This window comes from Lolium perenne, chromosome 6 (assembly GCF_019359855.2).
Source record: "Lolium perenne isolate Kyuss_39 chromosome 6, Kyuss_2.0, whole genome shotgun sequence".
Lineage (NCBI taxonomy): Eukaryota > Viridiplantae > Streptophyta > Magnoliopsida > Poales > Poaceae > Lolium > Lolium perenne.
The window spans coordinates 144229700-144301788 of record NC_067249.2 but is presented as its reverse complement, the minus strand read 5'-3'; the positions used below and the strand labels follow the sequence as shown (position 1 = coordinate 144301788).

Genomic DNA, 72089 nt, shown 5'->3' with positions numbered 1-72089 from the left:
GAGTCACCACTTCTTTCCAAGAGTGAGACAAGCATCCAATGCATATCTATTGTACCTAACACAAAGGTAAGTACAAAATGGTCCCCAAACTAATTGGGTCCGAAGTAGTTAGACACACTACAACATATAGGACAAACTCCACAATACTATGTGCATATAGATATGAAATTGAATTTCATGCACATCTTAGCCAAATTAGGATTTGATGGAGTTACCCTATATATTGGATCAAAGGAAGTAACACATGCCATAAGATATACATATATTGAATATGCATGCACATTACTTTCAAGAACCAAAGGAAGATACAATTTGGACAAAACACCAAATAAATCAAGAGACAATGGTTGCCCAAATTATATCAAAGAATCAAATCAACAAAAGATTGACTCCAAATACTTATCTCATTATAAGAAGCTAATTAAACCTAAACACAAGGAATGAGATAACCAACTCCCAAGAGAGCAAGGTTCCAACAAATAAACCAAACCCTCAACACCTTTTTTATGATGGCACAAAGTACCAAAAGGAAAATTTTATGTCTCCCAAAACCAAATTTTTGATAATGATCAAGAGATGTTAAGAATTCTAACAAATATAGAAGAGCTCCCCAAGATTAGTGCATTATCTAGGATTTTTCATATAAATACAAGATGCACAAACACTAGGATCATCACACTACCAATATCTACTTAAAAAGCTAAGAAAGTTTGAACAGACAAATTAGATCCATAAGATGCAAGGAAGACACATGGGAGTCAAAGCAAAACAAATTCATGGCATTAAATAAGGCAATTTGAACACAAGAGCCAATGTAAATATGATCAATAAAAATCTACCTCATAATGGATTACCAATTGTCCTTGGACAAGAGATATTAGGAAATATTTCCCGGTGGTAGTTTGTAAGTATACGAAAGATCATATTTACAATAAATAAAGCATATGGTAAAAGATAAGAGTTAACCATCATGCAAAGAGAGTTTCTTGATAGCTTCAATTAGTCATACCAACATGCAAAGCAATCAATAGAATGACTTGAAGCACATGGTTTCCCAAAAGTATATTGAGGTACATGTTGTGAAAAACCATGCCAAGAAAAGCTTTCACAAATAAGATCCACAAAGATGTTAGCAATGAAGCCTATTTAAGCAAATTGGAACTTGTTTGAGCAAACATGCCACATAGGAGAGAGATAAATTACGGTATCAATTCTATGTGACACAGCCTCAAATGTTCACATTTTCTAGGCTTGTAATATGCACAAAGCTTATTACTCCCCCATAATGTGATAAGGAATTTAGTTTCACAAGAGGCAAATAAGATCCAACTAGAGATATTAATGGACATTAGAATTTGAATTTCTCATGAAGATGGCATACCACATAGAGACTAGATAATATTGCAATATCAATTCTAAGTGATATTCCTCATGTACATACATTGTTTAGGATCATGAAATTCCCAAAGGAATATCACTCCCCCAAAATGGGATAGTCCATTAATCGCTCATAAGAGCCATATAAGATACAACAAGATGCAAAGTGGCTCCAACACAAACACAAATACATGGTGTGCAGCCCAACATGCATAGACTTGATTTCTCAATCAAAACAATTAGGAAGCACAACATATACAAACACATGTTAGGAACAAAACTAACACATGCAAAGGGGCGAGTAACTTTCAATATAAATGAGTTGAGAACATGTTACCGCAAGGAGGAACATTGGATATATGATAGTAGCAAGATAATCAAAAGACTTGGCTTGATATAATATAAATGATGAAGATCCCTTAATTCTTCATGATGTAGCCAAGTCTCCAATGCCCTCCAACAAGTACCTATTGATCAAGTTTTGGATTGTTGGTCCCCAACTAAGTTGGGTCCTAAGAGGTTAGTCACAATAGGCTTGGCAACCCAAATGGTTCTTTTCTTGACACCACTTTGAGCACCAACAAATTTGGCAAACACATTGCCACCCTCATCCTTACGAAGAGAATAAACATCATCAATGGTGATAGAGTTGGATGAGGTACCAATAGTGCAAAAGGAGGAGATGTGGCCCTTCTCACGGCATATGTAGCAAGTTCTTTTCTTCTCCTTCTTCTCACTAGATTTCTCCACAATGGGAGCATTGGCTTGATTCTTCTTGGGAAGTGGCATTTCTTCAACTTGAGGTTGAATATGAGTTTGAGCTTGAGGCCGCTTCCCTTTTTGCTTCTTCTTCAAAGGACAAGATCTAACATGATGCCCTTTAATTTTGCACTTGAAGCAAACAATCTTGGCCGGGTCTTTGACTTGTAATTGGCCCTTCTTAATCTTGTTGTTCTTGGACTTGTTCTTGTTGTTGGAGTTGAATCCAAGTCCACACTTGTCATTGGGGGATTGTTGCACACTCAACATCTTGTCAAGTTTGCATTTCCCTTCATGACTCTTTACTAAGTCGTTCTTCAAAGAAGAGACTTGGGCCTTGAGCTCTTTGATTTCCTCTACATGGTTAGTAACAACACAAGTACTAGAGGAAGTAGAACCTTCATTGTTAGAGCAACAAGGCAAGGAAGATAATTCATCACAAGATTTAGCAATACTTTGAGTGGATGAATTACTAGGACTAGCACATGGCAATATAACATTTTGAGTAGTAGTGATAGTACCCACATGGGGCTCACAAGGTGTTGCCTTAGATATGATAGCCTCATGAGCTAACTTTAGCCTATCATGAGAGGCTAGAAGATCCTCATGGGAGCTAGCAAGCTTTCCATGATTTTCTTCCAATTTCCCATAATTGCTAGATAGCAATTTAAGTTGAGCCCTTAGCTCAACATTCTCCTTCAAGATAGATGCTTCACAAGAAGTAGAGTTAGTAGCACAAGCATCATTATTAATAGTAATGGGAGAAGGCAAGTTGTCATGCTCTTTTAGATAAGAAGCTTTGAGTTGCTCATGCGACTCGGTGAGTTTGGTGAGCGCACTCTCAATAACCCTTGAGCCCTTTTTGAGTTGCTCAAAATCCTCAAGGAGTTTAGCACTAACAAACACAAGCTTATCATTTTTTAGCTTTAGTTCATTTGCCACCTCAAGAGCTTTATCATGGTTTTCCTTTTCTCTAGACAATTCTAGAGCAAAGGTTTCCTCAAGAGCTTCCTTGGTGGTTTGTTCTTCTTCAAGTTCATCCTTTAGAGATGCCACATCATTGGCGTACTCATGTTCAAGAGCACCCATTTTATCAATGGTGTTCTCATGCATCCAAATAAGTTTTTGGCTCTCAATAGCGGTAGTCAAGATTTCAAAGAAGTGAGTGCTAGCAATTTTATCTTTGCAAAGAACCTTGAATACACTCTTACCCTTATCGCGTAGAGAGACAACCCAATCCTCTTCTTCATATACATCCTCATCCTTATCACCACGAGACATATTAGGTTCCATGGTAGGAGGTACCGTGGAACCCTTGGCCATAAGGCATACATGAGGACCGTGAGATAAAGATGAGGATTTACTTGAGGCTCCTTTCAAGATCTTGTCTTGACCAATGGAATCTTTGGTTTCCTCTACATTGTTAGACACACAACAACTAGAGGAAATAGAAGCATTTTTATCATGGCCACAAGACAATGCAAGCATATCATCATTAGATTTATTCAAGCAACTTACACATGATATGCAAGGACTATCAACACAAGCATGTAAATCATTTCTAGTGCTAGATGTGTTTGAGTCCGTAGATGAAGCATTGCAATGAGATAGAGATGAAGAATCATCAATAGTAAGCTCAATATCAACATTGCAATTTTCATCACCACTCACCATATCATTACCTTGTGTCTTGACACACTTTGGTGAAGTGGATGAAGATGAGAACTCATCACGGCCGGAAGTGGAAGCAATACAATCATCCTCAATAATATTGGACACATCATATTTATCTTGAAGCTTTGTCCATAATTCATGAGAGCTCCCAAAAGGCATGATTGACGAAGTAACTACATTGCTCACAACAATGGAAAACACATGAGAAGCAAGAGCATCGAGGCATGAGTTTTTCTCCTCCTCAAGAGATAAATTTTGAGGATCCTTAGGAGAAGAGAAACCCATGCCAAGAAATCGCTCCATGTCTGGGGACATACCCCATAAGATTTTAAGCACATAAATTTTCCATAGATCATAATTTGTGCCATCAAATATAAACAAGTTATTGTGCGCTAATCCCCTAACCGATATCTTTACTATCAAGGCGGTGAAGCCTAAGAATGAGAGACCTTGCTCTGATACCAATTGAAAGGACACGGATGTCGCCTAGAGGGGGGGTGAATTGGCGATTTGAAACTTTTACGAGATGGGCTTAACAAATGCGGAATAAAACTAGCGTTTACTTTGTCAAGCCCAAAGCCTATATACTATGGTTCACCTATGTGCACCAACAACTTATTCTAAGCAATGCAAGCAACTTATGTGATAGCAAGATATATATATAACTTCAAGCACGATGGCTATCACAAGGTAAAGTGCATAAGTAAAGAGCTCAGGTATAGAGATAACCGAGGCACGCGGGAGACGAAGATTTATCCCGAAGTTCACACTCTTGCGAGTGCTAATCTCCGTTGGAGAGGTGCGGTGGCTTAGTGCTCCCGAACGCCACAAGAGGCTCACCTTGAGGTGTGGTTGCTCAATGCACACCAACGCCACAAAGGCCTCACCCCAAGATGCGGTACTCACACCACACACCGAACGCCACGAAGGCGCCTCACCTAAATCTCCGGTGACCCTCGCCACAAAGGCCTAGGTCACGGTTCCACTAAGGGATTTCCTTCGAGGCGGAAACCGGGCCTTACACAAAGCTTGGGGCACACATCCACAACTTAATTGGAGGCTCCCAAGAAATCACCACAAAGGCCTCAAATCCGTCTAGGGTTCCAAGAACCCAAGAGTAACAACTTTCTTGCTTTCACCTCCACGAATCAGCGTGGAGAACACAAACCGATGCACCAAATGCAATGGCAAGAACACCACAAAGATTTCCAAATCCTCCACTCTCAAATTCCAACAAAGCTACTAAAGCTATTGGGGGAATAAGAGAGGAAGAACAATATAAGAAGAGGAACACAAAATTTCTCTCCAAGATCTAGATCTAGAGATTCCCTCACAAAGAGGGGAATTTGATTGGTGCAAATATAGATCTAGACCACCTCTCTCTTTTCCTCAAATTTGAGCAAGAATCATGGAGGGATTGGGGGAGAGGAGGAGCTCTCAAGATGCAACAATGGTGGAGAGCCAAAGGTTGAAGAAGAAGTGCCAAGAGAGAGAGAGAGAGGAAAGAAGGCTTAAAAGGGGGCTCCAAAAATCTGCCCGTTGGAGATGGAGGTCGATCCGGCGCGACGACTGGGAGGCGGCCACGTGGCCAGGCCGGCCAAGCAGCTCCGGGCCGGGAGGAGGAGGCCGGAGCCTCCGTCCGCGGTACCGGCCGAGGTACCGCTGAGCCGCCCCAAAGCCCTGGAACAAAACTGCCTCACTTGGCGATTATCCGGTACCACGGGCGGTACCTTGCCTGGAGGCTCCAGCCAGGGGCAGGGTGGAGGCTCCGGCCATGGCAGGGTGGAGGCTCCGGCCAGGGCCCCTCCTCACCAAACGTTTTTACTTAAACACCCAAACGAAAACCTTAAGAACTTTTGCATCCGGACTCCGATTTCGATGATCTTGGGCTCGTTGAAATCACAACAACGAGCTCTACAACAATATGAATAGAAACATCATAGTCCAGCAAAGTAGGATAGAAACAAATGAATAAAGGTTTTACCTATCTATAAAAGGCAAACCGGTAAAACCTCCAATATGGAAAATGCAACAACTTGAGTTAGAAAACTCGGATTTAGGTTAAACCAATTTTGTTGTAAAGAAGATGACTAGAGCTACCCCACAAAGAGTGAAAAGCTTAAGAACAAGTGGTTTAGGTTTTTCTATGTATTTTAGAGTGAAACCTCTCAATAGGAGAAACCGAGAAAAACTCCAATATCGAAAACGCAACAAGTGATTCATGCGGAATCCGTTTTCGATGAACTAGAGCTTGCTATGGAAATAACCACAAGCTCTAAATTACCTCATGGATAAGATCCAAATAACAACCAAGAAAGATGATGCAAGGATGCAAAGGTTTGAGCTCTCCGAAGGATACGATCGAGTTACTCACTCGAGAGCCATCTTGATAGTATGGCAACTAAACTATAAACCGGTCTCCAACTACACCATGAGACCGATGAGAAAGAAACCCTATCAAGAGCAAACCTTAACCTTGCGCATTCCACTTGAGCTTGATGATGACGGTCTTGACCGAAACAAGATGGAACGCCTTTCTTGATTGTGCTTGCTAGATGAAGACATGCAAAATGCTCCCCCACACTCCACTATGGGAGAGCTCTCCCCATACTCCACTACAGGAGAGCTTTTTCTTCGACGCATCTTCACATATCCATGATCACCATATGGATGGCAAGATTCAAGCATATGATCTCTCCGAGTTGGCTCATCTTGAACTTGCACTCCATTTCTTCATTCTTCATCATGTTGATGTCTTGAAGTAACTTGAGGGCTCACTTCATCTTCATCTTCAAGACATACTTGACACTTGATATCCTTCATCAATTTCTTCTTATTGCAACCTTGAAGCCAACAAATGGTACAAGCATTACCTATGGACAACACCTACAAATATAACTCAATGCAAACATTAGTCCATAGGGATTTTCATTAATTACCAAAACCACACATGGGGGCTCCATGCACTTTCAATAGGGTTCCCATATTTTATGTGGATTTGAACTAGTATTTAGTTGCTAGATATGAATCTATGATTACTAATGAAGTAACATGATCACATGTTACTTAGGGTTTAGGTTTGGGAACAATTTAGGGTTCATATGAAGTAGTGGACCTAGGGTTCCTGAAGGGATTAGGGTTTTTAGGGTTCCACATAAAATGATGGAACTATTACCTTATGTATAAAGGAACTAAGGTCTCCTAATTACTATATAGTATTTAGGTTAATAACTTCATTATAAGATTGAAGTTATTAATAGATTTGAAATAAAAATAATATTGAATTTGTCACAATATTATTTTTAGTGAATTAATAATTAAGGTAGTTATTAATCAGGGTTTAATTCCTATTAATTAAGATTTAATAAGTTTTTAATAAAGAAAATTAGTTTTAAAGTTTTCTTTATTTATTTACTGGTTTCTATTTAATTTGGAAATTTTTCCTAATTATTGAATTTTAATTCAATTAAGCATAAAATTAAAGGCTTAAATAACAAGTATTAAATAATTAAATTTTTATTAAAAATAAAATTTTCATTTTATATTTTTATTGGATAGGGTTTATCTTTATAAGAATTTTGATATCTTATATTTATTTTTCTGAGCTATATTGGATTTTCTACAATTTGTCAAAGTTGCAGCAATTTTCTGGAATTGAATTTAAAACTGAGAATTACTAAACCTACCCAGACTAGAGTTACCCACAGACACAGACAGGTGGGCCAGTGGTCCATGTCGGTTTTGACCAAGTCAAAATCGAGGACGGGCCAGGAACATGGTGACCGGCGGGCAGACATCGCCGGCGACGTCGATTCCGGCCATGCGCGGATGGGCGATGATACGTCTCCGACGTATCGATAATTTCTTATGTTCCATGCCACATTATTGATGATATCTACATGTTTTATGCACACTTTATGTCATATTTATGCGTTTTCCGGAACTAACCTATTGACGAGATGCTGAAAGGCCGATTCTTTGTTTTCTGCTGTTTTTGGTTTCGTAAAATCCTAGTAAGGAAATATTTTCGGAATCGGACGAAATCAACACCGGAGATCTTATAATTCCGTGAAGCTTCCAGAGCACCGGATAAAAGTCGAGGGGAGCTGTGGGGGCCCCACCCCATGGCGGCGCGCCTGTGGGGGGGCGCGCCCCCCTATTGTGTGGGCACCCCGTGGCCCCTCCGACTCCGTCTCTGCGCCTATTTAATCGTCCCTGACCTAAAAACCTCGACCAGTTCGACGAACCCAGAGAAAACCATCCAGAGCCGCCGCCATCGCGAAACTCCAATTCGGGGGACAGAAGTCTCTGTTCCGGCACCTCGCCGGACGGGAATTGCCCCCGGAGTCATCTCCACCGCCGTCTCCACCGCCATCTTCACCGCCATCGCTGTCTCCATGATGAGGAGGGAGTAATTCACCCCCGAGGCTGAGGGCTCCGCTGTAGCTATGTGGTTAATCTCTCTCCCATGTACTTCAATACAATAATCTCATGAGCTGCCTTACATGATTGAGATTCATATGAGTTTTGTATCACTATTAATCTATGTGCTACTCTAGTGATGTTATTAAAGTAGTCTATTCCTCCTGCACGGTGTAATGTGGACAGTGTGTGCATCGTTTAGTACTTGGCGTATGCTATGATTGTGATCTCTTGTAGATTATGAAGTTAACTATTACTATGATGGTATTGATGTGATCTATTTGGTTATGTTGATCTATCTTGCACTCTAAGGTTATTTAAATATGAACATTGAATATTGTGGAGGTTGTTAACTCCGGCATTGAGGGTTCGTGTAATCCTACACAATGATGTTCATCATCCAACAAGAGGGTGTAGAGTAGTCCTATTATGTGATCATTGTCGAGAGTGTCCACTAGTGAAAGCAGGATCCCTGGGCCTTGCTTCCAAGCATCGAATCTCCGTTTGTTTACTGTTTTGTTGAATGTTTACTCGCTGCCATATTTCATTCAGATTGCTATTATCACTCATACTCATCCATATTACTTGCATCTCACTATCTCTTCGCCGAACTAGTGCACCTATACATCTGACAAGTGTATTAGGTGTGTTGGGGACACAAGAGACTTCTTGCTTTGTGGTTGCAGGGTTGCTTGAGAGGGATATCTTTGACCTCTTCCTCCCTGAGATCGATAAACCTTGGGTGATCCATGATACGTCTCCGACGTATCGATAATTTCTTATGTTCCATGCCACATTATTGATGATATCTACATGTTTTACGCATACTTTATGTCATATTTATGCATTTTCTGGAACTAACCTATTGACGAGATGCCGAAGAGCCAGTTGATGTTTTCTGCTGTTTTTGGTTTCAGAAATCCTAGTAAGGAAATATTCTCGGAATTGGACGAAATCAACGCCCAGGGGCCTATTTTCACACGAAGCTTCCAGAAGACCGGAGAGTCAACGAAGTGGGGCCACGAGGTGGCCAGGAGGTAGGGCGGCGCGGCCCAGGTCTTGGCCGCGCCGACCTGTCTCCTGGGCCCCTCGTGACGCCCCCTGACCTGCCCTTCCGCCTACAAATAGCCTTCGTCGCGAAACCCCCAGTACCGAGAGCCACGATACGGAAAACCTTCCAGAGACGCCGCCGCCGCCAATCCCATCTCGGGGGATTCAGGAGATCGCCTCCGGCACCCTACCGGAGAGGGGATTCATCTCCCGGAGGACTCTACACCGCCATGGTCTCCTCCGGAGTGATGAGTGAGTAGTTCACCCCTGGACTATGGGTCCATAGCAGTAGCTAGATGGTTGTCTTCTCCTCATTATGCTTCATTGTCGGATCTTGTGAGCTGCCTAACATGATCAAGATCATCTATCTATAATGCTATATGTTGTGTTTGTTGGGATCCGATGGATAGAGAATACTATGTTATGTTGATTATCAATTTATATCTATGTGTTGTTTATGATCTTGCATGTTCTCCGTTATTAGTAGAGGCTCTGGCCAAGTTGATGCTAGTAACTCCAAGAGGGAGTATTTATGCTCGATAGTGGGTTCATGTCTCCGTGAATCTGGGGGAGTGACAGAAACCTCTAAGGTTATGGATGTACTGTTGCCACTAGGGATAAAACATTGATGCTATGTCCGAGGATGTAGTTATTGATTACATTACACACCATACTTAATGCAATTGTCTGTTGTTAGCAACTTAATACTGGAAGGGGTTCGGATGATAACCTGAAGGTGTACTTTTTAGGCATAGATGCATGCTGGATAGCGGTCTATGTACTTTGTCGTAATGCCCAATTAAATCTCACAATACTCATCATAATATGTATGTGCATGGTCATGCCCTCTCTATTTGTCAATTGCCCAACTGTAATTTGTTCACCCAACATGCTATTTATCTTATGGGAGAGACACCACTAGTGAACTGTGGACCCCGGTCCATTCTTTACATCTGAAATACAATCTACTGCAATTGTTCTACTGTTCTCTGTAAACAATCATCATCCACACTATACATATAATCCTTTGTTACAGCAAGCCGGTGACTGTTTCGTTGGGGCAAAGTACTTGGTGTGTGTTGTGTAGGTTCCACGTTGGCGCCGGAATCCCTGGTGTTGCGCCGCACTACATCTCGCCGCCATCAACCTTCAACGTGCTTCTTGGCTCCTACTGGTTCGATTAAACCTTGGTTTCATACTGAGGGAAAACTTGCCGCTGTATGCATCACACCTTCCTCTTGGGGTTCCCAACGGTCGCGTGCTGTACGCGTATCAAGACTGTTTTCTGGCGCCGTTGCCGGGGAGATCAAGACACGCTGCAAGGGGAGTCTCCACATCGCAATCTCTTTACTTTGTTTTTGTCTTGCTTTGTTTTATTTACTACTTTGTTTGCTGCACTAAATCAAAATACAAAAAAATTAGTTGCTAGCTTTACTTTATTTGCTATCTTGTTTGCTATATCAAAAACACAAAAAAATTTAGTTACTTGCATTTACTTTATCTAGTTTGCTTTATTTACTATTGCTAAAATGGGTACTCCTGAAAATACTAAGTTGTGTGACTTCACAACCACAAATAATAATGATTTCTTATGCACACCTATTGCTCCACCTGCTACTACAGCAGAATTCTTTGAAATTAAACCTGCTTTACTGAATCTTGTTATGCAAGAGCAATTTTCTGGTGTTAGTTCTGATGATGCTGCTGCCCATCTCAATAATTTTGTTGAACTATGTGAGATGCAAAAATATAAAGATGTAGATGGTGACATTATAAAATTAAAATTGTTTCCTTTCTCATTAAGAGGAAGAGCTAAAGATTGGTTGCTATCTCTGCCTAAGAATAGTATTGATTCATGGACTAAATGCAAGGATGCTTTTATTGGTAGATATTATTCCCCTGCTAAAATTATATCTTTGAGGAGTAGCATAATGAATTTTAAACAATTGGATAATGAGCATGTTGCACAAGCATGGGAAAGAATGAAATCTTTGGTTAAAAATTGCCCAACCCATGGACTGACTACTTGGATGATCATCCAAACCTTTTATGCAGGACTGAATTTTTCTTCGCGGAACCTATTGGATTCAGCTGCTGGAGGTACCTTTATGTCCATCACTCTTGGTGAAGCAACAAAGCTTCTTGATAATATGATGATTAATTACTCCGAATGGCACACGGAAAGAGCTCCACAAGGTAAGAAGGTAAATTCTGTCGAAGAAACCTCCTCCTTGAGTGATAAGATTGATGCTATTATGTCTATGCTTGTGAATGACATGACTAATATTGATCCTAATAATGTTCCGTTAGCTTCATTGGTTGCTCAAGAAGAACATGTTGATGTCAACTACATTAAAAATAATAATTTCAACAACAATGCTTACCGGAACAATTCTAGTAATGCCATATCCTTATAATAATGGCAATGGCTATGGTAATTCTTATGGGAATTCCTACAACAATAATAGGAACACACCCCCTGGACTTGAAGCCATGCTTAAAGAATTTATTAGTACACAAACTGCTTTTAACAAATCTGTTGAAGAAAAGCTTGGGAAAATGGATATACTTGCTTCTAAAGTCGATAGTCTTGCTGCTGATGTTGATCTTTTAAAATCGAAAGTTATGCCTAATGAAAATCATAATCATAAAATTGTTACTACAGCAAATGCCATCCAAGTTAGAATTAATGAGAATATAAGATTGATGGCCGAATTGCGTGCTAGGTGGGAAAGAGAAGAAAATGAAAAAGAAGATAATATAGCTAAAGTTTGGACTATTACCACCACTAGCAATGCTAATGCTCCACAAGTTGCTGCCCCTCCTACTAATAATGGTAAAAGAATTGGTGTTAGCAATGTTTCCACTTCAAATGCAAAGCGCGAAAAACTGCCTGAAACTGCTAAAACTGCTAAAACTGCCTGTGATAAAACTGCTGAAATTTTTTCCAACATTGGGGATGATGATCCCATTGCTTTAGATTATAATGGTTTAAATTTTGATGATTGCCACATCTCTGAAGTTATAAAGTTCTTACAAAAACTTGCTAAGAGTCCTAATGCTAGTGCTATAAATTTGGCTTTCACGAAACATATTACAAATGCTCTCATAAAAGCTAGAGAAGAGAAATTAGAACGCGAAGCTTCTATTCCTAGGAAGCTAGAGGATGGTTGGGAGCCCATCATTAAGATGAAGGTCAATGACTTTGATTGTAATTCTTTATGTGATCTTGGTGCAAGTATTTCTGTTATGCCTAAGAAAATTTATAATATGCTTGACTTGCCACCATTGAAAAATTGTTATTTGGATGTTAATCTTGCTGATCATTCTACAAAGAAACCTTTGGGGAGAGTTGATAATGTTCGCATTACCATTAACAATAACCTTGTCCCCGTTGATTTTGTTGTCTTGGATATTGAATGCAATGCATCTTGTCCCATTATATTGGGAAGACCTTTTCTTCGAACTGTTGGTGGTATCATTGATATGAAGGAAGGTAATATTAAATATCAATTTCCTCTCAAGAAAGGTATGGAACACTTCCCTAGAAAGAGAATGAAGTTACCTTTTGATTCTATTATTAGAACAAATTATGATGTTGACACTTCGTCTCTCGATAATACTTAATACACACTTTCTGCGCCTAGCTGAAAGGCGTTAAAGAAAAGCGCTTATGGGAGACAACCCATGTTTTTACTACAGTACTTTGTTTTATATTTGTGTCTTGGAAGTTGTTTACTACTGTAGCAACCTCTCCTTATCTTAGTTTTGTGCTTTGTTGTGCCAAGTAAAGTCGTTGATAGTAAGGTTCATACTAGATTTGGATTACTGCGCAGAAACAGATTTCTTTGCTGTCACGAATCTGGGCAAAATTCTCTATAGGTAACTCAGAAAATTATGCCAATTTACGTGAGTGATCCTCAGATATGTACGCAACTTTCATTCAATTTGAGCATTTTTCATTTGAGCAAGTCTGGTGCCTCAATAAAATTCGTCTTTACGAACTGTTCTGTTTTGACAGATTCTACCTTTTATTTCGCATTGCTTCTTTTGCTATGCTTGATGGATATTTCGATTCCATTGACTTTCAGTAGCTTTGTGCAATGTCCAGAAGTGTTAAGAATGATTATGTCACCTCTGAACATGTATATTTCGATTGTGCACTAACTCTCTAATGAGTTGTTTTGAGTTTGGTGTGGAGGAAGTTTTCAAGGATCAAGAGAGGGAGATGATACAACATGATCAAGGAGAGTGAAAGCTCTAAGCTTGGGGATGCCCCGGTGGTTCACCCCTGCATATATCAAGAAGACTCAAGCGTCTAAGCTTGGGGATGCCCAAGGCACCCCCTTCTTCATCGACAACATTATCAGGTTCCTCCCCTGAAACTATATTTTTATTCCGTCACATCTTATGTACTTTGCTTGGAGCGTCGGTTTGTTTTGTTTTTGTTTTGTTTGAATAAAATGGATCCTAGCATTCATTGTGTGGGAGAGAGACACGCTCCGCTGTTGCATATGGACAAATATGTCCTTAGGCTTTACTCATAGTATTCATGGCGAAGTTTCTTCTTCGTTAAATTGTTATATGGTTGGAATTGGAAAAGGCTACATGTATAAATTGTCTTGGATAATGTGATACTTGGCAATTGTTGTGCTCATGTTTAAGCTCTTGCATCATATACTTTGCACCTATTAATGAAGAAATACATAGAGCACGCTAAAATCTGGTTTGCATATTTGGTTTCTCTAAGGTCTAGATAATTTCTAGTATTGAGTTTGAACAACAAGGAAGACGGTGTAGAGTCTTATAATGTTTACAATATGTCTTTTATGTGAGTTTTGCTGCACCGCTTCATCCTTGTGTTTGTTTCAAATAGCCTTGCTAGCCTAAGCCTTGTATCGAGAGGGAATACTTCTCATGCATCCAAAATACTTGAGCCAACCACTATGCCATTTGTGTCCACCATACCTACCTACTACATGGTATTTCTCCGCCATTCCAAAGTAAATTGCTTGAGTGCTACCTTTAAACAATTCAAAATTTATCACCTCTGATTTGTGTCAATGTTTTATAGCTCATGAGGAAGTATGTGGTGTTTATCTTTCATTCTTGTTGGGCAACTTTCACCAATGGACTAGTGGCTTCATCCGCTTATCAAATAATTTTGCAAAAAGAGCTGGCAATGGGATTCCCAGTCCCAAATTAATTAACAAAAATAGACACTCCTCCATGGTATGTGATTGTTGGACGGCACCCGAAGGATTCGGTTAGCCATGGCTTGAGAAAGCAAAGGTGGGGAGGAGTGTCATCATAATAAAACTAAAATAAAAATGCACTCCTTCATGGTATGAGATTGTTGGCAGGCACCCGAGGATTCGGTTAGCCATGGTTTGTGAAAGAAAGGTTGGAAGGAGTGCCACACAAAAATAAAACAAAATGGGAGCCGCTCTTTGAAGGTTTGTCTGGCAAGGGGGTTAGAGTGCCCACTACCATTCGTTGACAACAACAAACACCTCTCAAAATTTTACTTTTATTGCTCTCTATATGTTTTCAAAATCAAAGCTCTAGCACAAATATAGCAATCGATGCTTTCCTCTTTGAAGGCCCATTCTTTTACTTTTATGTTGAGTCAGTTCACCTATCTCTCTCCACCTCAAGAAGCAAACACTTGTGTGAACTGTGCATTGATTCCTACATACTTGCATATTGCACTTGTTATATTACTTTGCATTGACAACTATCCATGAGATATACATGTTATAAGTTGAAAGCAACCGCTAAAACTTCATCTTCCTTTGTGTTGCTTCAATACCTTTACTATGAATTATTGCTTTATGAGTTAACTCTTATGCAAGACTTATTGATGCTTGTCTTGAAGTACTATTCATGAAAAGTCTTTGCTATATGATTCAATTGTTTACTCATGTCATTTACATTGTTTTGATCGCTGCATTCATTACATATGCTTTACAATAGTATGATCAAGGTTATGATGGCATGTCACTCTAGAAATTATCTTTGTTATCGTTTACCTGCTCGGGACGAGCAGAAACTAGGCTTGGGGATGCTGATACGTCTCCGACGTATCGATAATTTCTTATGTTCCATGCCACATTATTGATGATATCTACATGTTTTATGCATACTTTATGTCATATTTATGCATTTTCTGGAACTAACCTATTGACGAGATGCCGAAGAGCCAGTTGCTGTTTCTGCTGTTTTTGGTTTCAGAAATCCTAGTAAGGAAATATTCTCGGAATTGGACGAAATCAACGCCCAGGGGCCTAGTTTCACACGAAGCTTCCAGAAGACCGGAGAGTCAATGAAGTGGCGCCACGAGGTGGCCAGGAGGTAGGGCGGCGCGGACCAGGTCTTGGCCGCGCCGACCTGTCTCCTGGGCCCCTCGTGACGCCCCCTGACCTGCCCTTCCGCCTACAAATAGCCTTCGTCGCGAAACCCCCAGTACCGAGAGCCACGATACGGAAAACCTTCCAGAGACGCCGCCGCCGCCAATCCCATCTCGGGGGATTCATGAGATCGCCTCCGGCACCCTGCCGGAGAGGGGATTCATCTCCCGGAGGACTCTACACCGCCATGGTCACCTTCGGAGTGATGAGTGAGTAGTTCACCCCTGGACTATGGGTCCATAGCAGTAGCTAGATGGTTGTCTTCTCCTCATTATGCTTCATTGTCGGATCTTGTGAGCTGCCTAACATGATCAAGATCATCTATCTGTAATGATATATGTTGTGTTTGTTGGGATCCGATGGATAGAGAATACTATGTTATGTTGATTATCAATTTATATCTATGTGTTGTTTATGATCTTGCATGCTCTCCGTTATTAGTAGAGGCTCTGGCCAAGTTGATGCTAGTAACTCCAAGAGGGAGTATTTATGCTCGATAGTGGGTTCATGTCTCCGTGAATCTGGGGGAGTGACAGAAACCTCTAAGGTTATGGATGTACTGTTGCCACTAGGGATAAAACATTGATGCTATGTCCGAGGATGTAGTTATTGATTACATTACGCACCATACTTAATGCAATTGTCTGTTGTTAGCAACTTAATACTGGAAGGGGTTCGGATGATAACCTGAAGGTGGACTTTTTAGGCATAGATGCATGCTGGATAGCGGTCTATGTACTTTGTCGTAATGCCCAATTAAATCTCACAATACTCATCATAATATGTATGTGCATGGTCATGCCCTCTCTATTTGTCAATTGCCCAACTGTAATTTGTTCACCCAACATGCTATTTATCTTATGGGAGAGACACCACTAGTGAACTGTGGACCCCGGTCCATTCTTTACATCTGAAATACAATCTACTGCAATTGTTCTACTGTTCTCTGCAAACAATCATCATCCACACTATACATCTAATCCTTTGTTACAGCAAGCCGGTGAGATTGACAACCTCACTGTTTTGTTGGGGCAAAGTACTTGGTTTGTGTTGTGCAGGTTCCATGTTGGCGCCGGAATCCCTGGTGTTGCGCCGCACTACATCTCGCCGCCATCAACCTTCAACGTGCTTCTTGGCTCCTACTGGTTCGATTAAACCTTGGTTTCATACTGAGGGAAAACTTGCCGCTGTACGCATCACACCTTCCTCTTGGGGTTCCCAACGGTCGCGTGCTGTACGCGTATCAATCCACTTAAGGGAAACTTGCTGCTGTTCTACAAACCTCTGCTCTTGGAGGCCCAACACTGTCTACAAGAATAGAAGCTCCCGTAGACATCAAGCACTTTTCTAGCGTCGTTGCCGGGGAGGAAGGTAAAAGGCACTCATACTCCGGTTCCAGGTAACAGTACTTTTCTGGCGCCATTGTGTGTGTGCTCGAAGCTATTTCCTTTAGATCCTGCAATTGCATCTTTTTGTTTCTTGTTTTACACTAGTTAGGCATAATGGATAACAATGAGCTTCTTATTTTATTTCCTGAGTTAAGACATGAATTGTGTGATGCGAAAATTAAAGAACCTATGGAGCCTCAATTGCATGCTAGTAGCAATGTTATTAGTATGAACGCAATCACTGCTAATGCTATGGATAAGTCTAAGCTTGGGGAAGCTAGTTTAAATAAAAATAATTCTTTTTGCTCCTCAGCTTTGGAAGAAATATTTTGCTCTGATAATGCTTTATCTCCCATATGCGATAACTCTAATGATGCTTCTGATATTTTAAATCCACCTGCTGAAAGTATTCCGTATAAAATACCTATGAAAATTATTGAACGTGTTATGGATAACCGCTATAAAGGGGATGGAACTGTCCATCCTGGAGATCATTTACTGTTTTTGCATGAATTATGCGGGTTATTCAAGTGTGCAGGTATCTCTATGGATGAAGTGAGGAAGAAGCTATTCTCGGTTTATTGCCGGTAAAGCGGCGCATTGGTATAAATTGTTGAAGAATAGTCATTCTCTTGGTTGGGAGGAAATTGTATCTCTCTTTTACTCTAAATTTTATCCTCCTCATGAAGTGCATATTGATAGGAATTACATTTATAACTTTTATCCTCGTAATGGAGAGAGTATCTCTCAAGCGTGGGGGAGATTGAAGTCACTAATGCTCAAATGTCCCATCCATGAGCTCCCCCGTAATGTTATTGTTAACAATTATTATGCGAGGCTTTCAGGACAACACAAGGACTATCTGGATGCCTGTTCGGAGGGATCTTTCACAAGCAAGGAGGTTGAAGCTAGGTGGGATCTTCTTGATCGGATTGAGGAGAACGCTGAAGGATGGGAGAACAACAAAGGTGAAGAGTCAGGTATAAATTATGATTATGAATGCATTGAAACTTTTATGGATACTGATAAATTTCGAGATATGAGTGCTACTTATGGTCTTGACTCTCAAGTTGCTGCAAATCTTTATAAAGCCTTTGCTTCTCATTTTGAATTGCCTAAAAAGAATTTTGATAAGTATCATGAACCTTTTAAAGAGGCTTGCATGAAGAATGAAATTGTTGTTAATGATTGCAATAAGCATGCTCAAACTCCTAAGAATGCTATTTCCCATAAGCATGTTAATTTTTGTGGAATGTATAGACCTTGTGGAATTAATCAAATCGAAGATGAATATTGTATCCACCATATTAATGAAAAAACTAGAAAGTGGGCTAGGACTCTAGATGATCTTGGTAAAAAAGTTTGTGCGCTCTATCCTTTTATTTGTGAAGTTTGCCATGAAGTGGGTCATTTTAATTTTCAATGCTCCTCCAATGATAATTTGAACCCAATGAGTGCTGCAAATTTGTATTGTGATGATGAAATTACTCCTAATCAGCATGATGAACTTACTTTATTTTTGTGGTGTGAAGAGCTCTCAAGAAAAATCTCTTTGTTACATATGAGTGATCTTGATATTGATGATGTCCTGCATGGGTGTTTTTCTTATTGCATTGATAATAGCCATACAAATACTTACATACAAAATATTTTAGAAGATGACACCTTGCCAAAATATGATAGGACCTCTGTGTGTTTTCAACTAATTAATGAAAAGGAGGGATCCTCCCAAGTTTCTTCTATTGTTTCTAAAAGTAAATCAGGTTATGCGGACAAGCCACCCTTCAAGCCTCTTCCTCCTAAAGAAGGGAATGAGGAGAAGGAAAAGAAGAAGAAGAAGAAGAAGAAGAAGAAGAAGAAGAAGAAGAAGAAGAAGAAGAAGGGAACGAAGAAGAAGAAGAAGAAGGAGAATAAAAAGAAAGAGGTAACGGCATATCCCCGCGTGAATGAGATAACGCTAGGTAACCGTAAGTATGTTGCTCCTAATGATTATTATGATAATGAATCTGAATACAATGATCTTCCTATGCCCTTTACATACATTAGTGATCATGATTTGAATGAGCACACTACTTTTGATATTGCAAATCTCTGGGAAACTAATTCTGAAAATGATGATGATAATAATTGCCATAGTATCAGTGCTATCCATGCTTCCTCCCATAATGATTTAGAAAGCTCTAAGCTTGGGGAAGAGGTGTTTGAAAATCCTTTTGCTACTGATCATTATGTGTTTGATACATCTCCTTCTAATAACAAGGATGGTATGGTCACGGATAAACCGACTGTGAAAGATAACTATTCTATTTCTTATGATGACACTGTGCCTCCGACCTTTGATGATTATTATAAAGAATGCTATGATATAGGTTATAACTATCCTTATGAAACTTGTCATAGTAATGATTGGATTACCAAAAACAATTCCCTTAATATGCAACTTGTTTACCATGTTCAAATTCTTGATAATAATCTTGCTCCAATCACTGTTAATGAGAAGAACTCTTCTTATGTCAAAATTAATGATACTTCTATGCATATGAACCATGATAAGAATGTTTTAAGTGATGGGTATATTGTGGATTTCATCAATGATGCTACTGAAAGTTATTATGAGAGAGGGAAACATGGTTATATGCATCTTAATAATATTAAGTTTCCCCTCTTTATGTTGAGAATCTTGAAGTTACTCGTGTTTTATCCTCTTATGCTTGTCACTTTGTTCTTCATGAATTCACTTGTGTACAAGATTCCTTTGCATAGGAAGTGGGTTAGACTTAAATGTGTTTTGAATTTGCTTCTTGATGCTCTCTTTTGCCTCAACTCTTATTTCTTGGGAGTGCATCATTGAAATTATTGAGCCCATCTTAATGGCTATAAAGAAAGAACTTCTTGGGAGATAACCCATGTGTTTATTTTGCCACAGTACTTTTATTTTGTATTTGAGTCTTGGAAGTTGTTACTACTGTAGCAACCTCTCCTTATCTTATTTTGTTGCATTGTTGTGCCAAGTAAAGTCTTTGGTAGAAAGGTTCATACTAGATTTGGAATACTGTGCAGAAACAGATTTCTTTGCTGTCACGAATCTGGGGAAAATTCTCTGTAGGTAACTCATAAAATTATGCCAATTTACGTGAGTGATCCTCAGATATGTACGCAACTTTCATTCAATTTGAGAATTTTCATTTGAGCAATTCTGGTGCCTCAATAAAATTCATCTTTACGGACTGTTCTGTTTTGACAGATTCTGCCTTTTATTTCGCATTGCCTCTTTTGCTATGTGGGGTGGATTTCTTTGTTCCATTAACTTCCAGTAGCTTTGAGCAATGTCCAGAAGTGTTAAAAATGATTGTGTCACCTCTGAACATGTGAGTTTTTGATTATGCACTAACCCTCTAATGAGTTTGTTTCGAGTTTGGTGTGGAGGAAGTTTTCAAGGATCAAGAGAGGAGGATGATACAATATGATCAAGAAGAGTGAAAGCTCTAAGCTTGGGGATGCCCCGGTGGTTCATCCCTGCATATTTCAAGAAGACTCAAGCATCTAAGCTTGGGGATGCCCAAGGCATCCCCTTCTTCATCGACAAATTATCAGGTTCCTTCTCTTGAAACTATATTTTTATTCGGTCACATCTTATGTACTTTACTTGGAGTGTCTGTATGCTTTTGTTTTTTGTTTTTGTTTGAATAAATGCTTGTGTGGGAGAGAGACATGCTCCGCTGGTTCGTATGAACACATGTGTTCTTAGCTTTTAATTTTCATGGCGAAGGTTGAAACTGCTTCGTTAATTGTTATATGGTTGGAAACGGGAAATGCTACATGTAGTAATTGGTAGAATGTCTTGAATAATTTGATACTTGGCAATTGTTGTGCTCATGATTAAGCTCTTGCATCATATACTTTGCACCTATTAGTGAAGAAATACATGGAGCTTGCTAAAATTTGGTTTGCATAATTGGTCTCTCTAAGGTCTAGATAATTTCTAGTAAAGAGTTTGAACAACAAGGAAGACGGTGTAGAGTCTTATAATGTTTACAATATGTCTTTTATGTGAGTTTTGCTGCACTGCTTCATCCTTGTGTTTGTTTCAAATAAACCTTGCTAGCCTAAACCTTGTATCGAGAGGGAATACTTCTCATGCATCCAAAATCCTTGAGCCAACCACTATGCCATTTGTGTCCACCATACCTACCTACTACATGGTATTTCTCCGCCATTCCAAAGTAAATTGCTTGAGTGCTACCTTTAAAATTTCTATCCTCTACCTTTGCAATATATAGCTCATGGGACAAATAGCCTAAAAACTATTGTGGTATTGAATATGTACTTATGCACTTTATCTCTTATTAAGTTGCTTGTTGTGTGATAACCATGTTCCTGGGGACGCCATCAACTACTCTTTGTTGAATATCATGTGAGTTGCTATGCATGTCCTTCTTGTCTGAAGTAAGGGAGATTTACCGCTAGAATGGTTAGAGCATTGCATAATGTTAGAGAAGAACATTGGGCCGCTAACTAAAGCCATGATCCATGGTGGAAGTTTCAGTTTTGGACAAATATCCTCAATCTCATATGAGAAAATTAACTGTTGTTGAATGCTTATGCATAAAAGAGGAGTCCATTATCTGTTGTCTATGTTGTCCCGGTATGGATGTCTAACTTGAGAATAATCAATAGCGAGAAATCCGATGCGAGCTTTCTCCTTAGACCTTTGTACAGGCGGCATAGAGGTACCCCTTTGTGACACTTGGTTAAAACATATGCATTGCGATGATAATCCAGGTAATCCGAGCTAATTAGGACAAGGTGCGGGCACTATTAGTATACTATGCATGAGGCTTGCAACTTGTAGGATATAATTTACATAACACATATGCTTTATTACTACCGTTGACAAAATTGTTTCTTGTTTTCAAAACCAAAGCTCTAGCACAAATATAGCAATCGATGCTTTCCTCTTTGAAGGACCTTTCTTCTACTTTTATGTTGAGTCAGTTCACCTATTTCTCTCCATCTCAAGAAGCAAACACTTGTGTGAACTGTGCATTGATTCCTACATACTTGCATATTGCACTTGTTATATTACTTTGCATTGACAATATCCATGAGATATACATGTTACAAGTTGAAAGCAACCGCTGAAACTTAGTCTTCCTTTGTGTTGCTTCAATACCTTTACTTTGAATTATTGCTTTATGAGTTAACTCTTATGCAAGACTTATTGATGCTTGTCTTGAAAGTACTATTCATGAAAAGTCATTGCTTTATGATTCAGTTGTTTACTCATGTCATTACCATTGTTTTGATTGCTGCATTCATTACATATGCTTACAATAGTATGATCAAGTTTATGATGGCATGTTACTCCAGAAATTATCTTTGTTATCGTTTACCTGCTCGGGACGAGCAGAAACTAAGCTTGGGGATGCTGATACGTCTCCTTTTGTTAGAGACAATATCTTTCATATACTTTGAATAAGGAGGCAATTTAATAGCATCAGTCAAAGGGATTTGCAAGAATAAAGGTTTCATCCAATCGCAAAATTTATTATAGTGTTCTTCTTCCTTTGATTTTAGTTTCTTAGCAGGAAAAGGCATTTGTTTTTGAACCCACGGTTCTCTTTCATTACCATGTTTCTTAGCAATAAAATCTTCTCTAGTATACTTTTTATTTTTAGCATGCTTTTCAGGTTCATCTTCAACCTCTTCTTTATCAGAAGCATCATTCTTATCATTATCATGTTCATTACCACTTTCAGTTTCAGCATCAGAAATAGAAATACTATTAGGATCATTAACAGGTTCAGAGGATTCTACAACATTTTTATGTTTCTTCTTATTTTTCTTAGAAGGAGCACTAGGTTCAATTCGTTGAGAATCTTGTTCAACTCTTTTGGGATGCCCCTCAGGATATAGAGGATCCTGAGTAGAAACACCGCCTCTAGTTGTTACTTCATAAGCATGTTTCTCTTTAGAACTATTTTTTAACAAGTCATTTTGCACTTTAGTGAGTTGATCAATTTGAGTTTGCACCATTTGAAAATGTTTAACAAGCATCTTAACGTCATTGGAGGTTCTCTCCACAATATCATGCAAATTGCTAATAGCTTGAGAATTTTCCATTAGATGATTCTCTACTCTCATATTAAAATTTTCTTGCTTAACAATATAATTATCAAACTCATCTAAGCATTGAGCAGGAGGTTTTGAATACGAAATATCTTCCCTAGTAAAGCGTTGAATACCTCAATCATGGATGAAGGGGGAATTATCTTACATAAATCTTCTATGGGAGGTAAATTCTTCACATCTTCGGATTTAATACCTTTCTCCTTAAGAGATTTCTTGGCTTCCCTCATATCTTCATCATTTAATTTAATCAAACCCCTCTTCTTCAATATTGGCATCGGAGTTGGTTCATGTGTAGTCCAATCATCATGATTCCGGCCTATTTTAGCCAATAATTCTCCAGCTTCGTCTGGAGTTCTTTCCTGAAAACACAACCAGCACAACTATCCAAATATGCTCTAGACTCAACGGTTAGTCCACTATAAAATATATCAAGTAAATCATGCTTCTCCAAATCATGTCCAGGTCGAGCTCTGATAAGAGAGAAAAATCTTGCCCATGCTTCAGGCAATTTCTCTCCATCTTCCTGGTCAAAGCTATAAATTTTTTGCAAAGCAATATGTTGAGCACTAGCAGGAAAGTATTTCCGAAAGAAAACATCAAGCAAATCACCTGGACTATTAATAGAACCAGGAGGCAAACTATTATACCAAGTTTTAGCATCACCCTTTAATGAGAAAGGAAAAATTTTAGCAACAAAATAAGTATGCATCTTGACATCATCAGAAAACAAGCTACTCATAGAAGAAAGTTCATTCATATGTTCTACAGCACTTTCTTTTCCAGTACCACAAAAGGGTGTTTTCTCAACAATAGCTATATGAGATAGATCAAGAGAAAAATCATAATCTTTATCCTTAATGTTTATAGGAGATGTGGCAAATTTAGGATCAGGAGACAGCTTATATCTAACAGTATGTTGTGCGAGAAACTTTTTAATTTTTCTTGCATCAGCAGTAGCATTGCATCTATTAATAAAATCATCATCAAGCTCCACATAATCCTCATCAGGATCATCACTAGAATAATCAACAGACTTAGGTGAATTAACAGGTGTAGCAGCATTTTCATTAGGAGTTTCAGTATTTTCAATTTGTCTAGACCTAGCAATTGTAGCATCTAGAAAGGATCCCAATGAACCACTATCATCAAGCACAGCAGAAACATCATCAATATTATAAGAGTTTTCAGATTCAGCAGAAGTACCAGCAAGTGAAGCTTGTGGTGGTGAAACAAGTTGACTTATCACAGATGGTGAATCAAGAGTAGCAGAGGTACTCAGAGTTGTACCTTTTCTTGTAGTAGATGGTAATTTGGCGACTTTAGGATCGCGAGATTTACCCATGATGGAGAATTTGCAGCGAACAATATCAATCCAAGTGAACTTCCAAATAAAGTTATGCTCCCCGGCAACGGCGCCAGAAAATAGTCTTGATAACCCACAAGTATAGGGGATCGCAACAGTCTTCGCGGGAAGTAAAACCCAATTTATTGATTCGACACAAGGGGAGACAAAGAATACTTGAAAGCCTTAACAACGGAGTTGTCAATTCAGCTGCACCTGGAAACAGACTTGCTCGCAAGAGTTTATCAGTAGTAACAGTTTATAGCAGTAACAGTAGTGAAATAACAGCAGCAGTGGAACAAAGACATCTTTTGTCCTACCAGCCGGTGGCAGCCGGGCCTCTAGGGAATCTACTGGAAATTAAGGTACTCCTTTTAATAGAGCACCGGAGCAAAGCATTAACACTCCGTGAACACATGTGATCCTCACATCACTGCCTTCCCCTCCGGTTGTCCCAATTTCTGACACTTTGGGTCCTCGGGTTCCAGACAGCGACATGTGTATACAACTTGCAGGTAAGATCATAAAACAATGCATATCATCATGAAACAATAACATGTTCAGATCTGAGATCATGGCACTCGGGCCCTAGTGACAAGCATTAAGCATAACAAGTTGCAACAATATCATCAAAGTACCAATTACGGACACTAGGCACTATGCCCTAACAATCTTATGCTATTACATGACCAATCTCATCCAATCCCTACCATCCCCTTCAGCCTACAGCGGGGGAATTACTCACACATGGATGGGGGAAACATTGTTGGTCGATGGAGAGGCGTCGGTGGTGATGATGGCGATGATCTCCTCCAATTCCCCGTCCCGGCGGAGTGCCAGAACGGAGTTTCTGGTCCCGAGACGGAGTTTAGCGATGGTGGCGGCGTTCTGGATGGTTTCTGGCGACTTCGACTTCCCGTCTCGCGTTTTTAGATCAAAACCCTTAAGTAGTCCATAGGGGGCGTCAGAGGCCGGCCGAGGGGGCCACACGCTAGGGCGGCGCGCCCCCCTCCAGGCCGCGCCGGCCTGTTGTCTGGGGGGCCTGGGCCTCCCCCAGGTCTGCCCTTCTGGCTCCGTGATTCTTCTGGAAAAATAGGCCCTTCGACATAAATTCCGGGGATTTTCCTAAAAGTTGAATTTCTGCACAAAAACGAGACACCAGGGCAATTCCGCTGAAAACAGCGTTAGTCCGTGTTAGTTGTATCCAAAATACACAAATTAGAGGCAAAACAATAGCAAAAGTGTTCGGGAAAGTAGATACGTTTTGGACGTATCAGTGCCTTCCAACAATCACATACCATGGAGGAGTGTCTATTTGTAAAATTATGAAAGTTTAATTAATTGGGGCTGGGAACCCCATTGCCAACTCTTTTTGCAAAATTATTGGATAAGCGGATGAAGCCACTAGTCCATTGGTGAAAGTTGCCCAACAAGATTGAAAGATAAACACCACATACTTCCTCATGAGCTATAAAACATTGACACAAATAAGAGGTAATAACTTTTGAATTGTTTAAAGGTAGCACTCAAGCAATTTACTTGGAATGGCAGAGAAATACCATGTAGTAGGTAGGTATGGTGGACACAAATGGCATAGTTTTTGGCTCAAGGATTTGGATGCACGAGAAGTAATCCCTCTCAATACAAGGCTTAGGCTAGCAAGGTTGTTTGAAGCAAACACAAGTATGAACCGGTACAGCAAAACTTACATAAGAACATATTGCAAGCATTATAAGACTCTACACTGTCCTCCTTGTTGCTCAAACCCTTACCAGAAAATATCTAGACTTTAATTAGAGAGACCAATCATGCAAACCAAATTTTAGCAAGCTCTATGTATTTCTTCACTAATAGGTGCAAAGTATATGATGCAAGAGCTTAAACATGGTCTATATGAGCACAACAATTGCCAAGTATCAAATTATTCAAGACATTATACCAATTACCACATGTAGCATTTTCTGTTTCCAACCATATAACAATTAACGAAGCAGTTTCAATCTTTGCCATGAACATTAAGAATAAAGCTAAGAACATATGTGTTCATATGCAACAGCGGAGCGTGTCTCTCTCTCCCACACAATGAATGCTAGGATCCAATTTTATTCAAACAAAACAAAAATAAAAACATACAGACGCTCCAAGTAAAGCACATAAGATGTGATGGAATAAAAATATAGTTTCACTAAAGGTGACCTGATAATTTGTCGATGAAGAAGGGGATGCCTTGGGCATCCCCAAGCTTAGATGCTTGAGTCTTCTTGAAATATGCAGGGATGAACCACGGGGGCATCCCCAAGCTTAGAGCTTTCACTCTCCTTGATCATATTGCATCATCCTCCTCTCTTGATCCTTGAAAACTTCCTCCACACCAAACTCAAAACAAGCTCATTAGAGGGTTAGTGCATAATCAAAAATTCACATATTCAGAGGTGACATAATCATTCTTAACACTTCTTGACATTGCACAAAGCTACTGAAAGTTAATGGAATAAAGAAATCCATCAAGCATAGCAAAACAGGCAATGCGAAATAAAAGGCAGAATCTGTCAAAACAGAACTGTCCGTAAAGACGAATTTTTATGGGGCACTATACTTGCTCAGATGAAAATTCTCAAATTGAATGAAAGTTGCGTACATATCTTAGGATTACTCACATAAATTGGCATATTTTTCTGAGTTACCTACAGAGAATACTACTCAAATTCGTGACAGCTAGAAATCTGTTTCTGCACAGTAATCCAAATCTAGTATGAACCTTACTATCAATGACTTTACTTGGCACAACAATGCAGCAAAATAAAGATAAGGAGAGGTTGCTACAGTAGTAACAACTTCCAAGACTCAAATATAAAATAAAAGTGCAGTAGTAAAATCATGGGTTGTCTCCCATAAGCGCTTTTCTTTAACGCCTTTCAGCTAGGCGCAGAAAGTGTGTATCAAGTATTATCAAGAGATGAAGCATCAACATCATAATTTGTTCTAACGATAGAATCAAAAGGTAACTTCATTCTCTTTCTAGGGAAGTGTTCCATACCTTTTTTGAGAGGAAATTGATATTTAATATTACCTTCCTTCATATCAATAATAGCACCAACAGTTCGAAGAAAAGGTCTTCCCAATATAATGGGACAAGATGCATTGCATTCAATATCCAACACAACAAAATCAATGGGGACAAGGTTATTGTTAACCGTAATGCGAACATTATCAATCCTCCCCAAAGGTTTCTTTGTAGAATTATCAGCAAGATTAACATCCAAATAACAATTTTTCAATGGTGGCAAGTCAAGCATATTATAGATTTTCCTAGGCATAACGGAAATACTTGCACCAAGATCACATAAAGCATTACAATCAAAATCATTGACCTTCATCTTAATGATGGGTTCCCAACCATCTTCTAACTTTCTAGGAATAGAGGTTTCACGATTTCATTTCTCTTCTCTAGCTTTTATGAGAGCATTTGTAATATGTTTTGTAAATGCCAAATTTATAGCACTAGCATTAGGACTTCTAGCAAGTTTTTGCAAGAACTTTATAACTTCAGAGATGTGACAATAATCAAAATCTAAACCATTATGATCTAAAGCAATGGGACCATTGTCCCCAATATTTGAAAAAAATTCATCAGTTTTATCACAAGTAGTTTCAGCAGTTTTAGCAATTTCAGGCAGTTTTGCAAGCTTTGCATTAGGAGTAGAAACATTGCCAACACCAATTATTTTACCATTGATAGTAGGAGGTGTAGCAACATGTGAAGCATTTTCATTACTAGTGGTGGTAATAGTCCAAAATTTAGTTGTATTATCCTCTTTAACATTTTCTTCTTTTTCCCACCTAGCACGCAATTCAGCCATCAATCTAATAGTCTCATTAATTCTAACTTGGATGGCGTTTGCTGTAGAAAATGACTTAATATCTTTAGTTTCATTAGGCATAACTTTCGATTTCAAAAGATCAACATCAGCAGCAAGACTATCAACTTTAGAAGCAAGAATATCAATTTTACCAAGCTTTTCTTCAACATATTTGTTAAAAGCGGTTTGTGTACCAATAAATTCTTTAAGCATGGCTTCAAGACCAGTGGGTGAACTCCTATTATTTTTGTAAGAATTCCCATAAGAATTACCATAACCATTACTATTATGAGAAGGATATGGCCTATAGTTGTTACTAGAATTATTCCTATAAGCATTGTTGTTGAAATTATTATTTTTAATGAAATTCACATCAACATGTTCTTCTTGGGCAACCAATGAAGCTAACGGAACATTATTAGGATCAACATTAGTCCTACCATTCACAAGCGTAGACATAATAGCATCAATCTTATCACTCAAGGATGAGGTTTCTTCAACAGAATTTACCTTCTTACCTTGTGGAGCTTTTTCCGTGTGCCATTCAGAATAATTAATCATCATATTATCAAGAAACATTGTTGTGGTGCCTAGAATGATGGACATAAAAGTACCTCCAGCAGCTGAATCCAATAAGTTCCACGAAGAAAAATTCAATCCTGCATAAAAGGTTTGGATGATCATCCAAGTAGTCAGTCCATGGGTAGGGCAATTTTTGACCAAAGATTTCATTCTTTCCCATGCTTGGGAAACATGCTCATTATCCAATTGCTTAAAATTCATTATGCTACTTCTGAAAGATATAATTTTAGCAGGAGGATAATATCTACCAATGAAATCATCCTTACATTTAGTCCATGAATCAATACTATTCTTAGACAAAGATAGCAACCAATTTTTAGCTCTTCCTCTTAATGAGAAAGGAAACAATTTTAATATTATAATGTCACCATCTACATCCTTATACTTTTCCATTTCACATAGTTCAACAAAATTATTAAGATGGGCAGCAGCATCATCAGTACTAACACCAGAAAATTGCTCTCTCATAACAAAATTTAGTAAAGCAGGTTTAATTTCAAAGAATTCTGCTGTAGTAGCGGGTTGAGCAATAGGTGTGCATAAAAAATCATTATTATTTGTGCTAGTGAAGTCACACAACTTAGTGTTTTCAGGAGTACCCATTTTAGCAATAGTAAATAAAGCAAACTAGATAAAGTAAATGCAAGTAACTAATTTTATTGTGTTTTTAATATGGAGAACGCAAACAAGATAGTAAATAAAGTAAAGCAAGTAACTAATTTTTTGTATTTTGATATAATGCAGCAAACAAAGTAGTAAATAAAATAAAGCAAGACAAAAACAAAGTAGAGAGATTGGAAGTGGAAGACTCCCCTTGCAGCGTGTCTTGATCTCCCCGGCAACGGCGCCAGAAATTTAGCTTGTTGACGCGTAAAGCACATGCCCGTTGGGAACCCCAAGTGAAAGGTGTGATGCGTACAGCAGCAAGTTTCCCTCAGTAAGAAACCAAGGTTTATCGAACCAGTAGGAGTCAAGAAGCACGTTGAAGGTTGATGGTGGCGGAGTGTAGTGCGGCGCAACACCAGGGATTCCGGTGCCAACGTGGAACCTGCACAACAAAACCGAAATACTTTGCCCCAACTTAACAGTGAGGTTTTCAATCTCACCGGCTTGCTGTAACAAAGGATTAGATGTATAGTGTGGAAGATGATGTTTGCAAAGAACAGTAAGAACAAGTATTGCAGTAGATTGTATTCGATGTAAAAAATGGACCGGGGTCCACAGTTCACTAGTGGTGTCTCTCCAATAAGAAATAGCATGTTGGGTGAACAAATTACAGTTGGGCAATTGACAAATAAAGATGGCATGACAATGCACATACATATTATGATGAGTAGTGTGAAATTCAACTGGGCATTACGACAATGTACATAGACCGCTATCCAGCATGCATCTATGCCTAAAAAGTCCACATTCGGGTTAGCATCCGCACCCCTTCCATTATTAAGTTGCAAACAACAGACAATTGCATTAAGTATGGTGCGTAATGTAATCAACACAAATATCCTTAGACATAGCATTGATGTTTTATCCCTAGTGGCAACAGCACATCCACAACCTTAGAACTTTGTCACATCGTCCTGCATTTAATGGAGGCATGAACCCACTATCGAGCATAAATACTCCCTCTTGGAGTTACAAGTAACGACTTGGACAGAGCCTCTACTAGCAACGGAGAGCATGCAAGATCATAAACAACACATAGATGATAGATTGATAATCAACATAGCATAGTATTCCATATTCATCGGATCCCAACAAACGCAACATGTAGCATTACAAATAGATGATCTTGATCATGTTAGGCAGCTCACAAGATCCAACAATGATAGCACAATGAGGAGAAGACAACCATCTAGCTACTGCTATGGACCCATAGTCCAGGGGTGAACTACTCACACATCACTCCGGAGGCGATCATGGCGATGAAGAGTCCTCCGGGAGATGATTCCCCTCTCCGGCAGGGTGCCGGAGGCGATCTCCTGAATCCCTCGAGATGGGATTGGCGGCGGCGGCGTCTCTGGAAGGTTTTCCGTATTGTGGCTCTCAGTACTGGGGTTTTCTCGACGAAGGCTTCTTATAGGCGGAAGGGTAGGTTTAGGGGCGACACGAGGGCCCCACACGCCAGGGCCGCGCCGCCCTGTTGTGTCGGTGCCTCGTCGCCCCACTTCGTTTCCCTTTCGGTCTTCTGGAAGGTTCGTGGAAAAATAAGACCCTGGGCGTTGATTTCGTCCAATTCCGAGAATATTTCCTTACTAGGATTTCTGAAACCAAAAACAACAGTAAATAGCAACTGGCTCTTCGGCATCTTGTTAATAGGTTAGTGCCGGAAAATGCATAAATATGACATAAAGTATGTATAAAACATGTGAGTATCATCAATAAAGTAGCATGGAACATAAGAAATTATAGATACGTTTGAGACGTATCAGTAGCGATCGACGGCGCCGAGACGGAGGCAGCGCTTGACGGCGGCGACGCGGCGGAGGTGGCGCAGCGACCCAAAAAGCTCTGCGGAATGCGGCAAGAAGCCATCGAGGTGAATTTCATGGAGTGCAGCAACCCAGTTCGTGTGTGCTGTGTCTTCTCTGAAAACTGCTTCATTTTTGGTAAATTTACTGCTTATTATGTGCGCTAATTTCGCAGACTGGATGATGCGGATACATTGAGTGGTGTGATCAACCCCCAACGTTGTCTATTCGTGATTTGCTTGATGATCTATGGGATGCTGTGTGGAGGCTGCAGGGGGAAATGGTACTGCTATTATGCTCTGAGAGAGGAGCTACAATTGAAGAATGCCCAAATGGATGTAATTAGGGAAAGAAACTGAGAGTGCACAGCAGATGTGAGATTGTTATCCTGGTTTAGTGGCAGGATTCATGTCAAGGTAGCTCTAGCAATGCAATGTTAGATTGTTATCCAGGTTTAGTTCTGGCAATGTAATGTGTAGAATCTGCAACTGAATAAAGTCAGCATTTTATATGAATTTTGGCAGCACTTCTGCGTATTTTCATTGTATGATAATTGTAAGAAACAAATGCAAGAGTATGAAAAGCCCATGTTGATAAAAAATAAGATGATAGAAGCAATTGCAAGAAGCAATGGCAAGAAACAATTGCAAGAATATGGGGAATTTAAAGATAGTTTATTATAACTTTGTAGGTTCAGTGCCCATATATTGGCAGCTAACAAAAGATGCCAGCTTCAGTCTCCTGGAACATTTCATGATCCTCACATGATAAAAACAGTAATATCTAGTAGTTCTCAGATGCACTCAGATATTCCTTCCATTTTGCATCTAATAGTCTCTTCTTTCCTCTCTTTTTAGGAGCCTCCCAAATTGCTTGTGCTACTTGTTGATTGTTCTGCTTTTCTGGGACTTCTTCTGGTAGGAGCTTCTGATGCTTGTGATGCTCTTATAGGGCACTAACACATTGTCAAGCATTGCTTCTGGTTCAATATGATCAGCACAACAATTACCACGGTGGCATCAACATCTGCAATTACTGTTTCAGCCACTTCATCCTCTGCACTTATAACTTCAGGCACTTCAGAACTCACCACTGTCTCCTAAGCTCACAATTTCATCTTCGAAATCACCGCCACTTGATATACTCACCATATCCTGCTCAGCATGATTCTCCACATAGATGTCCGCAACACCTCCATGTGCTATCTTCTCAGACATTTTCACACATCCTGCATAATCATACAGGAAAACCAAGCCATTCACAAGATCCTTGCCAGGCGACAAGAAATACAACTTCATTGAGTATTTCACTTCCATGTGATCCTTCAGGAACCCAATCACCTCCTGCAGTGATATCTTCCTTGCGGGCCGACGCGGAGGCTACTGGATGACGCGGTCGCCGGTTCCGTAATGGTGAGTATATGAAGAGAAATTGCAGCAGTTGTTTCCATTGTAATGCCAGAACTTATTTGCTATGTAATGCAAGCATTGTCTGCATGTTTGTGCAATGAAATAAATTGGATCTTTTCCAAAAAAAAAAAATAGCAGGCTAAAGTAATTTGCATTTACATAACTTAAACATAGCAGGTTCAGTGCCGAGAAATTCACACAATATCACAAGAAATTCACACAATTCACACAATATGACAAGTTTTCATATAAAGAGAACAAAATATGAAAACTATCGGTTTGTCTAGTAGTTGCCAGCTGCAGTGAAGTATCCCTTCATTTTTCATGTAAGTAACTCTCTTTTTCTTCCTCTTCTAGGGTCAGTAGAAGATTGTTGGTTGCTCAAACTAGCTTCTCTTGGTGTCGCAGATGGTGTTGTTGTTGTTGTTGTTGTTGTTGCAGATGGGGCTCTTGGTGGTACTGGTGATGCTTTTTGTGTTGCAGGTCTCGGAGGCTTGAAATGCTTTGTACAATTAGCTACTAGAGTAGAACTAGCAGGAGTGTAGAACTAGTTGCAGCTTTTGTTGCATTTGTCTGAGCTTGCTGCAAATGGAAACACAAATCAGTTTTCTACGCAAATGGAAATACTCAATTGATATGTATTAACTTGTTATTACCTCTGCTTGTTTCATTTTCTTGCCAGTCTTAACAAGATGTGCATTTTTCTTCTTTCCCTTCTCAGGATTTTTGGTACAGCCAGATTTTTTTATGCCCAGTAACACCACAAAATGAGCATGTGATAACTATACCAGCCCTACTCATTTTATTTCCTTTTGGTGCTTCACCTTCTTCCCTTCTCCTATCATTCTTCTTAGGCCTGCCAGGCATCCTGACATATCCAGGTGCTTGTGGCCTTGGTTTTGGTGATACTGGCCACTTCTCCTCTCCTTCAATAGGTTCAAGGCAGTGGTCATATATCTTGTTGAATACTTCAATGGAATAGCAATTGTCAATGAATTCGTCAACTATTTTGCCACATTTGTAGATGGCCGAAATTGCATGACAACATGGTAGCCCTGCCAATTGAAAATAGCCACATGAACAAGTTCTCTGTTGTAGGTTTACAATATACCTTTTCTGTCTCCCTTTAAGATGTCTCACTTCAAATCCATCTTTACCATTCCACATTACTTCCAAGAATTGAGTCATTTTGATGATGACTTTGAGTTTTTTGAAGATGGCTGGGCAGATACTGCCATGAAAATTGGCACCCTTCTCTCTTTGTTCTTGTACTCTTACAAGTACTTTCACCCTGATCCTCTCAAGCATGCTTATAATCGGGTAGAACCGAGTATCAATGATGGCATGATTGAATGACTCACATAGGTTATTGTCCACTGATTCACATTTCACACCAAGTTGAAAAAAGGATCTGGCCCAATGCTTAGGATTGGTTTTCATGATATCTTTAGCACCCTCTGGAGTTTTGTGTGCAAGCTTTGCCTTGTTGTACAGGAAATCTTCTGTGTTACATGACTTGGCAATTGCCCAGAACATTTTCTGAAATTCATGATGTCTATGTTTCTTTCTCCAATTTGCGTAGATGTGCCTGGCACACATTCTATGTTCCGCTTTAGGTAAGTATGTTTGCATACTTTTGATTAAGCCCTACAATTAATAGAGAAAATAAATAAGACAAGATCATCATTTAAATAGTGCTCCCTCGAGTACAAGCAAGAGGTAATAACAAGATCATCATTTAAATAGTTCTCGCTCAACTAACCTTCTGCTTGTCAGAAATAAAACCCCACCCTGCTCCATTGTCATTTATATCCAAGTCTTTTAAGTATCTGATGTTTCTTGCTCAACTACAGCCCAAGCAAGAGGGTACATTTGATTATTTGCATCCCTTGCAATGGCACAAAGCAGCTCACCCTGACATGCTCCTTTGAAAAAGCAACCATCAAGTCCTATGACTTTTCTGCAACCAGCTTTGAAACCCAACTTCATTGCATTGAAACATACATAAAAACTCTAAAATATATTTTGTTCCATTATGGTTGGATCAAGGCAAACAGCTACCGTTGTTCCAGGATTACTCCGAAGCAATTCTAGTTGGTAATCAAATAATTTGTTGTATTCTTCTTTCATTCAACACAGCAACTTGTCCATGACAAAAAAAAATTGCTGCTTTGCACTTAGAAGTTGACACATCAGCAAAGAAATCTTGAAGTACTGTGGATTTGATGCTCTCAATTTTCCATGTTGGGTTTGCAAGTATGAAATGCTCATATTTATTTGCTATAATCTTGGCAGTTACTAGATGATTGTCTCTGTTTTGTGCACAGTGATGGTCATCATTCAATGTGATAATCTGAAATCTTGAACATCTATTAGTTTTAGCTGCATATAGTAGCCACGGACAATTAGGCCAGTCACACTTCACTCTCACCCTTTCCACCTCTGACTTCTTGAAAGAAAGACTCCTTTTTGTGACAAGGCCATATTTTTTACCGCCTTACACAGCTGTTGTTTGCTTCTGAACACCATTGACAAACAGAAAAGAGGTATTTTAGTGTTCAGATCAAATCTGGGATATTTAGTCTTCTTTCTCACAATGTGGCCTTCTTCTTCCTCATCATAAGAATAATCCTCATCAGAGGTCTCAAATTCAGCTTCTTTGTTGATTTCTTCCAGTACTTCCTCAACATTAGCTACAAGGTCAATAGGAACTGCACCGGTAGCATTTTCACCATCTATCCATCTTTGAGAAGCTCTCGTCTTTGTCTTGAACTGTTTTGCTTTCTTTCTAAGATCCACAACCTCCGACTCCTCTCCACTGTCATCACTGTGTGGCACATAGTCACTATCTTCCGAATCTGAATATTCTTCACCTATTTTTTAGTTCCATCTGTGTCAACATCTCTCAACACTTTATCTTTACAAAAAGGGATTTCCACTTGAGACCGCATTGATGAATTTATAACTTGTGAATTTCCAGTCATACCTTGTGAGCCTGTGTCAATATCCCTTCTCACATAATTCTGCACAAATGATCTTCTTACACTCACATTCTGATTTGGAAAACTCATCACTTGTGTGAGACCATAATCATCTGGCACAAACACATTTTCTAGCTGACCAACAGAAGTAGAAGTAGGATCACTCTCATCATCCGTTGCAGTCATAACTTCAGGCACATCAGATATGTCGCTTTCACAATCAGCTAAGCCAGCAATTTCATGTTCAAAATCACTACCACTAGATATACTCACAACATCCTCCTGACCATGATATTCGACATATATATCTGCAACACCTCCATCTATTGTGTGCTCAGACATCTTCAAACATCCTAGATCATCATACAGAAACACCAAGCCATTGACAAGCTCTTTACCGGGATGTAAAAAATATAGCTTCATCGACTCCTTGAATTCCATGTGATCTTTTAGAAACCCCAGTACCTCTTGTAGTGACAACTTGTCTCGCTGGATCTCAGAAATCGCTTCATCACCCCCAACATAATCCAACTTCTTCCCAATGTGGACGAACTCCCCACCAAAATGGAACCGTACAGTAAGAATTTCCGTAGAATTCATACTGAAAAAAGATGCAGATGTTTAGTTCCAATTCAACCAAACTGAATTATTCATGCCCGAAATTTTGCAGATTTCCTCCCCGCGGCTGAACCCAAAAACCCATAATTTGCAGAATATATGCAATGGATTTGAACCCATGGAAACCGAACCATCTTTTACTGATTGGAACCAATAGGCAGAGGATTTGCTGGATGGGTTACCTTCGCTTGGTCGTCTGCTTCAGTCGTCGCCGCGTAGCCACGATCATCCACTCTGCGCCATGGTTGTTGCCGCAGAAGTAGGGAAGAGGAGTTATCACGCGGCGCGGCTGAGACGGAACGATTCCAGTAGGACGTATAGATCTCCAAGAAAAATGGGCTTCACGAACAGGCTCAGCCCAATAAACATGCCTTCATCTCCAAGCCCACCTAGAACACTCCCTTCCCAGCCTCAACTTTGCCACGTCAAAATCCCAGCGTTTGGAAACCATCATCATACAAGATTAAGCCGGGATCAGTGAGTTGAGGGTGCTCATTTCAGGATTGATAGTCTAGGGTTCGATTCCAACACTATCTACCACTTCAGGGTTTTTTCAGACTTTACTCTTTGCAATATGCAGAGTGCAGCTTCGGAAGCACCTTGCACACGATATCAAGATGGCTAGTAGCACACACCACACGGTATCGATCAACATATCGATCGTCGCACGGGATATAACGGCCCAGCCTTCACCACGCTTTCCTTGAGCAACGAGAGACCCGTCGGTGTGTCCCGTCAACATCGTGGGAGATCGGCATCGACTGTTTGGTGTAGTCGCACTATCCTGCATTCCTGCTGCGATATGCGATTGCGCTCAGCGGCCACCAAATCCAGAGCAAAGTGACAGCCAAGTTTCTGTTATGACCAAGGACGATCACAACTTAGGCCAGCTCGCTGCCTTGTGCGCTAGCTCTCGGCACGATCTATGCGTTGCTCGTTCAGTCGTTCTTGTCTACGAATATGCAACTAGCCAGGCTTGCAGGTTGCAACGCAGAAAAGAAGCAGTCAAACATGTACTACAGCCTTGGATGCTAAGTTACTTAGCACATGCTCCGTAGCCAACCATGACCGCTGTTTCCTTGCTCTAATCAATTTTATTCAGGTACGACCGAGAAAACAGTCAAACACCAAATCAGATTGGCAACACATATTACGTAGCTCGTCTTGTTCTCAGCCAACCCAACTAGTGGGCGTGGTCGTGGTACGCGGCAATGCATACGACAAGTCCAACGCCCGAGGCGTCCATCTGGAATCTGGATACGCCCCCACCAGCAGTAGCAAGCGCAGTGCACCTTCCCGCCCGCCGCTGTCTTCTTTATAAAATCATCACTCGGCTCCACGCACTACAGGTACAGGGCAGGAGACCAGCGAATAGTCCCACGGCCGTAGAGGAGAGATGAGCTACTACGGCCAGCAGCAGGCGCCCGTCGGCGCGCCGCCGCAGCAAGGTACATCTCGCTCTCCTGTCCATGGCCTCGATCCTTTCCGGCCGTGTACTGTTGCTTCTTCTTTTTGGCCGAGAGTTCAACAGAATTGACCTTTGACACATGTGGATCTTGATCCATTTCTTCAGGTTACCCGCCGCAGGGGTACCCTCCGCAAGGCTACCCGCCGCCGCAGCAGGGGTACCCGCCGCAAGGATACGGCCAGCAGGGGTACCCGCCCCAGCAGCAGCAGCAGCAGCAGGGCGGACCTTCCTTCATGCAGGGATGGTGCGTTAATTTCCGATCGAACTAATACTGCCCTCCCGTATATATGTACTAGTAGTATATGTAGTACTCTGCTAGCTTGATAGACGGGTTGTTTAGAGAACGGGAAACATACTGTAGGATAAATCGATCGGTGATCAACCTAGGAATTCCGCCGGCGAGTGTTCCCCGTCGGCGGCGCACGGTTGCTTGGTTGGGGCCGCGACATGCCGCGTGAGCTGCCTTTCAAAATTTGATCGGATTCTAGGGTCAAACGGGACATACAAATCCTACAGATCTGATTCTGATAGTCCTATGCGATCAATTTCATTTACAATAATATTAAAAGAGCAGTTTCTACTCGGCATTCATACCCGAGAAAGATATCCGTAGGCTAGCCAATAAATTAGTACATCAGAAAATCAGTAAAATAGATATCCCATCAAAACATTTTAAATGAACATTATTATCAATATCCTAATTCTGATGCTATGTGTAATTCTGAAATTTGGATTATGAGGCAGGAGTATGACCGTACATTTTGTTTTAAGCACTATTGTTAGAGAACTACGTCCCTGTCGGTATATTCGTTTCAGATACGATTTGTATATATTCCAAATGTGCCAATAGTTTAAAGCCGCACCCATCCATTTTATAGAGCCATTTTCGTGGTAACTGATGCTCTGCATGGATCCCTCCTTGTGATGTGATCAAACAAATAAAAATTTCCTAGGATTAGAATAAGTATGACGTACGTTGCAATCATGAGTTTTTCTATTTATGCATTTTTAGAATCCTGCTAATCAAATAGACTCATCGATTGGGTAGCATAAAATTCAGAGTGACAGTCTTCTGTTCTGAGGTAGTACAAAAATTCAGACTTGCCATGCCAGTTACGACCATGTTTGTACCTGTTATCTTGCCCGGTAATGCAAAAGTCAGACTTTTGTTCTGAGACATCAGATTCCATGGAAGATGCCTCCTTAGGAGTACCTTTGACGCCATAACCATTGTTTGGTGAATGAGCCTGACAGCAAGCAGTAATGCCATACCGATGCTGAAACTATAGCTGTAATTTGCAATGAAAAAATAGCAGTGGATGACCCTAATTCTGTTTTCAGAAAAACAAGATCAAGGTGGAAGAGATCCCCTACTTAGCTAGATGCTTAGATCAACCCTGATTCTGTACATATATTGTCAATATGTTGGTTATGTAGCGCCAGCTTTGTCGACTTTGAGGATACTATGTGCCATGATTCTGAATTTCTGATCTGATCATGTTTGTTGCAACAGCTTGGCCGCCCTTTGCTGTTGCTGTCTCCTGGATGCGTGCTTCTGAGAAGAAAGCGAGAGACGTCAGGTTCAGCCTCTGTGTTGTAGAAATGCTCCACTGAGCAAATTTTTCTACTCCCTGCTTGTGAACCTCAGCAATTGGATTATTCGGTTGGTGTGCATGGGATGACTATCCGGTTGAATGTAATATTCTGATATATTAGATTTTTGCAAATAATTCCGTGTAATTTTATTTTCTTCTTCGTCCAGGATTTACCCAATTACTTGTGAAAAAAAAACCTCAATCCCTCTATTTCTTAGTCCTTACCACATCGACCATTCAGCCCAACTAAAAAAACTTCATGTTTGGCATATTCATCCACATATCAAGATGCCAGCTAGCTGGCTGTCTGGCCGCAAAGAAAGCCCTGATGAAAAACTTTTGCTCACGTCTATAACTAAGGGTGTCAATGCGGGCAGGATGCGGGATGGAATTTGTTCACAACCTTCATTATTTCTGCCTTGAATCTCACGACACTTTTGCCTAGATCCTATAATTGTGGGACTAGTGCGGAACGCCACTTGACACCCCATCTATAACCGTTGGATATCCTCGGATCAAGAAAAACAACAACAACCCATACAAGGCCGCAGTGAAAGGACACATCAAAACCTTCTTCTCCTAGCTTACCGGGAGGGTTAGGGTTAGCCTTATGTTCTAAAGATTTTGGTCTCTCTGGGCCATGGGGATTGAGGGTGTTATGGTTAGGATTGTGTGAGCCATCAATAAGTTGGTCCCACCTATCATATAAGTGTCCATCAGATATCCAAGAAGCCAAATTTTATACCCATTTCTAGCCCATGACTTAACAGGTTCCCGCACGCAAATATTTCATGGATAGAAAGTACCCTCCAAACTCGTGTCTAGTGGGTTGATGCCCAAAGATACTCAAATCCACGATATTATTGCCAACCTACTCAAAAAACATGGGCGGTCGAGTGCATGTTGTTTAAACGAGAAGCAAGCAGACCGTTATGGAGTCCATGGTTTGCATACAACAACACAACTATCTTAGGCCAATCGTTCCATGCTTAAAACTTCTAACTTAACTTGTTGGTACTAACAGTGGAACCGTCGACAATCTGTTAATGGAGAGAAGGTATAGCCGGCGGGGAAATCAGTAATGTCAATTGCTGCATTGATTTCTATTTACCGAGCATCAAACTCACCTATGGAGAAATCGAGGCGAGGTGAAAGTCCTCGGGTTCCTCTTGCAGCAAGATGACGAAGATCTGCCTAATGCTTCTCTCCTTTGTTCTTGCCGGAGTGTCGAGTTTTTGAAGGCTCCGCATGTGAACTCCATCGGATGCATCATACCTGAAGATTGCTGGGTCAGATGAGATTCGGTTGTGTGCACCCATATTTTTTTCTGACCATTTAGTTTTACGAGGGAGCGGTGCAAAGCTCTACTACCTGTTGTCATCTTGGGACATGTTTCGTTCCATTGTGAAGTCAGAGATGAAGAATGTCATTGAAGCCAAGAGAGCCAAGGACTGTAATGGTGGTCTTAATTGATTGTGCTTGGCAATGACCTTGTTGAATGCATTGTTGTGAGAGCGCTAGAGCGGGGACTGTCTTTAAAGTGAAAACCTAAGATCTATGATCGGACGATGATGGGGATTATGCACCGTTTTCTTCTTGGATGCGTCGTTTTTGGAGAATTTGGACTTTCGGTTGGTGGTGGTTATATTGCTGCTACGAGGTTGTAGCAGGACTTTTCTTTTTTTAGCTTCTTCTTCATTTTTGAGGTTGTGTTCATCCATAGTGTCATTAGGATAATTGGTATCTTCACGATCTTACTATATTCTCTTTATTGAAAAAAATTCGTGATAGCGGAGCACATTTTGCTGCTGCATCAAATTCAAAAATTGATGGAGATATTTTACTCATCATATAACATTGTTGTTACAAATAGCCAAAATCTGAGATTTTTCTTGGTAGATCGTTTAAAGGTTAGAGGAGTCTGTCCATGATATGCCAGTTAGGTAAGACACGCATAAAGCAATATCTCATTTTATTTAATCGTTCTTGGCATGAATCTCAATTATCGCAAAAAAATAGGATTCTATCAAATAATTCACTTTGCCGTCGAGTTCACCACGTGTATGGATTGATGATCCCCTGAGTCAATTATACGCCCGATGCTTAGTGATGTAACTTAGTTTTCCAATGAATAAAGAGGTATAATTCTGTGAAAAATCTCGCCCTAGTGATTCCTTTATTTTAATTTATTGAAAATCTTATCTAGAAGTGAGGAAGAACCCTACTAGGAGAGGAAAAATACTAGCCAGTGATTGTTAGACCAACTAGTGGGGCTTGAATACTTGATACGTGATTAGTGTCCGAATTAAGGGATCAGAAGCTCGTGAATGGACTCGAACCACAAATTTATGTACAGAGTATTCCATGACTCAACGTTTAACTAAAGTACAGCAAATAGCCAGCTAAAAAGAATAACAGCAAGTTGTTTCATCCTGGAGAGATGCCATTCAAACACGGGAACAATCGTATAATCCCACGTGTGATTCTTCTCCTAATGTTTGTGTAGTGGCAAGAACTAAACAGTTGTGCAAGAGCAATGGAGGTGACATGGAGCCAGGGGCGTAGCTGTGCAGGCTGATGTGCATCAGGGTGAGAATTCCTTTTTTACTAGTGAGTATAAGCAATGTAAGGCAAATGCATCAAGTGTAGATGAAAACTGTGTATTGGGGTGGCCATAATTTTAACTCGCAAGGCTGCAAAACCTGATTTTTACTAGTATGACTTGTTCGAGAGATGCATCAACTAAACTTTTTCTCTGGCCCCGCGAGCTTCAGGATCTTCAAGCGTAAATTACACGTAAGCCTCCTCGAGGTCACACCTCAAGGCTGATTCTCGCTCAATCTTGCGCCCGCAGAATCCGCTCCAAAATAATCGCGTACAACTGGCCTCGAGATCTAGAGCTCCTATGAGAAGATAACCTGGACGATTTAAAACTAAAATTAGACTGTTGATCTGCAGAACTGCTCGGAATACCGATGACCAAATATTAATGCGCAACTTGGGTCAACTGCAGAGGATTTGAATACCAATCCAAGTACTACACGGATGCCAAGATATGGCGCCGAATGCCCATCGATCGATGTTTTCCGAGGAATGCAGCACAAACAAAAATTATGATATGCTACCAGGTATCAAACTCTTCAACTGACACGCTAAGACTAGTTATAGTGGGGAGTAACACTAGTAACATGACATATGTTACTAGTCTAAGTTACTACCTCCATAGTGGGTAGTAACTAATATGTGGTGTCATGCATTGTGTCGTTTACTATGGTGTAGACTCAACTTGTCTTGGGGTATGTGATGTTATGGTAACATACCTAGTTACCACCTCACTCTCTTTCTTCATTCATTGCCATGTCATGTCACCAAAATGTCTTGGGTTGTGTGATGTTACTAGCTAAGTTACTCCCACTATGAGCAGTCTAAAAATACAGCAAGTGACACGGCAATAAGACATCTCCGGTCATTGTTGCCCTTTCTCACAATGCAGGGTAGCGATCCCCTTCAGAGCACCACGAACAGCTATCTTGCCGGATGCTCTCCTAAAGCTAGCCCAGCCATGGAAGCTCACAGCGGCCTCAACAAGTACCTCCTCTATGGCCTCCTCGTCGCCGGCTCATGGCTCTTGCCGTGCCTCCTCCACCTCCAGTTCTTCCACATCTCGCTCTTCCCTTACTCATACTTTTCCTCTCACCGTCGTGCCGACCCAGCCGCGCTCCCCGTCAGCATCTTCTCTCCCCCGCCAGCGCTCCACAACGATGACACTAAGCCGTCGTGCGAAGGTCGGCGCGTGTACATGCTAGATCTACCCTCGCGGTTTAATCTTCTCCGGGACTGCGTCGATGGGTCGCCGGCGTTTGAGGACGAGACCAGCGCGTGCGTCTTCATGTCCAATGCTGGCCTCGGCCCGGTGCTCGCTCCCGCCGCCGGCAACGACAGCGACCGTGTCATCCCTGACAACGGATGGTAAGCAAAGATATCGACCGTCACGTACGATGGTGGTTTTAAGTTTCATTCTTCGCGTGCTCTGGTTAGTTACACTTACATCTCGATTGAAATGCAGGTTCAACACGGACCATCACGCCCTGGAGGTGATCTTCCACCACAGCGTGAGGCGGTACGAGTGCCTCACCGACGACCCGGCGGCGGCCACGGCGGTGTACGTGCCGTACTACGCGGGTATGGAGCTGAACCACTACAGCTGCGACACCAACGCGTCGGTGCGCGACGCGCCGTCGGCGGAGTTCCTCCGGTGGCTATCGTCGCGGCCGCAGTGGGCGGCGCTCGGCGGGCGCGACCACTTCATCCTGGCGTCCAAGACCACGTGGATGTTCCGGCGTGTGCCGAGCAACAACGACCCCAAAGGGTGCGGCAACGGCTTCCTCGAACGGGCCGAGTGCCTCAACATGACGGTGCTCACCATCGAGTCCAACATCTGGAACCGCCGGGATATGGCCGTGCCTTACCCGACCTACTTCCACCCTTCGTCCGCCGCCGAGGTGGCCGCGTGGCAGGCACGCGCTCGTGGGACGCGCCGGCCGTGGCTGTTCGCGTTCGCCGGAGCGCGGCGTCCGAACGGCACGCTGGTCCTCCGCGACCGCCTCATTGACAAGTGCGTCTCCTCGCCGACCCGCTGCGGCATGCTCGACTGCAGCCACGGCCAGGTCTGCCGGTCCGCGGAGAAACTCATGTCCCTCTTCGCCTCCTCCCGTTTCTGCCTGCAGCCGCGTGGCGACTCCTTCATGCGCCGGTCGTCCATCGACGCCGTCGTGGCCGGCTGCATCCCCGTTTTCTTCCACGAGGGTTCCACCTTCGAGAAGCAGTACCGATGGCACGAGCCGGACAACAACGGCGGCGACGTCGATGGCCGCCGCCGTTACTCGGTGTTCATCGACGCGGAAGACCTCGTGGGAGGGAAGGTGGACATCGAGGAGGTGCTGACCAGGTACAGTGACGAGGAGGTGGCAGCCATGAGGGAGGAGGTGATCAAGATGATCCCGAGGTTTGTGTACAAGGACCCCAGAGTGAGGTTTGAGGGGGACATGAAGGACGGGTTCGACATCGCCATGGACGAGGTGATGGCGAGGACGAGGAGGATAAGAAATGGTGAGGATTTGGGATGGGATGTGTAAGTATAGAGCTAGCTAAGTAGAATGTCGATGATACTATATGGCTGCGGAAGATATTCAAGACCAAGAATCAAGCTCAACCGGGAGAGGAGATTCACGGCATTTGATCAAGAAGAATGTGAGAGAAAGTGGAACCTCCCACCTTCCTGATCAAATCTCCGTGATTCTATCTGTGAAATAAATAAAACGGAGCGACTAAATTCTGCTTGGAGGGATCGAACTCAAGTCGGTATGAAGACGCCAATGATTCCCCACCTTTGAGCAAGAGCTAGCCCATCCATTCACAAAAATCGTGACAAGGTCAAGATATTGTGTTTGTCCGGGGCAATGTACTTTGGGTATTCCGTGTTCTTTGCCGAGCGCTCATATGATCTGTTGTTTTTTTGTAATTGTTTTGAGGCACCTCAATTTTGTTGGGGCAATTGCCAAAATGGTCCTCTTAGGCCAAATTCGTGTAGCACAAAAATAAAACTGTTTGAAAACGATTAGAACTCAAATATCTCTGCAACGGTGCGTGTTTTGGGCCCACGTTGTCAGGTTACTTTTATTCTAGTTCCAATGTGAGCGCCAACTAGACTGCTTAAAATATGTCTGTTCTTTTTTTTATCTCTCAATTGTTCAGTCCGACCTAGCACAGTCCATTCCCCATTTTTCTTCTCACCGAATCCCTAGCTTGTGCTCCCAAATCGAAGCTTGCCGTTGTTGTCCTTATTGTTGGGACTTGATGACCTCCCCGGAGATCTGTCACGAGCAAATTCCCTTGTCGCCACCACTACTAAAGTCCGCTCACCCTCGTCACCACCCAATTTCGCATATCCTCATTTTTTTCCTCGGTGTCGCGCGCTACAAGCACACTCCGGCCCTCAGTGCCACCGCCGAGGCTCTTTCCGTCATCACCGATCGTTTATTGACCCTGATTCCCATCCGGATTGTTGGATTGTCTGATATGAAGTTGTCAACACCCGGATTTTTAAGTCCAGATGCCTATTATGCCCTTCATCGCAATCCCAGGAATATTGTTGTTGCGAGACATAATAGTTGAATATCATAGAGTCATCATTTATTACAACGCGTAATTGTCTTACACAGTTAGATCACATGATCCAATATTACAATAGTAGTTGATCCATTGATCAACGAACATCACAAATAGCGGAAGCGGAGTAGTAGCGGATTATCTAATCCACAGGCCAACGCTTGACGTCAGGAGCGGTCCTTGTTGTCGTAGACGTCTTGTGGTCCATCTTCCTCGTACTGCGATTCCTCTTCATAGTCTGGCCATTTGAATAGCCAGGGACAAAGCCATGAGTACTTTAAAGTACTCGCAAACTAATACTAGGGTAAGCACTATCAATTTTAGTAAGGGGATACCAAGCTCTAGGTTTATTTGCATAAAGCCAAGTTTATTTCATAAACATTTAGTAAAGATGCTTGAATCCCTAGACTAACTCAGGTGGGAACCTTAGTGTCATTCCCACAACTCTGTTGTGATTCAATTCAAAATTCACCATTCACCTTTCAAAATCAAGTCACAAGTCATATGTCACATTTTTGAAAATCGTCTGATGACGGAACAGTATGGCCTTTCCAACTGATGGGGATATGCCCATAGGGGGTGGGTCGCCAGTCCCACTCGCCATGAAGATGAAGGCCCAGGTGGACTGCCAGTCGCCCAAGCGACTGGGCCCGAAGGCGACTGGGCCACGATTCTAAGGAGAAGATCTGTGCAGCCGGATTAGAAGATTACTTGCAAGAGAGTTAACGAATCCCGGATTAGTAGCAACTGATATGATTCGGAGTTATCACCATGTAACCCTAGATCGGGGGTGTCCATATAAACCCCCGGGCTTAAACCCTAGAGGACAGCTTACTCGAGATCCAATCTCCCCCTGTACGCTCTCGGCATAGCCGCCGACTGAGCCCCCCCATTGTAATTCTCCACTGAGCAATAAAGATCTAGCAGGACGTAGGCCTTTTACTCTCCGGAGGGGCTGAACCTGGGTAAAACCCTTGCGTCTCTTGCACCTCGACCCGTAGATGGCGATGTTCCCTTCCCCTCGCATCAACGAAGTGCTACCCCCTGTAGCATCTGCCGTGGTTACATCCACGACAGTGGCGCCCACCGTGGGGCATGGGACATCAAGCCTTCGAGCTACGGCGAGGCCCTACTCGCCAGTTCGGCGGCCGGTTGCTTCCGGCAGGATGATCGCCACCGGCAAGTTCTTCCACATCCAACCAAGCACCTACCGGCCTGCCTCGTCGCCCCTCAAGCACGCCTGGATGGTGCCGATCGGCTCCATCAACCTCTTCGTTGGGCTCGCTGGCGTCAGCGACCCTCTCGAGCCTCGCCCCCGCCGTCGCACGACCCCTTCGCGCCAGGGCAGCTCCTCACTGCTACTCGCCCGGTCACCGGCGAGGTATACGCGGAGGCCGAGACGGCCCTGGAAGACGATGCCGAGTCGGCGATCGTGGCGCCGACCGCCAACTCCACCGCTGCCTCGGCAGCCGCCGACTCCGCCGACGCCGCTCCAGCCGCCGATTCCGCCGACACCATTCCGGCCATCGACTCCGTCATCGCCGCAATCGACGCCGACTTCACCGACATCCTCGCTATAACGTCGGTTGCAGAATCCACCGTTGCATCCCCGACTGCCCGCTCCGTCGCCACAGCATCAACCAAGGACTCTATCTCCCTGGTCTCCCACCCGAGCGACTTCGAAGGTGGCTTCGAGGACGACTCCATCCTCTCCCTCTTCGGCAGTGACTACGACTCGGACTCCGTCGAGGCCCCGCGCTACCGCTACCCGACCGCAGTCTTCATGGCAGGGGGGGAAGAAGAGCTCCCAGTCGACGCCTTCACCACCCCCCTCCCTGCAACCGCCACCGCAACCGAGATTGAGGCGCACCGGGCAGCCCTCGAGGAGCAGAGGAAAAAAGAGCTCGCCGAAAGGCAGAAATTCCGCCTCGAGCAAGATGAAGTGAGGGCCGTGTCCCACTATCGTCAGCAGCGAAACCGCCGGCGCATGGAGCGCGCCCGCGCGAACGACTTTCCCAGCGCACGCCTCAACTTCGACGACCCAGACGGAGAAATCCGGGTCGCTCGAATCCAAAACCCTGACATCCCGGAAGGTAGTCGGGCTGCTGCAGATAGAGCGGCGTGCGGAGCAACCCCGCCACCCCCACCACCACCACCCGAAGTTCCTCGGGCAGAGGTCGACGCCAACGGCCTACCACTACACTCGTCTCCAGCCGACAACGTTGCAGCTGCGCAGGCTGTCCTTGCAAGAATCCCCGAAACGGGAGACGGTGCGATCCTCGTCCGAAGACGCTAAGGCTTTGGTAGCCAAGGCACTAGAGCAGCAGCATGCCGCAGCCGACTCGCAAGGGCGACTCTATTCGCGCACATCCGCCAGTCGCGCGGCGTCGTCAGACGCGGCAAACCGCGCAATCGTCAACGCCAACAACGGCCCGCCGCCAGCACCGCGCGCGGCCCACTCGTCTAACAACCGCGTCGAGCCGCGCCCCGCGCGGGTGATGGTCGCCGCCAACGGGCAGCCAGTCGACGCCCGAACCCACATCGTCAACGACCAAGAATGGCGGGCGCGCAATCGATTGAACGACCGCCACGCCGATGAAGCCCCGCGCCAGAGCGCGTTCACCCGAATCGGTCCCGCTTGCTTCGGGCCGATGATCAGAGGCGAGCCGTACCCTGTGGGGTTCAAAGGACCCCGCGACATCGAGAAGTACGACACACACATCGATCCCACCGTCTGGATCGACTCGTACGCCATGGCAATGGGGATCCAGGGCCACTCCGAGTTACTCGCAGCGCGATACCTGCCCCTCATGATGGACGGCGTCAATCGCCACTGGTTCAACACCCTCACCGTCAACCGCATCGACTTCGGGAAGAAGCCCGCGCCGCGTTCATCCAGCACTTCGCCGCCGCATACACCCGTGCCACAACCATAGAAGACCTGGATCGCCGCGTCCAAGGCCCGCGCGAGTCGACCCGTCGGTGGGTGCAGCGCCGGCAGGACATGTGGACGACCTCCGCCGGCATCAGCACGGACACGGCACCCATCGTCTTCCGACGTTGCTGTCGGTATGAACCACTAAGCGCCAAGCTCCGTCGCGTCAGCAGGGACAATATCTCAATCTCCGAGCTCTTCGACATCGCCACCCGTTACGCCGATGAAGACCCTACGGTCGACTCGGACGACGAGTATGGTCAACGACGCAATCGCCGCCTGCGCACACGGAGCCTCGACGCGGCGACTACCGGTTCGCCGGCCGGTCTAACAACGGCAAGCGCCGCGGAGAGGGAGGACACAACGAGCTCGTCGCTACCACCGATTACGAGCAGCGCGAGCCAAAATCATTTCGGCGCGACACTCGTGCGCCTCGGGAGGATCGGCCTCAGCCCAAGCGCTTCGACGCCCGCAGCCTCCTAGACACACCATGCATCTATCACAGCAAGGAGGGCAAGCCCGCCAATCACACGACGGGAAATTGCTACTCCCTAAAACAGATAGAAAGAGCCCGCCGCGCCAAGGAAAACGACGGCGGTAACCAGCACAAAGACCGCGCCAAAGACCAAGACCAGCACAAGGGAGAGGGCTTCGGTCGCAGCGCCGGCTCGCTCCATACCTTCACTGGGGTCGGCGACCGGCGGGACAGGAAGGTCCTCGCAAGGGCAGTGGCGGTACACGCAGTCATACTCTCCGACGTGCCCCGGTGGCTTAACTGGTCCGAGCAAAGCATCACCTGGAGCCGCGAAGATCACGCCCCCCGCATCGAGTATCCCGGGCGAGTGGCGCTAGTCGTCAGGCCCAAGGTCGCCGACTACTGGCTACCAAAAACCCTGATGGACGGGGGAAGCTCCATCAACATCATGTACTACGACACCTTCCAGCGGCTTGGTCTACCAGACTCACGCCTTGAGAGCACCAAGGTTACGTTCCACGGCATCGTCCCCGGGCGGAAGGCCTTCCCAATCGGCAAGGTGACGTTGCCACCACCTTCGGCACGCCCGTAAACTACCGTACCGAGCGGATAACGTTCGAGGTGGTGAACTTCCGAAGCTCCTACCACTGCGTACTCGGCCGACAGGCGTTCGCCCGCTTCATGGCGACCCCACACTACGCGTACAACATGATGAAGATGCCAGGGCCTCGAGGCGTCATCACCGTCCATGGCGATCCGGAGATGGCGTTGGAATGCGAGGACGACAGCGCCAAGCTCGCCGACGCCGTCATCGCCGACGAACAAGACAACTCCACCGAGCTCGCTAAGTACCCGCCGACCGCAACGACCCCGCCATCCTGGAGAAGCCAACCGAGCTCGACTCGTCCGCAGCAACTTTCAAGGCCGCAGCAGGCACTCGCCAAGTAGATCTTGTAGAAAACGATCCAAGTAGACAAGTTACCATTGGGACGGGCCTGTCCGCCCAATAGGAAAGCGCGCTCATCAAGTTCCTCCGTGAGAATCGAGATATCTTTGCATGGAAACCATCTGACATGCCAGGTGTCCCGAGAGAACTTGCTGAGCACAAATTACATGTCGATCCCACCGCGCGACCCGTTAGGCAGGCAATGCGCCCTGTGGGAGAAGAACGGCGACGCGCAATCGCCGAAGAAGTAAACCGGCTACTCGCTGCCGGCTTCATCATAGAAATCAAGCACCCAAAATGGCTGGCAAACCCAGTCTTAGTGCTAAAGAAGAACAAGACGTGGCGAATGTGTATCGACTACACAAGCCTCAACAGCGCATGCCCCAAGGACCCATTCGTCCTACCGCGAATCGACCAGATTATCGACGCGGTCGTCGGGTCCGAGTCGCTGTGCTTCCTCGATGCGTACTCCGGGTACAATCAAATAAAGATGGCCAAGGAAGACCAAGAGAAGATCGCATTCATCACGCCCTAGGCGCCATCGCTACACGTCCATGACCTTTCGGCCTCAAGAACGCCGAGCAACGTACCAGCGGTGCATGAACAGCTGCCTGGAAAGCCAGATCGGCCGCAATGTGCATGTCTACATCGACGACGTGGTGGTCAAGTCGACTCGACAGACCGACCTCGTCAGTGACCTCGCCGAAACATTCGCCAACTTACGGCGATACAAGATCAAGCTCAACCCTTTGAAGTGCACCTTCGGGGTTCCATCAGGACAACTGCTAGGCTACGTCGTCTCCAAGCGAGGCATCGAACCCAACCCGGAGAAGACACTGGCGGTCATGCGCACCAAGCAGCCAACTTGCCTAGTCGACGCGCAGAAACTCGCCGGTCGGGTCGCTGCCCTCAGTCGCTTCATACCCCGGCTCGGAGACAAGGCCATGCCACTCTACCGCTTGCTCAAGAAGTCGGAATCATTCCGGTGGACAGACGAGGCGCAGCGTGCCTTGGAAGAACTCCAGCACGCTCTCGCGAATGCCCCTATCCTCGCGGCCCCGCTGCCAAAAGAAACCATGCTCCTATACGTCGCCGCGTCGAACCGCGCTATAAGCGCGGTCATGGTCGTCGAACGGAAGGAAGAAGGAAGGGAGCAACTGGTACAACGCCCGGTCTACTACATCAGCGAAGCTTTAATCGAATCCAAGCAGCGGTATCCTCACTACCAGAAGCTGGTGTACGCCGTCCTCAGGGCCCAGCGGCGACTGGCCCCTTACTTCCACGAGCACCCCATCAAGGTAGTCGCCTCAACACCACTCGCCGACATCATCCGCAACCGCGACGCAACTGGCCGGATCGCCAAATGGGCAGTCGAGCTCGGCGTCCACAACATCACCTACGAGTCACGCCACGCCATCAAATCTCAGGCACTCGCCGACTTCCTCGCCGACTGGGAAGAGGCCCAGCAGCCAAGCTCCCCCGCGGACCTCAAGCACTGGACACTGCACTTCGACGGTTCTAAAAACCTCGAAGGGGCGGGCGCGGGAGTCGTCCTCATATCACCAAAGGGCGACACAGTGAAGTACGTCCTGCAACTCAGATTCGAGCCATGCACCAACAACATGGCCGAGTACGAGGCGCTCCTACACGGCATGCGAGTCGCAAAAGAGATGGGCGCAACACGGCTGCGCTGCCTCGGCGATTCCGACCTAGTCGCCAGCCAAACTTCCGGCACTGCGCGACGCCACGTACGCCAACATGATCGCATACAAACGCGCCGTCGACCAAGCCGGCGCTGGCTTCGCCGGCCACGTCGTCGAGTGGGTCGACAGCGCAAGAACGAAGAAGCCGATGCGCTAGCGTAATCGGGTCCAAGCGACTTCAACCTCCTCCGGCGTCGTCCTGGACATCCTCAGCCACCCCTCGGTGCGCGCACCACGTGAGCTGGACATTGCCGAGCCACATGCTCCCGACTCCACCTTAGTCGCACTCGCCGCCGACAGCATCGATTGGACCGAGCCATACATAAGCTACCTCGAGCGCCAGACACTGCCGATGGATGAAACAAAAGCACGGGCCATCGTGCGCAGATGCAAGTCCTTCACCATCATCAACAATGAGCTATACAGGCGCAGCGTCTCGGGAGTGTTCCAACGATGCGTCGCCATGGCGGAAGGACGCAACATTCTGCGCGACATCCACGCAGGGGACTGCGGCCACCACGCAGGCGCGTTCAATCGTCGCCAAGGCCTTTCGTCACGGCTTCTACTGGCCAACAGCCCACGAAGACGCAATCGCTCTTGTCCGTTCGTGCGCCGGGTGCCAAAAGTATGCAAGCCGACCGCACATGCCAGGATCGGCATTGAAGACCATCCCCCGCACCTGGCCCGTCCCCGTGTGGGGCATGGACATGGTGGGAAAATTCAAAACGGCCCCGGCGGATATACTCACCTCCTGGTAGCGGTGGACAAGTTCACCAAATGGGTAGAAGCAAAGCCCATAAAGAAGTGCGACGGGAAGACAGCCACAAAGTTCCTACGCGAGCTTATCTATCGGTATGGCTACCCTCACGCATCATAACCGACCACGCCACCCACTTCGCCACCGGGGAGATGGCCGACTTCTGCGAAGAGAAGGGCCTCCGACACGACCTCGCCACAGACGCCCACCCCGCGTCGAACGGCCAAGCAGAAAGGGCAAACCAGAGCATCCTTCACGGACTCAAACCACGCCCGGTCGTGCCCCTAGAGCGCGCAGCCGGTTGCTGGCGCAGGAGCTCCCTTCGCACTATGGGGCATCCGCACAACGCCTAACAGGTCAACCGGCTTCACGCCTTTCTTCCTGGTATACGGCGCCGAAGCCGTCATGCCCACGGACATCGCCTACGACTCGCCTCGGGTCGCCAACTACGCTGAAGAAGACAACGAGCGAGCTCGCCAAGATGACGTCGACCTCCTCGACGAGGCCAGAGACCTCGCACTCTCCAGAACCGCCATCTACCAGCAGGACCTCCGTCGCTACCACGCCGCCGCGTTCGAAGTCGCTCCTTCCAAGTCGGCGACCTGGTACTCCGGCTAATCCAGGACAAGAAAGGGATGCACAAGCTGTCCCCGCCCTGGGAAGGACCATTCGCCGTCAGCCGCGTACTCGGCAACGACTCCTACTACCTCATCGACGTCCGCAAGGACGACAAAGGCGAGCCGCTCACTAAAGAGGTGGAGCGCCCCTGGAACATCAACCTCCTCCGGCGGTTTTATACCTAAGGAAAAAATGTAACCCGAAAATTCAGAGGTTAATAAAAATCGCCGACCATTTTGATCTCAAGCTCCGACTACCCCTCCTCCACCCGCCAGATATCCCCATCTCTCATCCCGGTACATACCGGCTTAGTCGCCGCGACAAGCGACTAGGTACTGAGAGACCTCCGGTCGCCGCTGCTGGAAGAGAGAAGTCCACGATCAGCCAAGTAGCCGGGCTAACACGGGATGGCGGCGTGACCGGGGCGCAACACCAGGTCCGGCCACCCACCATCCCTCACGCCGTCGGGTGAAAACGGCGACTGGAACCCACAGCAGGGCCGCACGCTCGGCCAGCCCCACGGGCCATGGCGACCGCCTTGTGCTACGCTATAAAGCACACCAATGCCCTCCTCTACCTTAGGCTGGCGAATTGCGTGGCTAAGTACTTCGACTAGGGACCCCGCAAAACGGACCCGCGGCTCGCCAAGGAAAATACGCCCGCAATGATCCCCTTTGGAGTCGCCTAGCGATCGGCTCACCGAGCCACGACGAGTGGCGCGCTACATCCGAACAGCGCAAACTACAACTCACCACTACTCCACCCATGAGGCTGCTATTCGTACTATAATGACTACGTACTGCGACTGGGGACGCCCAGCTCGAAAAGGAAAACAGTCAAGTCGATAGCCTTCATCGGGGTCGCAAGGCGACTGGCCTGAAGGCCATGGATAGTCGGAACCAACTCCAACGCATCGCCGCCACAAATAACGCCAAAGCGACCACCGAATCACATTTAAGCAAAAGTCATCATTATATTTACAACTAACACCCGCTCGCGGGAACTCCATCCACCTCTTACACAGGTACTCAGCAAACTACGAGGACGACCCCGGAGCCCCCTCTACGACAGGCTCGACGCCGTCATCGCCGTGACGAAACTTCGGCGTGTACACCACGACCGGATATGTAGACAACGAGCCGGCGGCCGCGGCATGGAAGAGGCGCTCCGCGGGGTAGTCCACCGGGCCTGGCTCCTTCTCCGCGTCACCAGGCGCCGCTTGGCTGGGGATATGAGTCTCCAAGTCCGCGGTCGCCAGTACTCGGTCGGCGAAGGGGCGCACCGCATCCATCAGCCGCAGCACTTCGGCAACATCGAACTCGCCAGTCTCCGAGGGGAAGCCAGCAGTAACCTCCTCCACGTCGAACCCTTCAGAGTAATGCGCCAGCACCATGCTCAGAGCCATGGTAATGCCAACGCGGCAGGAAGAACGGCGAAGCCAGTCAACAACAGCCGGAATGTTGGACACGGCCTTGAAGACGGATGGCGTGTCCCGCGGAATCACCTCCCGCGGACTTAGGTACTGGAGCGCGGCAAGTATCTCCCCCGCACAGGCGATGATACGCGCGGTCGCGGTCGACAGGCATTCCCGCGGAGTCGCCGTCTCCACGAAGTCACACGTACCTGCAGTAAACAACACAAGGAAAAGGAAAAAATGAGAACTTCCCCTTCAACGCCGACTCGCCATGCTCGGGGACTGGCCCCCAAAGCAGACTCGCCACGTTCGGGGACCGACCCCGAGGCCGACTCGCCACGCTCGGGGACTGACCCCCGAGGCCGACTCGCCACGCTCGGGGACTGACCCCCAAGGCCGACTCGCTACGCTCGGGGACTGACCCCCAAGGCCGACTCGCTACGCTCGGGGACTGACCCCCAAGGCCGACTCGCCACGCTCGGGGACTGACCTCCGAGGCCGACTCGCCACACTCGGGGACTGACCCTCAAGGCCGACTCGCAGTGGTCAGATGCTCGAACGCCCGGCAAGTAAACAGAAAGTGCGAAGACAGGAACTTACCAAGAATCTGCCGCGACATCTCTCTGACGAAAGCCTCGAAGTTGGTCTTCTCGGCCTGCACCGCCAAGACGATGCCCTCGGACGCCTCCTTCTCCGCAGCAAGTTCTTTGGCGTGCTGCTGCTTCAAGGCCGCCAACTCCTCCCGCAGAGACGCGGCAGCCCCACGCGCAGAATCCCGCGCATCAGTCGCGGCCTCCAGCTTTACCTTGTATTCGGCGATGACATCCTCCAGCTCCCGGCCCTTCTGCTCCAGGACCTTCGTCAATTCCGCCACCTCCGCTTTTGCCCTTTTCCGGGCCTCTTCGGCCTGTTGCGCCCGGAACTCGGCTTCACGGTAGAAGGATTCCTTGACGAATCCTTCCCGAGCCTCGGCAAGAGCCTTTGCCTGCGCCTCTGCTACAAGAAAAGGAAACGGTGAGAACGAACGCCAGGGCCAGTAACACTGAGAGAGGACGGCGAGCGGGCATGACTTACTGCCCAGAGCAATCAGCTTCCGGTTCTTCTGTGCCGCCTCCTCCACGAGCGCGGTCAGTCGCTTAATCTCCGCCTGCGGAAACCAAAATGCTAAGGTCAACAAACGAAAAACAGAAGAGACTCGACTCGCCCTTTCAGACCAAGTCGACCCTCGGGGACTGGGGGTGACTAGGCTACGAGTTCAGCGACACTTACCACGTGCGCTTCGCCAAGCGCCGTGTGGAGCTCGGTGAAGGTTAAGGAAGACGGCGGCGGATGACGCGACTCGGTCGCCCGTCCGCTCGCATCACCGCCTCAGTCGACGGAACTTCGCCCGTCCGCGTGTCGGCGTCGCTAGGCGGGGCTCGGTCCCTAGCGGCCTTGGACCGGCGCTCTTTCAGCGGCCCCGATAGGCCGCCCTCCTCGACGATGTCCTCTTCAACCTCGGGTGCCTTTTGCCCCTCAGTCGATCCGACGTCGGCCGACTCCCCCTCTACCACGGGTGGAGCAGCGTCCGGACCCGTCGCCGCGCTCGCCATGCCCCCGCGAGCCATGCTGGGTAGAGGAAAAACGTCGGCGGTGGACTCGGCGTGGCCGGCGCTCGCCTTCTCTGTTTGGCTCGCGGCGGCAGGCTCTTCCGGAGCCGACCCCGCGCCCCCAAGGTCGGATGGCGCCGCTTTCCTCTCCGCGGCCTTCTTCTTCGCCTCGGCTGCCCTCGTGGCCGCCACCCCAGCCGCGGGTGGCTTTGCCAAGGTCTTCTTCTTGGACCTACAGGAAGGCGAGGTGAATCGACACCCAATCCAGCCGCAAGGAAAACAAGCTCGACCAGGAGTACTTACTTCACCGTGGGAATCGCTTTTACGCCCGGACCGGCCCGAGCTCCCGCGTCGATTGCCCCCTTCAAGGGACACTGGAGCCTCATGGACCCTTCCAGGAGAGTGGGGCGCAGTCGCTTCGATAGTGGCTCGGCCCCTGCCTTGGAGGGCTCCGCCTTGTCCTCCGGGCGAGAGGTCGCTTCTTCTTCGGCCGCGCCCTGGGACGAGGACTCGGCACCTCTCTTCGAACCGCGCGGGAGTCTAATGAAGTCCCGCGCCTCGGAGTCCGACTCGGTGCGCTCCTCCTCCTCGTCGACCTCCTCTTCCTCGCCCTCGGTCATCTCCGGTGGTTCCTTCCCGGCGAGAGGAGGGAGGTGGTCCGCGATCTTCTGCCAACGCTAATAATAGAATCAAAGGAACAAGTCAGAAAGGAAGAAACGCGGCCAAGCTGTGCGAAGTCGCCATACGAAGCATTACCTGAGGCGCCGGGGTGTCTTCGGTGTAAGGCTGCACGCCGTCCTCGAAGGAGGTGAAGGTGGCAGTGGTGATCCTGGCAAGCGCCTTCCGGTAATCGCCCTCGTCCCACTCGGCCGCAGTCGACCGGGTGCAGTCGTTTTGCCCCCGGTACTCCCACATGGGGTGAGCTCGGCATCGAAGGGGGATCAGCCGCCGGCCGAGCCAGCAGTTGTACATATCGACCGCCGTCAGGCCGCTATCCTTTAGCGTCTGGATCGCTTGGCGCATCTCCTTCACTACCTCCTCCTGCTCGCGCGGCAGCGACCGGACATTGAGACGCCGCGGGACGCTCGGCTCGGGGCTGTACTGGGGAATGCAGACCTCGCCGGGAGGGGTGTACTCCTTGGCATAAAACCAGAAGCGGCGCCACAGCGACTGCGCCTTCTTGGGGAGCGCCATGTCGATGAAGCTCTCCCCGGACTTCACCTGGAAGGTGATCCCTCCGTTCGGGATGAGCGCTTCGCTGTTTTTGCTGGCCCGAGTCGCCCGCCCATGGAAGATGGACACCCACAGCGGGAAGTAGGGTGGGCAGCCCAAGTAGCATTCACACAACGCCACGAACAGAGAAATCTGTTGGACGCTGTGCGGCCCAAGGTCGGAGACCTTGATGCTGTAGAAGGCCAGCAATTGACGGAGGAAGTCGGAGGTGGGGAGAGCGAACCCGCGGTCGAGGAAGCTCAGGAAGATCACGAACTCCCCGGGCCGCGGGAGGGGCTCCACCTCGTTCGCCGGCGGAACTCGCCATCGCTCTTGCTTGAACTCCGGGATGACCCCAGAAGCGACGTACGGGAGGAGAGACTCCCGTGTGACCTTTGACTTGCCCCAACCTTTCGCCGCCATGGATGTGCGTGAGACTTGGAATGAAGATGAGATGGGAGAAGAATGCGGAGGAGTGGTGAACCCTAATCCCAGGGGCAGCCCTTTATACCGTCCGCACTCGCCCAGATTAAGGGTGAAATCCGCTCGTTGATCCGTCCCGGAATCGCCGCCCCGTAATCAACGGTCAAGATCTGCGCTCTCTCCGGCTGAGTGGCCGTTAAACTAGCCGTTAGCGGTCACGTCAGGCCCAACGGTCAACAACATGCAAACGGGCCACGCCTCGGTCAACGTGAAATCTAGCCGTTGGCTTCTCCACGTGTCTCTGTGGTGAATGTGCGCCGACTGGCAAAACGCCGACTGGCAAACGGCGATTGTCATACGCCGACTGACTGGTCAAGTTACGGCAACTGGAGACTGGCGCCGAACCCGTGACTTTATCTTCGGGAGCCCGGCGGCGATTCACCTCGATCCATCACCGCGCCTATCCAAGACTTGCTTCAGATCCGCGCTTCATCACCACCGCGCTCGGGGACTACTGATGGGGATATGCCCATAGGGGGTGGGTCGCCAGTCCCACTCGCCATGAAGATGAAGGCCCAGGTGGACTGCCAGTCGCCCAAGCGACTGGGCCCGAAGGCGACTGGGCCACGATTCTAAGGAGAAGATCTGTGCAGCCGGATTAGAAGATTACTTGCAAGAGAGTTAACGAATCCCGGATTAGTAGCAACTGATATGATTCGGAGTTATCACCATGTAACCCTAGATCGGGGGTGTCCATATAAACCCCCGGGCTTAAACCCTAGAGGACAGCTTACTCGAGATCCAATCTCCCCCTGTACGCTCTCGGCATAGCCGCCGACTGAGCCCCCCCATTGTAATTCTCCACTGAGCAATAAAGATCTAGCAGGACGTAGGCCTTTTACTCTCCGGAGGGGCTGAACCTGGGTAAAACCCTTGCGTCTCTTGCACCTCGACCCGTAGATGGCGATGTTCCCTTCCCCTCGCATCAACGAAGTGCTACCCCCTGTAGCATCTGCCGTGGTTACATCCACGACACCAACCGTCCATAACCGTGGACACGGCTATTCGAATAGTTCTACACTCTGCAGAGGTCGTACACTTGTGCCACAACATTTGCAATAATCCGTCAGGGTTAACTAACCCTGATTTATCATACTCCGTATGCGGACTACCATCCAGAACCTTTCACTTACATGCTCTAGTATAGGCACCTCTCCCCATGAGCTTGGCCTCCCAGTGAAGACAGACTGTCAGCCTGGGAACTGCACAGGGCTTGGACCGGACATTCACCTCATTTCACGTCATATCGCATCATTTCGTTTGTGGTAGAGGCAGCTTTCGGCATAACCCCGATGACGCTTGTTCAGAGGGAACCCATACTAAAGCACATAAATTTCTAGTTAAGCCCTTACCCATGTTGGGTATTGTGGGGGTACTTTCAAATTGGAATGGTATCGCATCCGAACCCAACCATCAGTTTTTGTAAAATTCACCAAGTCCTTCACAAGTCATATTCACCTTCAAAATCTCTCAGTAGAATGAATCATCATTCCAAGGTTTTCAAAGTCATTCATTTCACATGTTCCCATCTAGAGTAATCAATTTTATTTATTTAGCCATAGCAACTAGTCATGAGGGGTGCTAACTAGCTTGTCTTGCTCTAGGCTAACTTTGATGCTCTTGTTCTACTCGATATCTAAACCAAGTGAATCATGAATCAAAAAGTAAACTTTGATAAACAAAATTTAGTAAAGCTTGTAAAGTAAAAAACTTGGGATAGGAGCATTAAGCATAAAGTAAAAGTAATGGTGCCTTGCTCTTGTAGAGCTTTGCACTATTCTAGTTGCATTGGTAATAGCTTGCCTTGATTGGTGAGGTGATCAAAGTTTTCTTGCTCTTCCTCTTGGTAGAAGACCTCTTCCTCTTGATAGTCTCCGGTACTAGCGTCTATAAACGAATACGAGGATACAATCACCAAACAACACCTAAGTAGTCTTAATTAGCCTTATTGGCTCACACAAATAATCTAACATCAATACTTAACATTTATTCACAAATTATGCTAGGGTTTCCTTATTTAATATTAGGAAAATAATTTCCTCTCATTGAAATTGGAGTTAGGGTTTCTATTTAGTTCTTTGGAGAAATAATTTCCTCTCATTGAATCTTCTTACGATTTAATCTTCTCAAATAACCAGGGATGATCACATGTTGACCAAGGTCAACACTTCACACTTATTATTTGAGAAAAGTGATTTAAATGAGATTCATCATCTCATGTGATTTAAATAACCATTGCAATTTAAAAACTATATTGATTTAAATTCCACAAGTGAGCAAGTATGAGCCTAAGCAGTAGAGGTCATCACATTACTTCATATCACTTGAGAACATGATTTAAATGAGGTGCTACACCTCATAGATTTAAATTCCTAAAAATTTAATATAGTTTAAATGGACTAGTATTGACTACATAGCCAATATTTTGCTTCTAGCCCATGATCATGTACAGAACCTATATTATATTTTTACATAGTAAATTAGAGTTGGTGAAATGTGAATTATAGAAATTGGATTCACTTCAAAATTCAAATTGGTTGATTTTTAAGATTTATTTGAATACTGAAAATTCTCTGTTTTGTTATTTTTGCTATTCAAAATCTACACAAGTTATGGGGTTTAATCCAGTGGGGTTAGCTAGATCAATTCATAAGCTTTCTGGAACATTTTGATTTGCTAGATTCGGACTTGTAGATTTGAAACTATTCAATTTTTAGCACAGACCAGTATTGAAATTTGCTGAATCAAATTAATTTGAAATAAGGCTAAATGGGCTTAGGCGGGAAAACAGATGGGCCGAAAGATTTAAACGCAGAAAGGGCCAGCCCAGTAATGCTTCACACGTCGCGGGCCAACTGACAAAGGGTCCCACGCGTCAGTCTCTTTTTACCCCGAAACGGTACCTGCGAATGCGAGCCGCTGGATCAGATGGAGATCGGATGGTGGAGCGGCGTCGTCGTCGTCGACGAGAAGCAGACGCGGGCACGGTGGAGGTAGGGGGTCGACGGCGTGCTGGAGCTCCGGCGAGGGGCGGCGCTGGTGCTAGGCGACGTTGTCGACGAAGGGGAGTCGCATGGTACCAGTTGCAGCTCCAATGGTGGTCGAATTCGTCGTGTTGATCTGCGGCGGACTCCGGCGATCGACGGAGCAATTGAAGCTGCCTGTGGCCTAATCGAAGGGGAGCTGGTGTTGAGGAGGTCAAGGAGAGGGAGAGAAGCAAGTTTGGTGTGGAAGGAGAAGGCTGAGGGGGCCTCTTTTTGTAGTGCGAGGGGGTGGCCGTGGCGGAGCGGCTGGTCGTCAATGGCGCCGGCGATTCAGGACGCGAAGGGGCAAGGTATGGGGCGCACCGTGTAGGCGACGACTAGGAGGTGCTAGAGCGCTTGATGGTTTAGCTAGGGGAGGACAGGAGCGTGCGGCGTCATCGCCGTCCTTGCGGTACCGGCGCGGCAGGGGTTTGATGATGGCATCGTCTACGGCGCCGGTGATGGCCAATGGTGGTGTCCGGTGGTGTACTGGTGCGGTGTGGAGGAGGCATGTGCAAGGAGAGAGGGGGAGGAGCTCGACAACGACTAGACGACGCGATGCACTGGCGCATCCAGGACGGTGTCCATGCGCGCTCTGGCGCGCCATGACCGGCATGGGCGCGTCTGGGCGTGCTGTGTTCTGGCCAATGCCGGGCTTTGGCGAACTTGAGCCGTGCAGGGTGATGATCATCGTTGCCAGGAGAAGGTACTAGACATGATTAGATGGAGAGAGTCGAGCCAGAGAGAGGAATGGGTGAGAGTGGCCGGCATGGGCACGACATGGATGCAATGGTGCTTTTCCTCCATTTTCTTCATAGTTTCAGTACAGGAGATGATGCAAGGGGGGTACAGGAGCACTCATGAGCAATGATCAAGTGGGTTTTGGTCATGGACCAGAGGTTAAAAGGATGTATGCCAAACCAGAATTTATGCCTGCAAGGTGTTTGTGATAATGGCCGCAAGAACATTTTGGTCAAATTTTGGAATTCTTTTTGGTGGATCTCAAACCTATAATTAATGTGATAGAATGGTGGTGGTGGTATTCATTTTGATGGTGGTTTGCAAGAATTCAAAAAGTGGGGTGATCTTCTCCCTATTTCAAAGTCCCTTCTTGTCTCCTTCATTCTGGTCAACCTGGTCAAAGTCAACACTAGTGGTCAACAGCAAAGTTGTTCACATGGACATGGTCTTGGATGACATGGCAAGGGTTGACCAAGGTTGGTTTAGGAAAAGTCAAAACCAGAGGGGTAAAGTAGTGAAGATATTATAAATGTCCAAATGGACCATTATCATATGTATGTTGGTTTTGCATTTTTCTTGGATTTGATTCTGGTTTCTTTTATGCATTTGTGTTTGTTTTTGTTATACAAGAGTTTTACAAGCCATAGAGCAAGCAATGGTGGCCTTGGTTGGAGATTTGCAAAATTGGCCCAAGTGTATGTGAGGGAAAAATGGAATTTTCTCACCATTTGATTTCTCTCCATTTGATTTGATTTTTCTTGCCTCCAAAGTGATTCTTATTAGTTTAGGAACATTTCCAAACCATTGAAACCATTCCAAAAGGTCTAGTTCAAAGATTTGCAAAAATGGCCATACACACATGTATGTGCTATTTCAATTTTTCTTATTTTCTTCTTTTATTTATCTTGCTTTACTTGGGCAAGGTCTAGGGTCCAATTTAGTGTGAGATTATGTTTAGAGATGGTTTCACACCATTTGGGCAAGGTACAATGGCATAGAACAAGATTTGGGTAAAATGGTATGTGCCACATATGTCTCTATGCATATGTTGTATTTGATTTTTAATTTGACTTGGCTTGACCCAATTGGTGTTGTTGAGTGTTGAAATGGTATAGAGGAGTGATCCAACCATTCACCACAAGTCTTAGGGTCAAGATCCTTAAATTCACAAATTTGCTATTTTACTCTCATATGCCTCTATGGCATTTTAGTTTCTTTTTAAAATCTTTGGTTTCACTTTGGATTTGGTTTGATAGGTACTAGGCAAGGTTTGTGAAGGTTTTCCAAACCTCTAATCAAAGTAGAAAGGCCTAGGGTAAAGATTTACAAAAATAGCCATAGGCACATATGCCGTTTTTCCTTATTTAATTTCCTTTTATTTTATTTTAACTTTGGTGGTGAAAAGAGGGGTGAGGTTTAGGGTTTTAGATCATTTCAAATACTAATAACAAGCAATCATGGCAATAAAACAATAATTAAGCAAGATCACTATGTATCAAACTTAATTCAAGAAAAGTTTTTGTTGGTTCCAAAATTTGGAAATATGGAAATTCATTTTCTTTATTTTGAAATTTTTGGGATGTTACAAACCCTTCCCCCTTAAACAAATCTCGTCCCGAGATTTTAAGAAAAGTTAGGTTCCTAAGAGAGATTGAGCATTTTGATTAACAGGAAAACATACTTGGCATGGTCTGTGGTGCTTCCTGAGCTTCAGTGGCAGTCATGTGGTAGAGACGGCCGTTGTTGTTGTTCTGGTTCCTTCTACCTGCGAAGCGGCGCTGTTGCTGAGCAGGTGCATCGGTGTTGGCGGCAATCTTGGCAAGCTTCTTGGGGCACTCATTGGAGTAGTGACCCACAACTCCACATTCATAGCAGTTGATGGTGGACTTGTCCTTCGGGGTGACGGGGATGGCATTGCTTCCAATCCTCGGGCCAGTGTTGGTGTTGTTGTTGTTCCCATTGTTGTTGTTGTTGTGGTGGCTGTTGTTGTTGTTGCCTCCGGGCTTCGGGGGTCCTCCGTTGTTGTTGGCGTAGTTGGGGCGATAAGTCTGAGCAGGTGGCATGTTGTTTCTTGGGGTGAATCCTCCAGAGGAGTTGTTGCGGTGCTTCTGGGCGTTGTTGGGCCCATTCTGATTCATCATCCGGCGCTTGCAGTTCTCATTGGCTTGATGCAGCTTTCCTTCCATCTGGATGGCTGAGTCCACCAGGGCTTCCAAGTCAGCGAACGGAATGTTCACTAATACAGTTTGCATCTCATCATGCAGTCCGTTCAGAAATCTTTCCTTCCTCTTCTCGTTGGTGTCGGTCTCATCCGGGGCGTACCTTGACAGAGTGAGAAACCTGTCGCGGTATTCCACCACGGACATCCTTCCTTGCTTGAGTTCACGGAACTCGTCTCTCATCTTCTTGATCAGTCCTTGGGGCACATGGTACTTGCTGAACTTCAGCTTGAAGTCTTCCCATGTCATCATCTGTCCCGCATTCATTGCACGGGCACTTGTCCACCAGGCTCTGGCAGGTCCTGACAGGTAGTGGGTGGCGAACAGTACTTTTTCTGCGGCTTCAACTCCCGCAACTTCAAGGTTGTTCTCCATTGTCTGGAGCCAGTCATCAGCGTCAAGTGGCTCTTCGGTCTTGCTAAACATGGGTGGGTTGGTGTTCTGAAAATTCTTCAGCTTCGATCCAGGGTGATCGTGGTTTCCCTGGCCTTGATTGTTCTGAGCTATCTGTTGCAGTGCAGCTATGTTGGCTTGTCGTTCAGCTCTATCGACTTCTCGGTCTGCCATCATCGTCTGCAGCATCTGCATCATTGCGTCTTGGGTGTTGCTGTAGGTTGGTGGGGCCATCTGAACATTGAGGTAGATGATAAGATAAGAGGGAAATTTCTATGGTTTGTTTGAGTTAAAGTTCAAAAGTTCAAAACTTGAAAACTTGAGTAGTGTTGAGGGGGTAAAAACCAACAACACTTTTTTCATTCATACCAAATATCACATATTACAAAGCTAACACACCGTTGGTTTTAAGAACCATTCATCGCTCTACGATACAAGGGGATCCTGATACAAACTCACACCTACTCAAGTGACTTAGTAGTACTACTCTTCATCTGTCATGGTGGTTTCTTCTTCTTCACGGGTAATGTGCTTGGCGAGAGGCGAGGGCGTTGTCCAAATCCCTGCGGGTTTTGTACAGCCTGAAGTCCCGGGGTGCTACATAGTGGTTCATCTCCGTGGGCGGTGGCATGGTCATCGATCTTCCCATGGAGTCATGTCTTGGGTAGTAGATGAAGCGAGTGTTCCGGATCTTGTTCTTATTTTGTCCACACAGACGGGCAATTGCTTCTGGCATAGCTCTGACTAGTCCTTCCTTCCAGGTGTTTCCTGTTACCGAAAACCATATGGTTTCCCATATCGGGGCTCCAAGCTTTCTTCCTAGATCAGCAGAAACTTCCCACCGAGGTGGTCCTCCCAACTGATTATTGAGGGGTGTTCCGAAGAACTCGGGATACGGGCGTCCTAGATATTCCACTAGTTGCTTCAAGTCTTTCTCGAACATCAGGTCTCCTCCGTGACCAAGTTGATAGAACTCCCATTGGTACTCCATCTGTGAGCAATTAGGATAAGTAAGTTAATGAAGTGATCAAGTGTGCAAAATTTTATGTAGAATTACCAAGAAAAGTAGATGTGATGACCCGGCATACCACTGCATGGTGTAGTATGCAAGTCTGATATAACACCAATGAAACATCGTTCCACTAGTATTATATCGCTCAGAGTGGTACAACAGAAACATATGCGGGTCCAAGGCATGTCTATAGAATTACAACAATAACTCTGTTACATAAGATCATCACAGCCTCCTACTTTACAATGAGGTAAAACTGCAAATAAACTCCAGAAGAACGACTCGTAGTCTAGTCTTATCACGAACTCTATTTGCAGAGTATTTAACTAACTCTAGAGGCTGTGAATAGATTCTAGCTAAATAGGAGCTAGGTTTAGGAAACTAGTTCCTTTCTATTGCTAAGCTAGGTTTGATCCTTGTTGGAGGTAGTGTTTGACTCTTCTGTCAGGTTCCTGTCCCTTGAAGTATTTGTTGATCCCTCGGTCTTCGAGTTGCACTGTAGATCCTCCTTCGATGCCTCCATATCTAAGCAGGGGATTTAAGAGTGGGATGAGTACGAGCGTACTCAACAAGTTCATTATAGGAAAGAGGTGTTTAATGCACTAGCTACGGCATTAGACCAGAAAGTCTAATACCAATGCAAGTTTTCATAACCATTTCTTCAAAAGGTTGCTTTTATTCAGAAGAACTATGTCCGTCAGCCTTCACCGGTTTACTAGAACTTCATGGAGCTCCTTTCCGGCCGCTGTCAGCTCCATATCCCGAACAGGGAGTGACAGGTCACGGTTCTTTACACTGGCAGAGGTGTGTTGCTTTACCCATAAGAGATCTTAACCTTGGTGCCAACCGAGCCGCGAGCTCGTCCACACTTCCTATGGTGTGAGGCCCGGTATAAGGTCTAGCCAATCATGTTCCTCCGCTACCTCGAACACCCACCCTTTGTTGCATGCCCCGACCCTGGGTCCTCGCCGGTCCCATTATTCCCACTCACGGGTGGACCCCGACCACGACGACAGTTTGGGATCGAACCAAACTCCTTCGCCGGTAGCTGCAACCCATCATAGACCGCAATACCGTGGGGACTTAAGGCTTCCCCAGCCAACCGCTTGCTCTTCGAGCGACAAGTGTCTACGGACTATGCCGTGGGGACTTAAGGCTTCCCCAGCCAACCGCTTGCCCTGACAGATACAAGTGTCTACGGTAAAGCGCATCCGTTGATGAACGAGAGGTGGAAACACTTTTGACTACTCCGTCCCACTCCGGATCTTATGGTTAACACGGGTATTATGGCACAAGAATCACTGGCGACATTTGTTGTTTAATCCTAGATGGATATAAGCCCTTGCAATGGAACCTCCACCATATCAACACAATCCATGGTTCCATTGCCCACCACATAGTCATATTCATAGTTATGAAAGTAGTGGTTTTGATTTTTATGCAATAGTGATAACCATAATACTTTGCAAGTAATTTGATAGAAATACTCAAATGACATGAGCAAGTGATGAACTTGCCTTTCTTGACTGCAAGATTATGCAGGCAAGGTCTTCGATACGCATTAACTCCAAATTCTGAAATAGCATCATCGTCCGGTAAGGACGATGTTTAAAAGATTGGCAAGGATGCAATAATGCATAAGAATGAGATGCAATCGCTCTAAGCGTGACCTAACCCCGATGATTTAGGATCAGTGAGTTGTAATTATTGGTTTAGGGTGTGTTGCACTTTTAGAGTGATTCACATACAAGGTTCTTATTCAGGTGTGATTACTTGGTATTATGAACAGGTAGATAATAAAGCATAATACTCAATTGAGAACACAAAGAATGATAATTGGCATAATGTTAACAAGTAAAGAACAGTGGTCAGTTTTAGTACTATATGGCATGGTTAATGATTAATTATCATATACTTTAAAAGAATAACTTTTGAAGAACATGTTCTTTAATAAAGAACAAGTATGATAATTAGGTTGAGGGGGTTCTATGGTTGACTATGGTTTCATTTAGTTTCCTGGAGTAAGTATTAGATGGATCACAACATAGTTGGATTCATCAACAGCTAGAACTTGTAAGGGTTGAACTAAGCCTAAGCATCTTAAGCCATTAATTACACATGGGTGCTACCAAGGTTGGTTATATCTTACTAGTGATAGATAGTTAGGGTTTATAGGTCCTATTAGACAGGATTGATGATGATACCTTATTTTCTTCAAAAGAATAACTTTTGAAGAACATACTTCTTAAGTAATAAGAAGTATTGCAATTAGGGTTGAGGTTGTCTAGGGTTTGCTATTGGATTCACTAAGTAAGGAATGGTGGTTTCCTAAATAGTATGTTTAATAATTATCTCACACTAATAGGGTTTAGTGTGTATGGGATATGATGTCAATATTAGCATGGTTGCTATTGGAGTCCATCACATTGGTGTGATGCTATATAGGTATGAGTAAGGTTGATATTTTTGATGATAGGAACTAGGTTTTAGACTTAAGTGTTCATGTTTGATCATCTAGGTTTGATGAGATGAACACATGGAATGTTAAAGTCTTAGTGATAGGCTCATATATTTTATGTGGACCTAGACATGCATTTAGTGGTTAATTATGGATCTAGGTATGAAAACAAGGTCTCTTGATTATATGTTCTAACCTAGGTTTTAGGTTAGAACTATTTAGGGTTCACACATAAAATCGTGGAACTAGGGTTCCTAATGGAATTAGGGTTTTAGTAATCACATGAAATGGTAGGGTTGTAATATTATTCAATATGGGATTAGGGTTTGCTATTTTCCATATAGTTCTTATGATTAATAAACTTCATTTTAAAGTTGAAGTTTATTAATAATTTTGAAAAAATAATATTGAATTTGGCATTTTATTATTTTTGTTAAACAATTAATAATTAGGGTAATTATTAATTAGGATTTTAATCCCAATATTCAGGATTAAATAAGTTAAAAATAAAGGAGATTAGTGTTAGTGTTTTCTTTATTTGCTTTACTGGTTTTTTATTATTTTTAAATTGTTTTCCTAATTATTGAAGTTTAATTGAATTTAGAATTAATAACTAAGGCTTAATTAACAAGTATTTAATAATTGAATTTATTATATAAATTTCATTTTATATTTTTATTGGGTAGATTTTTCTTTTATATAAATTTTGATATCTCATTTGTATTTTTATGAGCTTTTATGAATTTTCTACAATTATCTAAAGTTGCAGCAATTTATTGAATTGAAATTAAAACAGGAGAAATGCTAAATCTACCCGGCTATCTACTCACAGAGTCACTGACTCGTGGGCCAGTGGCCATGTCACCTGCCACACGTGCATTGACCAAGGTCAAAATTGCCACGGTGGCAGGGAGGCTCACTGCCGGCGGGAACTGGCGGCAATCGCCGGCGAAATACGGTTCCCGCGGGGGTGTGTGGATGCTTGACGGAAAGAGGACGCCGAGGCGAACCCAATGGTGGCGGCGCCGCTCGGTATGGTCACCGGAGCGTGCCCGGCAGTGAGGAACGGCGGCAGTACACACGGGGTACTCGATACGGCGAAGCTACGGCGTGCAATCGATCAAGCTAGGCATGCTGTGCGGTAGAGAGGCTCACCAGGAGCACGACGAGCTTGGCGGCGAGGTCTCTGGTGGTCTAGATCGCCGGAATTCATGGCGCCGGTGTCGGGGAAGACAAGGTTGACGGCGGCGCTATAGGATGCTTGAGATCGATTCCTCTTGCATACAGAGCAAGTCGAGGATGGCGATTCCAACGATGGTCATGGCGAGGCACGGGGATGCCTCTATCGCCGGCGGCGAGCGGAGGTCTGCGGCTAGGGTTTCGGCCATTGGAGAAAATTGGAGAAGAGGAAGAAATCCCGAGCTGTTGTGCTTCGCTGGGCTTTTATACGGCTCGAGGGCGAGCCGCGTCACGACGTCGGGGAAGGAGAGGGCGACAGCGAGTGAAGAAGAGGAGCACGCCTCTGTGCTGGCGTCCATGCGCGTCGAGAGGATGAGGACGAGCTCCTCGTGTTGATTTTTCACGAAGAGGTACGTGGGCTGCGACGGGCTGTGCTGGACTGGGTCGTTCTGGGCTGCTGGTGGGCTATGATGGTGGGCTGCTGCGGCTAGGTGAGGTCCAGGTAAGGTTCTTCCCCTTTTTCTCTTTTATTTATTTCTGTTTTGTATTCTTATTTGTTGAATTCAAATTTGAAATCAATTCTGCCATGCAGGTATTTGTAAATACTATTCACTTAGAAATTACCTCTCAAGTAATAATTCTACTTGAGACATACTATTTTGATTGTTCATATAATGATAGGTTCACCATACACTATAATTCAAATAGGTAAGATAGTAATTGTAATCTTCCATTCTTTTTCTTTTGAAATTTCAAATATTTTTATGATTCAAAGAGATGGCCAAATGGCAGGGCTTTATGTACCAAATTATTTCTAGGGTCTTTATTTAGTTACTTGCATATTATTTTATGTGAGCTCCAATGTATTAGGGTTTTATAGTTTTCATCATAACCCCTATTATTAAGGTTGGTACTAGCATTATATTTGAGAGTATCAAAGTAGGTATTTGTTTCCATCATGGTTTATCTTGATTACAAAGTTAAATGGTTGTCAACCACACCTGGTTTTAATCATAGGACTTTAGCATTAGGTGGCTCTTTTGTTTTATCAATGAAGCATAGGATTTGATGATTGCATCATTAGGGTTCAAATGCTAATTACCTAATGACACATGGTTTGAATCTTAATTGTGGTTTAGGTTTTATTTGTGATCACCCAAGTGATGCATAAACTAGGGTTGAGTTTTAATTCTAGGTTATAGAGATGAGATGACACCATATTGTATGTGCTAGGTTTTAATCTCCCCTAACCATGATAAGGTGGTTACTTGCTTAGTATTTCATGTGCTTCCCTAATTACTAAAGATTTGAGAATTAATTTTGTCTTCTCCCAATTAACTTCAATTGCTATCCTCAATTTATCATTAAAGTGACTAAAGTGGTTATGGTTCTTTTTATAGTTAACTTTGGTCATATGGATGGATGGTTTCTCACCATATAAAGTATAGAGTTTGACTCTAAAGGTTTTCTTGTGGTTCTTGAGTGAAGATTGGGATATAAGCCTGGATTTGATTACTAGTGATCTCCTTATGATTTCATGTGGTAATAAGGTCTACTTATTCTAGTAGGGTTTAACTTATCCTCACATATCTCAAGAGCATGATCATGGTTAAACATGATCAACTTGTTCTTGATATCTCTACCTCAATTTCATAGGGTTTATGATCATTACACAATTTATAATGATCAAAGTTTGGCTTCCTAAGGTATCTCTCATTAATTAGGTTTCTCAGTTCCATGATCAAGCATTGTCCTGTTCAATTAATGTATAGCACTTCTATTTTACTTTCTAGGATAGAACTTCTATGGTTGCCTCATTAGTTTATATCCCAGGAGAATGCCTGAGATAATTGATGGCGTGTATTTCACACGTTCGTTGGGCAACCCCAAGAGGAAGGTATGATGCGCACAGCAGCAAGTTTTCCCTCAGAAAGAAACCAAGGTTTATCGAACCAGGAGGAGCCAAGAAGCACGTTGAAGGTTGATGGCGGCGGGATGTAGTGCGGCGCAACACCAGGGATTCCGGCGCCAACGTGGAACCTGCACAACACAACCAAAGTACTTTGCCCCAACGAAACAGTGAGGTTGTCAATCTCACCGGCTTGCTGTAACAAAGAGTTAACCGTATTGTGTGGAAGATGATTGTTTGCAGAAAACAGTAGAACAAGTATTGCAGTAGATTGTATTTCAGTAAAGAGAATTGGACCGGGGTCCACAGTTCACTAGAGGTGTCTCTCCCATAAGACGAACAGCATGTTGGGTGAACAAATTACAGTTGGGCAATTGACAAATAAAGAGAGCATGACAATGCACATACATATCATGATGAGTATAGTGAGATTTAATTGGGCATTACGACAAAGTACATAGACCGCCATCCAACTGCATCTATGCCTAAAAAGTCCACCTTCAAAGTTATCATCTCGAACCCCCTCCGATTAAGTTGCAAAGCAACAGACAATTGCATTAAGTATGGTGCGTAATGTAATCAACAACTACATCCTTAGACATAGCATCAATGTTTTATCCCTAGTGGCAACAGCACAACACAACCTTAGAACTTTCTATCACTGTCCCAGGTGTTAATGCAGGCATGAACCCACTATCGAGCATAAGTACTCCCTCTTGGAGTTACAAGCATCTACTTGGCCAGAGCATCTACTAGTAACGGAGAGCATGCAAGATCATAAACAACACATAAGCATAACTTTGATAATCAACATAACAAGTATTCTCTATTCATCGGATCCCAACAAACGCAACATATAGGATTACAGATAGATGATCTTGATCATGTTAGGCAGCTCACAAGATCCGACAATGATAGCACAATGGGGAGAAGACAACCATCTAGCTACTGCTATGGACCCATAGTCCAGGGGTAGACTACTGATGTCTACGTTCCCCCTCCTTTCCTGTAGACAGTGTTGGGCCTCCAAGAGCAGAGGTTTGTAGAACAGCAGCAAGTTTTCCCTTAAGTGGATCACCCAAGGTTTATCGAACTCAGGGAGGAAGAGGTCAAAGATATCCCTCTCATGCAACCCTGCAACCACAAAGCAAGAAGTCTCTTGTGTCCCCAACACACCAAATAGGTGCACTAGTTCGGCGAAGAGATAGTGAAATACAGGTGGTATGAATAAGTATGAGCAGTAGCAACGGTGCCAGAAAAGTGCTTGGCGCGTAGTTGATGGTGGTAGTGTTGCAGCAGTAGTAACGCAAAGAAAAC

General features: G+C 44.8%; 2 protein-coding genes across 2 annotated transcripts; both read left to right on the top strand.

Annotated features, from left to right (window-relative positions):
* Window positions 1–37764: 37764 nt before the first annotated feature.
* Window positions 37765–39748, top strand: LOC127307347 (uncharacterized). Its single transcript, XM_051338083.2, has 3 exons — window positions 37765–37923; window positions 38049–38187; window positions 39457–39748. Exons 1-3 carry the CDS (start codon window positions 37872–37874, stop codon window positions 39500–39502), a joined length of 237 nt encoding a protein of 78 aa, XP_051194043.1. The 5' UTR covers window positions 37765–37871; the 3' UTR covers window positions 39503–39748.
* Window positions 39749–43018: 3270 nt separating this feature from the next.
* Window positions 43019–45146, top strand: LOC127309533 (probable xyloglucan galactosyltransferase GT15). Its single transcript, XM_051340352.2, has 2 exons — window positions 43019–43507; window positions 43605–45146. The coding sequence occupies exons 1-2, from the start codon at window positions 43026–43028 to the stop codon at window positions 44671–44673; spliced, it is 1551 nt and encodes a 516-aa protein (XP_051196312.1). The 5' UTR covers window positions 43019–43025; the 3' UTR covers window positions 44674–45146.
* Window positions 45147–72089: the final 26943 nt, after the last annotated feature.

Excerpts from the sequence above, each read along its gene's own strand:
- LOC127307347 (XM_051338083.2), top strand. The coding sequence starts at position 37,872 with ATGAGCTACTACGGCCAGCAGCAGGCGCCCGTCGGCGCGCCGCCGCAG. Across the intron at positions 37,924-38,048 it reads CGGCGCGCCGCCGCAGCAAG|GTTACCCGCCGCAGGGGTAC; the intron begins GTACATCTCGCT and ends CCATTTCTTCAG. Across the intron at positions 38,188-39,456 it reads CCTTCCTTCATGCAGGGATG|CTTGGCCGCCCTTTGCTGTT; the intron begins GTGCGTTAATTT and ends TTGTTGCAACAG.
- LOC127309533 (XM_051340352.2), top strand. The coding sequence starts at position 43,026 with ATGCAGGGTAGCGATCCCCTTCAGAGCACCACGAACAGCTATCTTGCC. Across the intron at positions 43,508-43,604 it reads GTCATCCCTGACAACGGATG|GTTCAACACGGACCATCACG; the intron begins GTAAGCAAAGAT and ends ATTGAAATGCAG.